General features: G+C 40.5%; 1 protein-coding gene across 1 annotated transcript; it reads left to right on the top strand.

The window, feature by feature from the left end:
- The first annotated feature begins 760 nt into the window (after window positions 1-760).
- On the top strand, window positions 761-36,229 carry CA13 (carbonic anhydrase 13). Its single transcript, XM_003269513.3, has 7 exons — window positions 761-1,168; window positions 6,318-6,515; window positions 14,547-14,665; window positions 21,705-21,800; window positions 22,994-23,056; window positions 23,569-23,724; window positions 35,974-36,229. The coding sequence occupies exons 1-7, from the start codon at window positions 1,132-1,134 to the stop codon at window positions 36,091-36,093; spliced, it is 789 nt and encodes a 262-aa protein (XP_003269561.1). The 5' UTR covers window positions 761-1,131; the 3' UTR covers window positions 36,094-36,229.
- The last annotated feature ends 24,719 nt before the right edge of the window (window positions 36,230-60,948 follow it).

Raw genomic sequence — 60,948 nt, 5'->3', positions numbered from 1 at the left:
CAAGAACTGATACTTAGAACGTTAAGAACATTATTCATCTTGACATACCAAATCATCCGAGTTACTGAAAATGGGTTTACTAGGTTCCTTACAAAGAGGTTGCTTGGATTTATAAAATATGAGGCAGTTGACCCGAGACAAGGAGATAGAAAGTGGTTCATGTACCCAATTTTTATTTTTCACTTTGAACCCAGAACACTCACAACTCCAGGCCAGAAATTCAAGGCTCTGCAGCTAGTTCTGACTCCAGTCCTAGGGTAACAAGCCCACCAAGCATCCAGGAAAGATGTCTTGAAAACCTTTCTTGCCGGGGCAGGAGGGCAGCAGAATTTGGGGACCAAATCTCAACAACTGGTTTTGGTTTCCTGACTCACCAAGCCACAAGCCTGCAGAGTGAGAAGGAGAGGTAAGGAAAGGATGAATGGGCAATGGAGCCAACCCGGGACCGGGAGCTGGTCCTCTCTAACAGCGACCCCGCCGGCTTTAGCTGAGCGACCTGGGGCACGTTACGTAGTGTCTCTTAAGCCACGTGTTTCTCGAGGAAATGCTGAGAGGATCTAATGGGAAAACGTGGGTAAACGTCTTAGCTAAGACCCTCGCCCACAATAAGCCCTTAATAAGTATTTTTCAATGGTGGTGATTACCATCGTCATTATTGTTTTGAATTTGTAATCATCACTGCCACGACCATCAGCGACTTCTTTTACGCCTCCACCGGGTCTCCACCTCCCAGCCTGGCAGTTCCAGGCTCTGGTGACTCATTTACTTCCTGGAAGCCCTCTAGGCAACACTTTCCTCTCCCGAGTGACTCCTTCTCAGAAGGCAGGAGATCCCCCCCGGAAACCTTTCTCTCTCCGTCTCTCTCTCTCTAACTCAAATCTCTCTTTCCCGAGTCCAAACTAAGAGACTCGCGCCCCAGGACTCAGCCAGCGGCGCGGGCGCCTTCCCCGCACGCCTCTGCCGCCTGGAGGATGCAGGCGGGAGCGCCCCGAGCCGGGTTCACGGTCTCGCACTCCGGCCGCCGGCGCCCCGCAGTCCCGCCCTAGCAGGCTCCCTCCCGGGCCCCTCCCCGCTCCCTCCGCTCTCTCGCTGCCCAGTCACATCTTCCTCTGCCTTCCATCCCGAGGGACCATGTCGAGGCTCAGCTGGGGATACCGCGAGCACAACGGTGAGCGCCTTTTCCTGATCCAAAGGGGGCTTTGCGCGGGGGGGCGAGAGGACTAGCGCGACGCCCCGGCGCTCGCCGACCACACACTGGGCTCGCACAGAGAGAAACTTTTCCGTTCCTCTTTAAACTAAGCAGCACTCCTCGGAGCCTAGTGCAGGAAACGGAGAGCAGTCTTGTCAGGGTAGACGGGTTGTTGGTAGTGGATGTGAGCGTTGGTGTGTGTTATCTCTGTCAGGATTCCCCAGACTCCCAAGTGTTACATACGTGTGCGTTCACCTTCATCTGAAAAGCCAAGGACTTTGCCTAGTAACAGCCACTTATCAATTACAGGCTTGGAGATTAGAAGTCTGATGACACACTTTAATGAAATAAGGACAAGTTCGCTTTCAGTCTTTTAAGCTCACTATTCACTTAGGAGAAACAATCATAGAAAATCTTTGAAAATATATTCAGGAAATCTTAACTTGCATTGTGACACTGAAGATTAAGTTGGCTTCGTGGCAAACAAAATACTGCATGTTTCCTAATAGCTGTTACTGTAAATATTCCCACAGCAATTTGCAGTTGGCTGACTACTACTGGGGACTTTAGTAAGAGTTCAGGTTCTCGCTGGGAAATGAAGTTACATTGTGGGTTACTTCTCCACTCTTGCTCTCTTTCCACGCTCATCCTTGCAGGGTGAGCAAAGGATTACTGAAATTATAATTCATTGATAGAAATGTATTAATAGGATAAATAATGACATACACTTTTATTCTTGTATATCACACATTATCAAAAGTAAAACATTTTTTCTTGTTCCTACGTTAAACTGAACTGATTGTTTAAATAATAATTATTTGAAATAATCGCAGTGACACCAAAAAGCCTTACAGTGAATAACTGTCAAAATTAAGGCTTGGTTTAGCCATTCCTCAATGTGCATATATTTCTTTTTTTTTTTTTTTTTGAGACGGAGTCTTTCTCTGTCCCCCAGGCTGGAGTGCGGTGGCGAGATCTCGGCTCACTGCAACCTCCATCTCCTGGGTTCACGCCATTCTCCTGCCTCAGCCTCCCGAGTAGCTGGGACCACAGGCGCCCACCAACACGCCCGGCTAATTTTTTTGTATTTTTTAGTAGAGACGGGGTTTCACCGTGTTAGCCAGGATGGTCTCGATCTCCTGACCTCGTGATCCACCCGCCTCGGCCTCCCAAAGTGCTGGGATTACAGGCTTGAGCCACCGCGCCCGGCCGAATGTGCATATATTTCAAAACATCATGTTGTACACATAAATATATACAATTTTTGTCAATTTAAGAAGTAAATACATAATAATAAAGAAAAATTAAGGCTGTGAATAATAATACTTTCCTTCTATTAGCATGTACATGATTAAACAGTATAGAATGGTCAAATTTTATAGAAAGTTTAATTTCACAAATTAACAGAAAAATTCCATTCCTAATTGTAGCCTGTTTAATTTCTAATTGTAGCATGTTTTTAAACATGCTAGTTTAAAAATGGCAGCAGGTGAAATTTATACCTTTAATAATAAAAGATGTATAGTCAGATTTCTTCTTGATTAAGGCCATAATTATAATCTTACATTTTGCTAATTTCCAGTGAATGTTTAGGGGCAAAATATGACAAATCTCTTTTCATTTCCCTCTCTGCTGAAGTCGTTTTTATTAGAGTTATTTAATAGTCATTGAATCCCAACTGCGCCTTTATGGTAGTTAGGAAGAAGAAGGGTATTTCAATCAACGGATATTGATTACTCTTTAGTAGCTTAGAAATTATTGGCCTGAGTGAAGCTTATTTCAGAAATTTTAAAAATTCATTTTAGCAAAGCCATTAATAAGGAGTGATTTTGTATTTCTGTTAGTAATTGTCCTGTTAGGAATTAGCCATTCCCTTCTTTTGGATGCAATCTAAAAGGATTGGGAAAATCCTATTGGAAATGTATTATATACTAACTAGGCAAGTTTTTAGTTAGTTTGTTTGTTGTTTTTGAGATGAGTCTTGCTCTGTTGCCCAGGCTGGAGTGCAGTGGCACTATCTTGGCTCACTGCCACCTCCATCTCCTGGGTTCAAGCAATTCTCCAGCCTCAGCCCCACCGAGTGGTTGGGATTATAGGCACGAGCCACCATGCCCGGCTAATTTTTGTATTTTTAGTAGAGACAAGGTTTCGTCATGTTGGCCAGGCTGGTCTAGAACTCCAGACCTCAAGTGATCTGCCTGCCTTGGCCTCCCAAAGTACTGGAATTACAGGCGTGAGCCACCGCTCTGGGCCTAAGTAGGCAAGTTTTTTTTTTCTTTCTGTTTAAACATTGGTAAAACCAGTGACTGAGCAGAAAAAAGGAAACTTAAGCTGGGAATAGCAACACTGATAAAATGAAACATCAAGACTTGAAGCCCTGAAAAGGTACTGCCTTCACAAATAACTTAGGATTCTTCCCCTAACCTTTGACTACTTTATTAGTTTAGTTTAGGGAATGTGACATCACTGAAAAGTGTACATCACTGTAGATATTTAAAAGTTCCTAAATCAATTGAGCAACCACCACATATCTCTAATTAAGAATTATGCTGGCCGGGTGCGGTGGCTCATGCCTTTAATCCCAGCACTTTGGGAGGCCAAGGTGGGTGAATCACCTGAGATCAGGAGTTCAAGACCAGCCTGACCAACATGGAGAAATCTCGTTTCTACTAAAAATACAAAATTAGCTGGGCGCTGTGGCACGCGCCTGTAATCCCAGCTACTCGGGAGGCTGAGGCAGGGGAATTGCTTGAACCTGGGAGGCAGAGATTGCAGTGAGCCGAGATCACGCCATTGCACTCCAGCCTGGGCAACAAGAGCGAAACTCTGTCTCAAAAAAAAAAAAAAAAAAAAAGAATTATGGTGGTTTGCACCTGTAATCCTAGCTACTCAAAAGACTGAGATGGAAGGATTGCCTGAGGCCAGGAGTTCCAGATGAGCCTGCAGGGTCATGGGGGGGACAAGCAGGAGGAGGAGGAGGAGGAAATGTTTTTTCGAAAAATTGAAAAAGGGGACCTCTTTAAGAGGCAGGGTACTGAACTGACTATGGTAGTTAGTAGATAATGTTGGGAATGTGATACAAAGTATTATTACTTTTATTTTATTTTGGTTTGACTTCTTTTAATAATAGTTCTGTTTACAAATGACTGGAAATAGGAGAGCAAAGCAATTAGGAGAAGAAAGCAACTCTTTATTGATTGGAAGAATGTCACCTGCATGTTGTGACACATGCATTGTGTATTTGAAATTGAATTTTCATTAGGTTAACTCTTACTTGGTGGCAGTGAAATAGAAGGCCTTTTCTGAATTAAGGGGGAAAAAAGGTCTAGCTTATATATAGAAAAAGTACTCAGAAAGATGGTAAAAGTATTGAATAAACAAGGCTTTTTCTGTAATACATTCTAAGCAAGGACTTTTGATGCTCAAGTGGCTTTGAAGTCCAGTTTGTCAGATGACATCTTTTAAGCTGAGTGTACAGTTATATATTTATGCTATGGCTTTTTGTGCCTGAAGGATATATGAAAGAATGTATGTATGTGTGAGTTCTCTTTTGCAAAAATGAGGCATAGTAAGCAGTATTAGATTTAGAGTTTGGGCCAGGCGTGGTGGCTCATGCCTGTAATCCCAACACTTTGGGAAGCTGAGACATGCGGATCACTTGAGCCCATGAGTTTGAGACCAGCCTATAGGGAGACTTTCAACAAAAAAAGTTTTTTATAAAAGTAGCTGGGTGTGGTGGTGCACACCTGTACTTTTAGCTACTTGGGAGACTGAGGTGGAAGGATTGTTTGAGTTTGGGAAGTTGAGGCTGCAGTGAGCTGAGATCACACCTCTGCATTCCAGCCTGAGCAACAGAGCAAGACCTTGTCTCAAAAAAAAAAAAAAAAAAAAAAAAAAAGATTTAGAATTTTACGCTTTAGAGTTTGTTGATGATTGTGATATATTGCGTTTCTTTAAATATCACTCTAAATTTTATCATTTTAAAATGTCTTTTGGTTGTTGTTAGTAACATGTTTAATTAATTGTCATGCTATGATGTTTTAATTAGTACTTGATTTTTAGTGAAAGATTGGTTAGCAAAGTAGGTGGGTAAACCTTAGTCAGTAGCCCAGTGTAGGTGGCGATAGCTGTGTAAATTTCAGGAATAGTAGAGAGAATAAGAACCTATAACCTATAAAGTGACTCACATCTGTAGAATGACGTGGAACTTACATGAAAGTACAGCTTTGCTGCTGATTTTGAGAGGCAAGACTTTATAGAGTCTTCCAAAGAAGTGAAGAGGATTGAAAAGGGAACTGTCAGCTGATTGGCTCATTTCAATTTCCCTAACATGTCTGATTTGTGAACTTGATACGATTTCGACGTTTTGAATAGAGGACCAGGATGACACCTTTCTCTTGTGTTGAAATTCAAATGTAACATTGGCAAAATAACCATAGAAGAACCTTCTGAAATGAAGAAAGAGAGAAATAAATTACAATCTGACTCCACTGCAGATAATCAACAATATTGTTTCCTGACATGGTGCGGCCATTTTATTTGGATTATCCCAGGTGAAAAATTTGTATGTTTCCTTGGTATGCCTGTTGCACATCACAGGTAATTGAGTGGAGGCCTGAGTGACACTAGAAGATAGCACTGAGTGATAGAAGGAAGAATAAAGAAGTAAGCACAGCATCTTTAAGAATGACACCCTTTCTTTGCTTCATGGCTTTCTCAGCTTTTTTGACTCTTCCAATCTGCAAACTTGAACACTGGAGCAACAGCTCATTCTTGGAGCTGCTGAGACTGAATGTCATTGTTTTCAATGATGAATTGTATTATTGTTTTTAGTTTGGTAGAAGGTTACCTTTGGAGAGTACTTTATAAAATTTACAGACTCTTTCATCTACAAGGGTTAGTTTAATTCTGAAAATGACTTAAGGCACACCAAGAGTTTCCCACATCTATAATAAAAACAACTAATCTTGTAAAAAAAGCAATTAGATGCCAAGGTCCTGAGGACGAGTATCTCATTTTATTAATCTTTGCGTTTTCTTCAATTTCAAGCACAGTGCGTTATACTCAATGTATGTTTGTTGAAAGAAAGAACTTATTTAATCCTTTTTTTTGGTCCTATATATTTAAGGTCCTATTCACTGGAAGGAATTTTTCCCTATTGCTGATGGTGATCAGCAATCTCCTATTGAGATTAAAACCAAAGAAGTGATATATGACTCTTCCCTCCGACCACTTAGTATCAAGTATGACCCAAGTTCAGCTAAAATCATCAGCAACAGCGGCCATTCCTTCAATGTTGACTTTGATGACACAGAGAACAAATCAGGTTGGCATTTCTTTGTGTGTGTGTGTGTGTGGTGGTGGGTGAAGGGTTTGAATGATTAGACTGCACCTTTTTTTTTTTTTTTTTTTGAGACGGAGTCTCGCTGTGTCGCCAGGCTGAAGTGTAGTGGCGCAATCTCGGCTCAGTGCAATCTCCGCCTCCTGAGTTCAAGCGATTCTCCTGCCTCAGCCTCCCGAGTAGCTGGGATTACAGGCGCGCGCCACTATACCCAGCTACTTTTTTTGTATTTTTAGTAGATACAGGGTTTCACCATGTTGGCCAGGATGGTCTTGATCTCCTGACCTCAAGATCCGCCTGCCTCAGCCTCCCAAAGTGCTGGGATTACAGGCGTGAGCCACCACGCCCAGAATCTTTCGTGTTTTGTTTTTGCTAGACCTGGAATTTGTCAAATTGAAGCATATTTTTTCTTCTTGTGAATTAAGATATCTTGTTATATATTTGAACCTTCAGATAATCTTACCTTAAAATAATAAAGAGTATTTGGAAAAGGATATGTTGCATGATAATTTAAAATTGACCTTAGCTTGTTATTATAACTTCACCTAGCATTTACCATTATAAAAATATTGAAGTTTGATAGTTTTTATAGATATTTCATGATTTGTTTCTGCAAAGTTTTAGCCATAATTATTTTAGCATTATTTGCAAACTTATAATGCCATTTAGTACATGCTTTAATAGAAAAAGGTTAGTTTAAAAAAATCTTATTCTCTTAATTGCCAAAGTAATATCCACTCATAGTAAGTAAAACAATATGGAAACATATGACAAATATTAACGTCTCTTTCTTCCCACAATCTCTCCTGAAGTAACTAATGTTATTTCTTCCATAATATTTTGGTGCTTAGTTATGTATACATACATGTGTATCATCCTTGTTTTGCATTTTCTTATTAAAAATACATTTGGAATAATGCTAAATAACTCTGAAATTTTGTCCCATTTAAAAATATTTTATAGACATCTTTCCAGATTAAAATATATCTTGTTTAAAAAGCTAAACTGCAGCCGGGTGTGGTGGCTCACATGTATAATCCCAGCACTTTGGGAGGCTGAGGTGGGAGGATTGCTTATGTCCAGGAGTTTAAGACTAGCTTGGGCAACATAGTGAGACCTTATCTCTACGAAAAATAAAAAATTAATCAGTCATAGTGGGGTGTGCCCGTAGTCCCAGCTACTCTGGAGGCTGAGGCAGGAGGATTGCTTGAGTTCAGGAGGTCAAGGCTGCAATGAGCCATGATAGTGCCACTGTACTCAGCCTGGGTGACAGAGCAAGATCCTGTCTCAAAAGATAAAAATAAAAATAAAATAATTTTAAAAGTTGAATTGTAGTAGCTATGCTTGTATTGTAATTTATGTACCATTCTCCTAACAATAGACATTGAAGGGAGGGAAAGTAAAAGTTTAATTAAAAAAAAATAAATATATGAAACTTTTTTACTGTATATTCCCTATTAGTGCTTTTTTCTAGAACATGTAATCATTTCGTCTAATGATTAGTTCTTGGGATAGTGTCTTTCACACTGTGAATAAATAATGGACTCATAGATTATTTGTTAATTTATTAAGTGATGAAAAAACATTTTCTTGAGATGAATGTTTTTTGTTTTTTTTTTTTGAGACAGAGTCTCGCTCTGTCGCCCAGGCTGGAGTGCAGTGGCGCAATCTCGGCTCACTGCAAGCTCCACCTCCCGGGTTCATGCCATTCTCCTGCCTCAGCCTCCCGAGTAGCTGGGACTACTGGCGCCCGCCACCATGCCCGGCTAATTTTTTGTATTTTTAGTAGAGACGGGGTTTCACCGTGGTCTCGATCTCCTGACCTCGTGATCCTCCCGCCTCAGCCTCCCAAAGTGCTGGGATTACAGAAATGAATGTTTAATCCTTCTTCAGACTATCTACTGCCCAAGCAGAGATTCTGCCCAAGGTATCAAGTTTAATGTAAGATGAGATAAAATATTAGAGAGAATCATATTTGGAAACACTTTTTAGGGCCTCTGACAGATTGTTTTTATTTTTAATCTAAGATCAGGACGATGCTGTATTTGCTATATTAATGAAAAAATATAGTTAATTTTTTAAAATCCTTAATTGAAAGAAAGTTTTTGCTTATTAATTGAGCCCAGATTTAGATCAGTAGTAATATCTTGTATTTATGTAAAGCCTTATTGTTAGCAAAAATTATAAGCCCACACACATTTCTTCTTCATATTTGTCAAATTCATGAAAGTAGTAAGTTTTTTTTTCTTCTTTTCTTTTTTTTTTGAGAAGGAGTTTCGCTCTTGTTGCCCAGACTGGAGTGCAATGGCACAGTCTCGGCTCACCACAACCTCTGCCTTCCGGGTTCAAGCGATTCTCCTGCCTCCGCCTCCCAAGTAGCTGGGATTACAGTTACGTGCCACCATGCCCGGCTAATTTTGTATTTTTAGTAGAGACAGGGTTTCTCCATGTTAATCAGGCTGGTCTCGAACTCCCGACCTCAGGTGATCTGCCTGCCTCAGCCTCCCAAAGTGCTGGGATTACAGGTGTGAGCCACTGCGCCCAGCCTTTTTTTTCTTATTTATTTATTTATTTATTTATTTTTTTGAGACAAGGTCTCGCTCTGTTGCCTAGACTGGAGTGCAGTGGTGCGATCATGGCTCACCGCAGCCTTGACCTCCTGGGCTCAAGCAATCCTCCTGCCTCAGCCTCCTGAGTAGCTGGGACCACAGGCATGTGCTCCCATGCCCAGCTAATTTTTGTATTTTTTGTAGAGAAAAGGTTTTGCCATATTGCCCAGACTGATCTTGAACTCCTGGGCTCAAGGGATCCGCCCGCCTCGGTCTCCCATAGTGCTGGGAGCCACCGCACTGGCTTAAGTAGTATATTTTCATCAAAGCATTGTAAAAAATCAATAAAGACAAATAAATACATGGTATTTTAACTTTTTGGAGGAAATGCCAGGTAAGGAGGGACCTGGCCTTTTATATACGTGTTCAACTATATTTCTTTCAACTCCGCAGTTTTGTGAATCTATGTTAATAAAAATGGTTAAGCCAGGCATGCTGACACACACTGGTAGACCCCGCTACTGGGGAAGGAGGATGATTAGTTAGGCCCAGGAGTTTGAGGGCAGCTGGGCAACATTGGGAGACCCCATCTCTTGTGGTTAATGTAATAGATATATTGTAAAAGTGTCCAAGTCTTCTAAATACAAAGTTTATACCACCCATAAGTGTAGTTTGTTACTGTTTACAAGATGTCAAATATTTAAAAAGTGAAGCTGTCTCAGAAAATGAAAAGATAAATAAATAAAAAAATAAGGCCGGGTGTGGTGGCTCACATCTGTAATCTCAGCACTTTGGGAGGCCGAGGTGGGCAGATCACCTGAGGTCAAGAGTTCGAGACCAGCCTGGCCAACATGGTGAAACCCTGTCTCTACTAAAATACAAAAATTAGCTAAGAGTGGTGACACATACCTGTAATCCCAGCTACTCAGGAGGCTGAGGTAGGAGAATGGCTTGAACCCAGGAGGCGCAGGTTGCAGTGAGCCAAGATCATGCCACTGCACTCCAGCCTGGGCAACAGAGCAAGATTCTAACTCAAAAAAAAAAAGTAAAGCTACTCATTCCTCATTTTAGAATGAGAAATGATTACATTTTACTTCATCTAAAACTTCAGGTATATTTTTTATAAATGTAGACATAGTGTAAAAATTTTCTACTCTAATTTGCTCTATGAGAACCCAGGTTTCTCTCTCTCTCTCTTCTGTTTTTCTCTTCCTTTCATTTTCCTTCTACTTCGGGTTAATCAGTGAAATCAATTTATGTTTCCAGATTTGACACTTAGTCATCAGTAGTGTGTGCTCTTTCTTTTAAATGAAGATCCTTTTCCTATCTAGTTCACAATAAAATTACCAGGATTAATTGAAAATATCCATAAAGTACTTTGTAGTCCTCCGAGATAGTAGCTATGTAAATATGGGTCATGATTTTTATTCTTTTTTTCTCAAGATAAACCAAAAGAGATTGTTTCATGGTGATTTGGGAGATTAAATCAATTAAAAAGAAGAAACCACCATAGTTAAACAAATTTTTGCTGTTTTTTTTTTTTTGATTTTTGGTAAACTATAAAAAACACAAAGATACTTTCTGTAGCAAACCACGTTAATTTGAATAAAACAGTTTATAATCCAACAATTTCAGAAATGGAAATGAATGATTTTTAAGGTTTTTTTTTTTTTTTTTTTTTTGAGAGACAGTCTTGCTCTGTCACCCAGGCTGGAGTGCAGTGGCGCGATCTCGGCTCACTGCAAGCTCCACCTCCCGGGTTCACGCCATTCTCCTGCCTCAGCCTCCCGCGTAGCTGGGACTACAGGCGCCTGCCACCTCGCCCGGCTAATTTTTTGTATTTTTAGTAGAGACGGGGTTTCACCGTGTTAGCCAGGATGGTCTCAATCTCCTGACCTCGTGATCCGCCCGCCTTGGCCTCCCAAAGTGCTGGGATTACAGGCGTGAGCCACCGCGCCCGGCCACTCTCCACATTATGTTGTAACGGCTAGTTGGCTTCTTTGTCTTTCCATTTAGCTAAAGCTCTCTATGAGCAACAACTATGTCTTACCTACCTAGCACGGTGCCTGGCACATGGTAGGCACTCAATACATGTGTGTTTAAGTTACAAAAACAAAAAACAAAAAAACTTGTATGATGGAAAGACATGGAAAATACCATGACATAGCATTAGGGTGCCTTAGCATACATAGATTAACTCCCAATAAAATTACAAACCACCAGAAATCAATTAATATTTACCATTTAACACTTAAATAGTTAAACATTATTCATTGCTGGAACTTTTATTTTTAAAAAATATGTGGTACTAATTTTTGTATTTTATAAATGAAATAGTTCTTGGATTATAGTAGGCGCTCAATAACAATTGGTAACTACTACTACTAACAGTAATGGTGTTTGTTCTTTTTGTGGATAAAATATGTGTGCTGAAATTTTAAAAAGATATCAAAAAGAAAGTTGTCTTCTGATTAAGAAAGTCCTGCTAGGAAGAGCAGCAACTTGATGAATTCAGTGATTGTTCTTTAATTTTCATCTCTAGAAAACGCCAATTTCTCAGTTATGCTTCCATTATCTAGTTCTAGGTAACTGCCTGAAGTCAAACAAATTATTCACAAGATCTTACACTATATATTCTTAAAACAAAAACAAAAACGAACAACAAACAGAAAAAGATTTAGTAGGTGGACATACCATAGGTGTACAATCCCCCCAGGACCCAAGATAGCTAGGAAAGGAATTGGTAACCTATGACAATGTGACAATTATATAAAGCTCTATTATGATTATTTGTTTCTTTCACTAGACTAAGTTTCTTAAGGATTTGGACAAACTTGTTTATCATTGCATATTTAGTATTGAATAGTTGCTAGCCCATCGTAAGCTCTTAATAATTGTTGAATGAGAGAGTAGCTTGGTGTGTATATGCTCTGACTAAAATAAGCCAGATTTAATGAAGGTTCTTCTGGCTCCCTAAATAATACAAGGTCCTACTGAGTGGGAACATGTATGTCCTTTGGTTTCTCTCTCTCTCTGTCTTTCTCTCAGTATAATCCTGGCAGATTTGTGCTCTTGGCTCTTGTTTCTCTAGATTCCAAGCAAATTGCAGATGTGCTGTTCATGTATCTTTACTTCAGAGAACAAGTTTACCATAAAGTGATTATTCTCAGGTTCACTAGTCCTAAGAACTTAGTTTTTAGTGATTCCCAGGTAACTTCAGTAGCATCCCTACAAACTAAAGTTTGTGGAGGAGTGCTTTAACAGGTGAGGTCTCTTATTTTATCTTGGTAATATTAATTGATTCAAGTACTCTCTGGGCACTGGAGATATAGGGGACCAAAACGGTTTCTGCCTTAAAGGAATTTGTATCCTAATTGGCAGAGAGTAAATGCATGAGCAAACAGATCCTGTTGCCAGCTTGCTTGTCATTCAAGACAGCTGACCACAGTGTAGTTTAGGAAAATGGCTAGGGTTAGCAAATTACCAACAATTTTTAAAAAGTCAAATTTAAGGCTGGTATGGTGGCTCACACCTGTAATCCCAGCAATTTGCGAGGCTGAGGCAGGAGGATCACTTGAGACCAGGAGTTTGAGACCAGCCTGGGCAATATGGTGAAACCCCATCACTACAAAAAAATACAACTAGCTAGACGTAGCTGTGTGCGCCCGTAGTCCCAGCCACTAGGGAGGCTGATGTGGGAGGATTGATTGAGACTGCGAGTTTGAGCCCCACTGTACTCCAGCCTGGGCAACAGAGAGAGACCTTGTCTCAAAAAAAAAAAAAAAAAAAACCCAAAACACGCAACCTCTGCTTTCTGGGTTCAAGCGAGCACTTCTGGCTAATTTTTGTATTTTTTTTTTCTTTTTGTAGAGACAGGGTTTCACCATGTTGGCCAGGCTGGTCTCAAACTCCTGACCTCAAGTGATCCGCCTGCCTCAGCCTCCCAAAGTGCTGGGATTACAGGTGTGAACCACCACACCCAGCCAAAAAATATGTATATAATACCTCTATATACAGATATTAAATATCAAATATATAAAATATATTAAATATATACACATTACATTTATATAAATATAAATATATATTTAAATAATAAGATGGGGTCTTGCTGTGTTGCCCAGGCTGGTCTTGAACTCCTGGGCTCAAGCGATCCTCCTTCCTTGGCTTCCCAAATTATTGGGATTACAGGTGTGAGCCACCATGCTAGGCCTGTTCATGGAAATTTAATAATGCTTATGGTATATTTAGCATCCAATGCTTCCTGATTCTCCCATATGCTTTAAACATGCCCAATAAAGATTAATTAGGATGAGACAATTTAGGACTATGTTTTCTATTAAGAAGCTTTTCTGTATACTTAAGATATGATTTATTGTCATAGTTTTAGAGATCATATTTACTGAGGAAAAGTACTCAAATGTACTTTGTCAAAGTGACAAGGATATGACAGATTTTTGAAAAATTATTTTTGTCCTATATTTCACATTTCCCCAAGAATACAGAATTTAAGGACAAAAGGTATGCTTGCTTTGCCTGTTTTTACAGTAAAAAACTGTGTTGATTGTGTTGACTGTGTGTCAGGTAGTAATAAGTGCTTTGTGTTCAATTTTTCTTCTATTTTAATGACAGCATTAGGAGGAGGTCCCATTACTATCTTGTTTTTACACGTAGAAGATAAAGCTTAGAAGTTAGGGTTTGTGGCCAGGTGTGGTAGCTCATGCCTGTAATCCTAGCACTTTGGGAGGATCGCTTGAGGCCAGGAGTTTGAGACCAGCCTGGATAACATAGTGAGACCCTGCCTCTACAAAAAAAAAAAAAAAAAAATTAGCTGAGTGTAGTGGTGCACACCTGTAGTTCTAGCTACTGGGGAGGCTAAAGTGGGAGGATGACTTGAGCCCAGAAGTTAGAGGTTGCAGTAAGCCGTGATTACATCAGCTTGGGCAACAGGGCGAGACCTTGTCTCAAGAAAAAAAAAAAAAAAAAAGAAGTTAGAGTTTGTTCAAGATCACATAATTAGGAAAAGACAGCATGAGTGTAGGCCTTCTAATTGCTGAAGCCTGTGCCCTAACCACAATGCTGCACTGCTCTACCAAGCTCTCAGACTGGACCTCTCTGCATGTCACATCCTTATTCAGACAGGCTGACTTATCCTCAGGTAAACACAACCATTCCTTACCTTTCAGAAGTCCGAATTTCTATGCCTTTCTAACCAGTATGTCTGTTATGATTTTCCAGGTGTTCCATAAAAATCTGTATTGTGGACACTTTAAGCTTTTAAAAATGTTCTATTTTCAATCTACACATATTTAAAAGTGGTATTCTTGTCAGCAAAGCAAATGACACATTTGTAAAAAAATTCCTTGGAGGACATGGATGTATGGAGTAATTCAGGGAGATGTTGTGGTTTGAGCAGCTTATGTAAATTTTTTTTCTTGCTAACAATATAAAACATGTTGGTGTTTAGTTCTGCGTGGTGGTCCTCTCACTGGAAGCTACAGGTTACGGCAGTTTCACCTTCACTGGGGGTCCGCTGATGACCACGGCTCCGAGCACATAGTAGATGGAGTGAGCTATGCTGCAGAGGTAAGCCATCAGACATATCTTTGTGATTCAGTTTTCCTACATGGTGGGATTTAAGGGTTACAGAGACAACTTTACTGATTCCAAATAGATCCTGAACCAATTAGGTATCTTAGTGTCTGAAATTGCTTTATTCATTCAATATGAGAGTTTATGAATATGACAGCTTCAAATGTTGCCCTTCTAAGCCTTATACCAACCCTGAGAGCTTAGGGTTATATGTTCCCATTTTAGAAATGAGTAAACTGGTTGCTGGAGAGATTAAGTAATTTATCCAAGCCTAGGAAGCATTGAGACAGGTTTAAATCTAGATCTGTCTGATATCAAATTACAAATTGTTTCTGTCTACTGAAAGGCCAGTGAGAAGAGAGGATCTGGATTAAAAAAATGCTCTACTTTTTTTTTAATCCTCTGGTTAAAGAACAAAGCATAATAAGCTTCAAGTTAAATATGATTAAATATTACTAACACCCAACTTACCATGAGATGAAAGTGAATTATATGACTCAATCAATACTGTTCACGTGAAAATAATTTGGTTTCTAAGTCGCCTAGACAAGACAGAGCTAAGTTATCAGGCAAGTGCAATTTTTCTTCATGTTCTCATGGTTACTGAGCTGTAGAGTTTAGATGCCCCGTATAGCCCTGCTGTTCAGAGAAATCCGACAATCAGAACTTTTTCCAGTTTCACTCTTCCATTGACATGTACCTCTGCCCTTTAAGGTTATCATCCAAAACATTTGCTTTGCCACTAAATCACTTGTGTTTGAAGTCAAGTAGCTTTAGGGTATGGAACCTGCTCTGTCCTCAGGGTAGAGAAATAAAATGTACATACAAAGTTTGTTATGATGGTGGACAAACTATGTCAAGAAGGTGGAAAGTGGGACTGCTGAATTTGTATGGTGTCTCAATTTGCATCATTTACCAAATAGTTTTCTTTTTTTTTTTTTTTTTTTTTGAGACAGAGTCTTGCTCTGTTGCCCAGGCTGGAGTGCAGTGGCGCAATCTCGGCTCACTGCAAGCTCCGCCTCCCGGGTTCACGCCATTCTCCTGCCTCAGCCTCTCCGAGTAGCTGGGACTACAGGTGCCCGCCACCACGCCCGGCTAATTTTTTGTATTTTTTTAGTAGAGACGGGGTTTCACCGTGGTCTCGATCTCCTGACCTTGTGATCCACCCGCTTCGGCCTCCCAAAGTGCTGGGATTACAAGCGTGAGCCACCGTGCCCGGCCGGTTACCAAATAGTTTTCATGTTTGCTTTCTAAAGTTTTATGTTCTGAATATAACATGTTCTAAATGTCCAAAGCACCCTCAGGACTAATTACTGGTTGCTTTGGATCACTGGTCTCTCATTTTCCTTAGCAACTCAGGAAAATTGGTCAAAATGCTGTGTGTGGTTACACCTTGTACTTTAATAAACTTGAAAGTACTACATACTCAGAGAGGCTTAGGTTTTCTGTCAGCTGGCAAGTAATTTCCTGGAAAGGGTCCTCCTGACATATGTCAGAGGCTCAGAGTCCTTACCTGCAGATCAAGGGCCATTTTTGTAGATAAAGACTTTTTGTTGTTGTTGTTCTGCAATAAATCATTATCTTTTATTTATTTATTTATTTTAAAGCAAACCAGTGAAGGAAAGGACCAAAACCTTTGGTTCACGTATGTATTTATGAATGGAAAAAATTTGTAATGCAAATTTCACTTATTAAAAAACTTTGGTACAACTTACAACATTACAGATAATTATTTTCTCTTCTTTTGTTTCACATGGAGAGCTTGGAGACTCAATTCATGGTAAGACACCTAAGTATGAGTCCTCCAGGTAAATATTACACAAATCGGAAGCATCTTGGAATTTTTAAGTATATTTTAAGACATACATTTTTATGCATGCTTTAAACAAAGAGTATTTTTTTTTTTTTTTGAGACAGAGTTTTGCTCTTGTTGCCCAGGCTAGAGTGCGATGGTACAATCTCGGCTCACTGCAACCTCCGCCTCCCAGGTTCAAGTGCTTCTCCTGCCTCAGCCTCCCGAGTAGCTGGGATTACAGGCATGTGCCACCATGCCTGGCTAATTTTGTATTTTTAGTAGAGACAGGGTTTCTCCATGTTGGTCAGGCTGGTCTCGAACTCCCGACCTCAGGTTATCTGTCTGCCTCGGACTCCCAAAGTGCTAGAATTACAGGCGTGAGCCACCACACCTGGCCAGTATATACATTTTTTTTTTAAATGAGAGAATCTAACAAAGAAACTATGACCAGCACCAGCATTTAAAGATAAAGCTTTGTGGATAAAGCTTGGAACAGATTTTCTTTTTTCTTTCTTTTTCTTTGAGATAGGCTCTCCATCTGTTGCCCAGGCTATAGTGCCATGGTACAAACATGGCTCACTGTAGCTTTGACCTCCTGGGTTCAAGGGATCCTCCCACCTTAGCCTCCAGAGCAACTGGGACCACAGGTGGGCACCACCACACCTGGCTAATTATTTTTTAATTTTTGTAGAGACAGAGTCTGGCCATCTTGCCTAGACTGGCCTGAAACTCCTGGGCTCAAGCAATCCTCCCTCCTTGGCCTCTCAAAGTGCTGGGATTACAGGCATGAGCCACTGAACCCACCCTTGGAATTGTATACCATTCTTTAATATGCATTCAAGGCTATTTCTTATCTTTCATTGGCTTATATATTCATTCATTCTTTCACTCAGTAAGAATTCATTGAGAATCAACCATGCTCCTAATCTTTACACAGCTTACTGATGCTTACCCTGAAAGGAGTGCAGCCTCACACATATTTGAGGTCAGAAAATGCTGCCCTATGGGATGGGCATCCGTTTTAAGTTAAACCTGGTTTAACTTAAAACCTGGTTTGGATGAAGGGGAGGGAACCAGGTCAAGTGGGGAGACAGCAGTGGTTTTACATAAAATCATGTGTGAGGATGTGGTTTGGGAAGGAGGCTCACACATTTGAAAAACAGTATGGCCTTCAACAGTGTAGTTAGAGCATGGAAAATGAAGGGGAGAGTTGTCAGAGGCAAAGTTGGAGAGGCTGGGAAGGGCCCGATCTTACTGAGGTTAGTCCTGGTAAGGTTTATGAAGCTGATTCTAAGCGCAATGGGAAGCCGCTGAAAGGCTTTGAATTGGGAAGTGGTGATATTTTCACTTCAACAATAATTCAACTACTGTTTGAGAATAGATTGGATGGAAGCAGGAGTGGCTAAGGGGAGCTTTGGAGGAAACTTTTGGGGAAAGTTCCAGGCAATAAAAGAGAGTGCAGGTGGAAGCTGGCTGGCTGGTAGTGGCAGCTTTAGTGGCATTTGTCGATTGGTGGGTTTGAGAGTGAGGGAGGGCAGGATCCATGTTTCTGGGTTGAGATAGGAAATGCAGATAGAGAAAGTCTGGGTCAAACCTCAGGGTTGGTGGGGTGGGAGAGGTAGACAATAAACAAATAAATAAATGGTGCATGGTAAGTTCTTTGATGGGAACAATACCATGTGATCTGGTAGAGTGGCTGAGGGCTTAGGAAAAGCTTTTTTGAGGTGATACATGAATTGAGACTGAATGATAAGAAGAAAGCACTATGAGAAAAATCTAGAGAGACCTTTCCAGGAAGTGGGAACAGCAAGCACAAGTGCTCTAAGGCAGGAGTGAGGCTGGCATGTTCAAAAGGAGAAAGTCATTGGCCTATTAGGATTGGAATTAATGAGAAAGGAAAAGTTAGGCAGGGACCATGCCACATCGGGTGCTGTTGGGCATTGTAAGCAGTCTGAAGTTTATCTGTAAAGCAGTGGGAAGAAGACAATGGAAGGTTTTGATCAGGGGAATGACATGTTCTGCTTTATATTTTACAAAATATAACTAGCTGCTGGGTGTAGAGGAGGCTGTTGTCAGGCAAATGTTGAAGTAGGGAGAAAAACTAGAAGGTTATGGAAGGCATTCAAGTGAGCAGAGACAGTAATTTGGACTCTGGGGGTGGTGGAGATGAAGATAGCTGGACAAATCTATGATGTTTGGGAGATAAAGTCAATAGGGTTTGCTTATGAAAAGGATGTCATGATTGAAGGAAGGAAAAAGAGGAGTTTAGAAACACTCTTAAGGTTTCGGTGTAAGCATATCGGAGGCTGGTGGTACCATTTACTGAAATGTGCAAGTCTGGGAAGGAGCAGGTTGCAGAGAGGAATTCACTCTCTGTTTTAGACAGGTTAAGTTTGAGATGCCTGTTAGGCATTCTAGGCTCATGTTCAAGTAGGCTATTGGATAAAAACTTCCAGTTTAAGAAGAAGTCAAGGCTGGAGGTGGGGGCATTTGGGAGTCCTTGCATTTGGTTTCACGTTCAAAAGAACCCCTTTGTGCTCAGCTCTGTGATTCCAAGGAGTTGATTAGTTTTTCCAGCCACTTTTGTATGAAATTCATGACCATCATCAAGTTATGTTCCCTTGTGAGTAAAAAGGAGAAGTGAAAGAAAGCAAAAAGGCATTTAAAGTTGCAACATATACAACCTTAATTTTAGGCCTAATATGATGGTTTATAATATTACAGAGAGATTAAAGTGATCTAAATCAAGAAACGTTTTATCCCAAAAGTTAGGCATCTACAAACTAGGCTAATTGTCCATTCTGTGTTTGGAACTTTATCTAATGAAAGTTTAGGCAGAATATATAGCAAGCATTTTAAATATGTAGCTAATAATGAAACTGATTTCAACATTCATCATGGATTTTTGGCATAGTATTTGGCAGTATATTTTGCATACCACTAATATGCAATTTGAAACTGCTAAATTTTAATATTATTGTTTAGAAATTAGTTGCCAGTAGAGAAGAATCTAATTTTCATTTTTGTAGTGGTTACAATTTCTTGTCATTCAGTTCAAATCACTGCACTTGTCATTGTTAGGAAATGTGAGTTTGCTATTTTTTTAATGTTTTAATTAAAATACAAATGCTAATAGAAGTGGTATCAGTTCCTCTGTGAAGGTATTGCTACCAGTTAAGTAAGGTGTGTAGGAGAGAAAGAAAAATATTTTCTTGGCCTAGTTTCCCATCATAGTTTAAATAGTTGTACTTTTAACTAGCAGAAGGATGGTTATATATAGGATACATATACGTCCATTCATCTCTCTTTAGTTACACATTCATTTTTTAATCAGTTCTGGTTGTGATCCTAACGAAGTCATTCTATATCTTTCTCTCTTTGGTCTCATCTCTTACTGAGAGAACTGGTGCACTGGCACGGAGCCACTTAAAACAATTTTAACATCCTTATCAGCCCTTCCCTGACAGTGAATGTCATCTGTCTCATGTGAGCCAAATGAATTCTGTTTCATCACCCGGTGTTTTCAGGTTTCTTTCCTCCCCCAACTATCTCACACCAACTTGGAACATGGCACTACAGGAATCCACTTTTATATTACTTGCCTGATATTGCACAGTCTTCCTTGATTGTTTGTGGATGGTGCACTGTTTTATAGTTGACTGTTTATGGTAATTGTTATCTATCCAGAAATTATCTCCTATAAATTGCCTGTAAGACATGGAGTTATATTTAAAGGATGGGATAAACATGTATTTGAATATGCTAAATCCTCTCTGTAACAGTCAGCTAGAAAGATGATTTGGGCATGAAGGCTCACATAAGTATTTCCTCCCTGATAAACCAAAGGGATTCATTAGAAGGAGATCTTGTCTGAAGTCATTCCCTCATATCAGGTCCTCGGACACCATGGCTTGATCACCATTTATGATTGTAGCTAAATCTTTTGGGCATGTCGCATTGCCCTTTGGCTTCTGTCTCAGTTTGTCCTTTTGGAGAAGACTCCCCAAAAGTGGTTTTCTCCTTTATCGTTATTCTGAAATCTTTCACACTTGTGGGTGTGTTCGAGATACTGTATTGCTTGCAATGGTAAAACATTTAGGATACCTTTTGGTGTTGCATAAGGCCACTTGCATATGAGTAGAGTTGTGAGGGGTGGGTGAAGTCTGTTTTCCAGAGTTCCAGGCCCCCCACCTCCTTCCCTTCTCCCCTGTTTTATCCCCCTCCTTAGTAGCACCAGCTACCCTCCCATTTTCTACCTCTTTTTCCCCCATTGAAACCTGCTCTCAGCAAAGTATCTAAACATATTCATAGAATGTGGTAAATGTATCAAAATGATAAGCATTTTTATGTGTGAGATGACAAATATGTTAGTTTGATTTAATCATTCCACATTTACACATATATTAAAACATTACATTGTGCCCCATAAATGTATGCAGTTATGATTTGCCAATTAAAAATGCTCTTAATAAAAAAGTTTGAATGCTACTTAACATGATAAGGAGACTTTGTGTTTTCAAGCCATAAATAGTCTTAAAATGACAGGTAGTAAACATTTAACTGGGCAGTTTTAGAAACAGCCTCACTGTCCTTGGTAGCGGGATTGTCCTGGAAAACCTACTGGGTAGGAGGTTGACTTCTCCACCCACCTGTGAGCTCAGGCCTCTTCCATGGACTTTATTGCCAGCCGGGATCTGATCTGAGGCTGCTCCATTGCAGTCTCATCTGTGGAAGACATGGAGGAGCCTCCAGTTACTTGGGAGCAATGGCTGGAGTTTGTTAGGGCTGGAGGGGCTGTGAAGGATATTCAAGGCTTTTTTAAAAATTTATTTATTTTCTGAGACGAATTCTCGCTCTCTCGCTCAGGCTGGAGTGCAGTGGCGCAATCTCAGCTCACTGCAACCTCCACCTCCTGGATTCAAGTGATTCTCCTGCCTCAGCCTCCCAAGTAGCTGGGACTACAGTCATGTACTACCATGTACCGCTAGGATGCTTAAGGCATTCTACACAGTCTTTAATATAGTGCACCACAGGCTAGTTAAGTGACTGTGATCCTTCACTGCATGAACTTTCACTTTCGGACAAAACTAAATAAGAGGATTCTGTCCAAGATTCTTGTGATAAATACAGTATACGTAAGTATACAGCACCAGAAAATTTGTAAATGTTTTATTTGCATTTATGTTTTTCAGGATGTCTAACAAAACATTCCTACTATGTTGTATATCTCCCTTTCAGCTCCATGTTGTTCATTGGAATTCAGACAAATACCCCAGCTTTGTTGAGGCAGCTCATGAACCAGATGGACTGGCTGTCTTGGGAGTGTTTTTACAGGTAAGAATCTACTGTTTTCATTTTAAATGATCAGCCTTGTTGAAGAAAGAGCTTCAGTCACGAAGTAGACATTCAACCATCTTGTTTAATAGTAAATTCATTTTAGGTGTAGCATTTTCCTTTTGAAATGAATATTTAAAAATTATATATTCATTTAGGAGCATTGTCTCATAAATCTTCTTATTGTCCATTGATCATTTTTATGTGAATAACAATAGCAGCATCAACATCAAGAATAGCAGCAGAAATAACAACTGAGATACTGGAAGAAAACATTTATTCTGGGCTCTTCCTAATTGTATACTATTTAGGACAGAATAAAGTTCAAGCTCCTGATTCTTGAAACACTCATCTCACCACAATGACATATTGTCCCAATGTGCTCGCTGGTTTTTAAAAAAATTTTTTTGTATTTCCTTTAATATTCACATGTGGTTAGACAATTATTGTCATCATACCTGGGAACAGGTTGGGCTTCTCACCTCCCTCTGCCTCCACATTCTTGTAGGCGTGCCCCTTTGTCACACCCCATACTCTCCATGTGTTGTAACTCATGAACAGAGAATGCTTCCTGGATGACAACAATTCCTTGCCTTTGGATACCAAGTAGGGGTGGTTGCAGCAGGATCCGGGTGCTTTAAAACCTTCAGGTAGATTCAGAACACCTGTAATAATGAAAAGAGGATCATTTATGTATCTGTAACTTATGATGAGTTTGCTTATGATGATATATTCCCTTGATTTGGGATCTCAAATCATTTTAGGCTGCAAGTGTGAGATGTTTGCATCTAGTATTTTGATGCCACCATTGTCCATTTGAATTGAGGGGCTGACTGTTACATCTAGCTTAGTAGTGCAGGTTATTTGTTAGACTGTCTTATGCAAAGCTTCTCCAAGTTAACCTACATCTTAAACACTGATAAAACTTAACAAATATTAAGCTGTTACTATTAGTTTTGGGACTAAGCTGAAAGTTCAGTACAGGAACCCTGTAATATTATCTTTTTGTTCAGATCCTTCTGGCATGATAAGGCCGGCAGGTAAAAGAGAAGCTTTGTTATAGAACAATCACTGTATGTTCTGTGCCGGCTAAGGTTTTTTTTTAAAAATAATTTTAAAATAGTGGCTGAAATTGAGTGATTCAGACTTGATCTGCTACAGTAACCATTTCTTTTGAAATTTCATGTTTTTAGATTGGTGAACCTAATTCCCAACTGCAAAAGATTACTGACATTTTGGATTCCATTAAAGAAAAGGTAAAATGAATTACTATTTGGTGATAATTAACATATTTCATGTTCTCTCCCACAGTCTCTTATCTCCCTTTAAAGACTTAGACATATGCTGCCTGCTTTGAAGTTTGCAACATACTTGATGAAAAAAAGCAGAAGTAACCTATTACCACTTATCTTTTGAATGTAAAGGTCTTAAATTACCTAAAATAAACATGAATAAATATACTTATGCATAATTAGTCTCTGGTATTATATTACAGAGTAAGCCTTTAATTGTAACACATTTAAGGGACCACTTATATTAAAACAAACCTTATGCTTCTTAAATAAATCTGTATGTTACTTTATCTAAAATTTTTAAGATGAGGATAGATGCTTTTTTAAAGATACTAAAGGAAGATATTAGATAATTCTAGATGCAGATATTCTATATTGTTTATGGAATTATAATGGATGTGCATGGATGTATGTTTTTTGAGGTCTATGTAAAGCTATCCCATTGTAATTTGTGGGAATTCTGTATGTTCCCCCAGGGTAAACAAACTCGATTCACAAATTTTGACCCATTATCTCTGCTTCCACCATCCTGGGACTACTGGACTTATCCTGGTTCTCTTACAGTTCCACCTCTTCTTGAGAGCGTCACATGGATTCTTTTAAAGCAACCTATAAACATCAGCTCTCAACAGGTACATAATCTCTTCCAGGTTGATACTGATTCCCTCAGAGGAAACTGGGCTTTTTTTTTTTTTTTTTTTTTCAACCCTGACCTTAATTTCTGCTGTGTTTTGAAGTCTGTGTTTTCTCTTTATTCATCAGATGGGTGGTTGGGCTAGATGAGATCTATGTCCCTTTCGTATTTGACCTGTGATTTATTTGCCACTTCTTAGAAATGTACATAGCGACACTGATGAAAGTGAAGCATCATTTTGAGCACTATAATCATTTGCTTTTGTTTTGTTGCTATTTGTTTGATACGGGGATATAAACAGGCTGACATACGAACAAAAAATGGGGATATAAACAAGCTGAGATACAAACAAAAAAATCAGAGAGGCTACTTATAGAAGGTGACATTTTTCTTTCTGACCTTAGTCTCCACACCTGCTTTTATAAATTTCCAAGTGAAACTTGAGGTCAGTGATCGGTGCGGTGGCCTAAGAAATGTGTGCCTGCTAAGTGTACGAAGTTGTTGTTTTGTACACTTAAAAGCTAGTTAAGTGGGTAGGCTGGGCACAGTGGTTCCTGCTTGTAATCTCAGCACTTTGGGAGGCTGAGACGGGTGGATCGCTTGAGCCCTGGAGTTCGAGACCAGCATGGGCTACACAGTAAAACCCTGTCTCTACAAAAAATACAAAAATTAGCCAGCTGTGATGGTGCATGCCTGTAGTCCCAGCTACTCGAGGGGTTGAGGTGGGAGGATTGCTTGAACCTAAGAGGCGGATGCTGCAGTGAGTCAGGATCATGCCGCTGCATTCCAGAGCAAGACTTTGTCTTAAAAAATGTTTTTTTGTTAACAGGGTAGATCTCATTTAAGTGTTCTTACTGTAATTATAAGAAGAGGAAAGAGAGAGAAAGGGGAGGGGAGTGAGAGGGAGAGGAGGAATTATTGATCTTTTGGCATTTGTTGACAAAAACTTATGTTGCGCTGTCTGAGGGGCTTAATGCTTAAGCATTTGCAGAGAGGCTGTGGGGAGGCTCTTTTTGTATAGACATCTACTCACTCATTCTTCTGTTAAATGCTAATGGAGCTTCCCCTGTAGGCCAAGAGTCGGCCAGACTCAGGATATCCAGTTTGTCACCCAGGCTGGTGTGGAGTGGGTGCAACCATACCTCACCCCAACCTTGAACTCCTGGGCTCAAGCCATTAATCTTCCTGCCTCAGCTTCCCGCCTCAGCTTCCCATGTAGCTGGAACTACAGGTGCATGCCACCATGCCTGGCTTATGTTTTTGAAAAATTTTGCGTAGACAGGGTCTTGCATTATTGCCCTAGCTGGTCTTGAAGTGATCCACTTCTGCCCTCAAATGATCCTCCTGCTTTGGCCTCCCAAACTGCTAGGATTACAGGCATGAGCCACTGCGCCTAGCCAGGATACCCAGTCTTTAATGTTCAGAAACTGTGCTTGGAGCACTGAACCATGGGGCTGGCCAATCTGACGGGTGGATGCTGTGTGTTCTTGGATGCTGTACTTCTTCATTGGTTTTGTTTTTGTTGTTCTTTTTGAATTAGATGCAATATCTTAGCATGAACATGGTCTAGTAATTTTTGCAGCTAATAAAGTACACATGTACTGGGCTTGCCCGCCTGCCTACCTGTTTATTTTTCCTCCTAATGATACCAGCGCTGGCCCACCTTTACTGAGATCATTTCCGGCAGCATTTCCCCTTGGGGCATTGAACACATCCTTCTTTCTGTTGGGTGCTTCTCCTTGTTGACCTTGTCTTTACGATTAAAGGCAAATAATAACCTAGTATATACTTTTTAAAACATTTTACAAAGGTCTATGTAGAAATCCAGAGCTTGACTGACATGAAAACTACTGTGAATTTTTTCTATCATTGTATCATGAGAAAAATGACCTGTTACTAATTCTGAGTCCTTAATAAGGGAATTCATTTTTCTCCCTCTCACATGCTAAATGGTTTACTTTTATATTTCTTTATTAAATTTGAAATGAATAATATTAAGAATGAATAAATTATAACATCAATGTAGTTAATAAGGGAATCATGTTTTCCCTCATATTTCAAGGACACTGTTATTTCTTAAAGCCACTTGGAAAATAACTTTTTGTTTAGTTTTTTTTGTTTTCAATCCACCAGTGATTTGGAAGAGAATATATCAAAATATATAGTTTAGTTCCTTAAAAATAATAAAATTAACCTTATTAAAAATATCTACCTGCAAGTTTAGGAATTATGACTGCCTAGCTGTGAATTCACTACTTTGTCTTATTTGAGGCTCAGTGGATTACTATTATTAATGTGGTTTTTATGCAGAGCAGTATATAAAATAATAGCTGTGTTTTAGAGCTCTGAAGTGATTGTTAATTCACTTTGGAGCATTCACTTAAATCTCCTATAGTAGGAACACTTTCACATATTTTTGTTTTTAACCAAATCGAGAAAGTTATTTGAGTAACAATTCAATTTATTAAAATCTGATATTGTGGTGGTTTTAAAAGTTAAAGAATAAAGCAAAAGAAAAAAAATTCAGTCCCAGTCTAACCAGGAAAAAATATCAGGCAAAACCCAGTCAGGGGACATTCTATAAAACAGTCAGTATTCTCAACGTCATTAAAACTGCCAAGGTCATCAAAAACAAGGTAAATCTGAGACGCTGTCACAATCAAGAAATGCCTAAGGAGATATGAATACTAAGTGTAGTGTTTTCCGGATTTTTTCCTCGGGTTTTCTCCACAATTTCTTGCCAAGTCACAGTTTGACCTAAGGGGCAAATCAGATGTTTTTCATTTTCTTTTTCTTTATCTAAGTCCATTTTTCTCTCTCAGAGTCACTCATTGAGGACTAAATTCTTAACTGCCATGCCAGTGAGTAGATAAATGTACTGTTTTCTGATCCTTTTGAAGACAAATCTGTCATTTTCTCTGGAGGGCCAACTTCTCTTGCCAAGTCTCTTTGGGTTATCCTAAATCATCAAAATTGGGTTACTTAGCTGAAATTCAATGTGCAAAATACTTGGCTTTGTTTCTTCTCTCCTTTTAAAGAAAAACAACTCTTTTTTGCTTATTATGATATTATTTGCATGCAGTGAAACTCATGAATTTTAAGTGCATGGTTGCTGATTTTGGTAACTGTGTATAGACATGCTACAACTACTACAATCAAGATACCGTTCTCAACCACCACGGTGGCTCACACCTCTAATCCTAGCATTTTGGGAGGCCAAGGCGGGTGGATCACCTAAGGTCTGGAGTTCGAGACCAGCCTGGTCAACATGGTAAAACCCCATCTCTACTATAAATACAAAAATTAGCCACACGTGGTGGTGCGTGCCTGTAATCCCAGCTACTCAGGAGGCTGAGGCAGGAGAATCGCTTGAACCCGGGAGGCAAGGTTGAAGTGAGCCCAGATTGCGCCACTGTACTCTAGGCTGGGTAACAGAGCAAGACTCCATCTCAAAATAAATAAATAAAAGATAGAGATCTCAGCCAAAAATTTTCTGGTGCTCTTTTGCAGTCCTTCACCTTCTTCACCATAGTCCTAGGCAACAACTGATGTGCTGTCACTAGAATTTAAATGAGTCATACAGTAGATTTTTGTGTTTGAGTTCTTTTACTGGTATAATCTTTTTAAGATTCACCCATTTTATTTTATTTTTTTCCTGAGACAGAGTCTGGCTCTGTTGCCCAGGCTGGAGTGGAGTGGCGAGATCTTGGCTCATTGCAACCTCTGCCTCCCAGGTTCAAGTGATTCTGCTGCCTCAGCCTCCTGAGTAGCTGGAACTACAGGCATGCATCACCACACCCAGCCAATTTTTGTATTTTTAGTAGAGATGGGGTTTCACGATGTTGGCTGGGCTGGTCTTGAACTCCTGGCCTCAAGTGATCTACCCATCTCGGCCTCCCAAAGTGCTGGGATTACAGGTGTGACCCATGGTACCTGACCCATTTCATTAATTTTTATTACTGTGTAATATTACATGGTATGGATATATTATATTTTTAAAAAATATATTTCACAGTTGATGGCTTGCTTTTAATTTTTGGCCATTATGAATAATAGCAATCCATATATGGATATTAGGAGTAATTTGCTCACTTTTGTGTGGACACATTTTTATATGTCTTGTGTCAATATCTAGGACTGGAATTACTAGGTCATGTTTGTTTAATTTTGTAAAGTAGTATTATATTGTTTTCTTTTTTTTTTTTCTGAAGGAGTCTCGCTTTGTTGCCCAGGCTGGAGTGCAGTGGTGTGATCTTGGTTCACTGTAACCACCACCTCCCGGGTTCAAGAGATTCTCCTGCCTCAGCCTCCTGAGTAGCTTGGATTACAGGCACTCGCCACCACACCCAGCTAATTTTTGTATTTTTAGTGGAGACAGGGTTTCATCACGTTAGCCAGGCTGGTCTCGAACTCCTGACTTCAAGTGATTTGCCCGCCTTGGCCTCCCAAAATGCTGGGATTATAGGCATGAGCCACTGTGCCCAGCTGAGTAAAGTACTACTGTATTGTTTTCTAAAGTGGCCATGTCATATTAAATTCCCAGCAGCAACATATGAGATTTCTAGTTGCTTCATACCGCTGCAAGCATTTGGCATTGTCAGTTTTTCTAACTTTAGGTATTCTAGTGGGTATGTGTGATTTTAATTTGCATTTATCTAGTGACCAATGATTTTGAACATTTTTATATGCTTATTGGCTATGTATGTATCTCCTTTTGTTAAGTATCTGTTCAAATCATCTGTCCATTTTTACATTGGGTTGTTTGCAAGAGTTCTGGATAACAGCTCTTTTCAGGTTGGGCGCAGTGGCTCACTCCTATAATCCCACTGAAAGATTCTCCCCGGGGCCTGAAAGCTTAAGGGAATGAATAACTTTTCCCTCCTCAGGCCCAGTCCCAAGGCGCAAGGCCACTTGCTCCAGCAGCATGCGTCAGCAAGATAGCAGAAGCAGGAAGAGAGCTGGCCAGAAGACACATACCCCTGAAGACCGAGAGGGAGGCAGTCCAGGTACTATGTAGCAGTCAGATCAGACTGGGACACTTCCTGTTTACAGAGGACTGTAAAACCCCTGCCCCGTCCTCACTTTGGGCTGACGCCATAGGCCTCAGCCTGTCTGCCCCCAGGGATGCAAGGCTCTTGTATTGGTTCGAACCCCGAGAGCGTGCCAACAGACAACACGAGGTGGTGTGCAGCAACACACTGTTCTAATGAGTGCCTGGGTGCAGACGGGCTGAGGTCTAAAATGGCGTCAGCACCAAGTGAGGACAGGGCAGGCAGGCATTTTATAGTCTCTTGTAAACAAGAAGTGTCTCAGTCTGATGTAACTGCTGCGTAGTACCCGGACGGCCTCCGTCTCGGTCAGGGGATATGTGTCTTCCGGCCAGCTCTCTTCCTGCTTCTGCTATCTTGCTGACGCACACTGCTGGCACCAGTGGCCTTGTGCCTTGGGACTGAGCCTGAGGAGGGAGAAGTTATTCACCCCCTGCCCAGCTTTCAGGCCCCGGGGAGAATCTTTCATTCCTGTCTATTTGGTTATAGAAAAAAGGAAAAGGGATGACTTTCTCAATAACTACTTCAGGCGTGACATGGGGTGGCACGAGCACCTTGGAAAAAGAAAAACTTAATTTTTGGGGTATTCTTGAGAGACGGGTTGGTATCCATCATGTCGCTGTAGGAGGAGCGTCATCTGGATTGTTTGGTGGCTATTGGGATAACACAGGGGAGAAACAGGAGGAACCCAATGATGAAGATTACTGTCCCTACCAGTGTTTTAAATCCTCCTAAATCAGAGAACCACCCTCCTAGAAGGTTTATTGGGTCCCTTCCCTTCCAGGTTTGGACTGATACATGGGCTACTTTTCTGATGTTTGAAGCGATTTCTAGAACTGCTTTTCTGTTATCATCTATGTTAAGACAGCAATTAGAGATATTAAACTTACCATAGACCCCACCTTCTTCTGCTAATAAGTAGTCTAGTGCTAGCCTGTTTTGAAAAATTGCCACGCGCGTTTGGTTTTGTTGCGAGAGCATTTCTATGGCTGAGGCGGTTTGGTTGCTGATTATCTTTAGAACAGCTGGTAGTCTAATTGTTCTATTTAGCATATATATATGGAAGTGCAATAACCCCATGAACCATCCTCAGCCCAAGTGGCAGGACCATAATATTCGATGATCCGTTGCGGAGGCCACTCGTCCTCTTGCCATCTTTGGCTCCCTTCTACCTCCAAGGATCGTTTTTCTCTGGTTAGGTTATCATACACAGGGACTCCGAGGGTGTTGCCCGCCTGCTTTGAAAGTAAAAAGAATCCAGGTTTAATTGTGCCTAGGAAGCAAGTACCGTGCCAGGGATAAGGTAGCCACGAGTATGCCTGGGTTCCACATAGCCAAAGGAATCCGTCAGGGGCAATCCACTGGAGGCTGGTGTTCATAGGATTGTCCCACAGTGCACTTAGGCTGGGGTATGCGGCATAAGGGTTTGTACAGTATGAGGCCTCTTTTGACAAGACATAATTGAGGTAGCTTAAGTTAGAAGGAGACCAAGCTCCGTAGGGTAATTCTGGCCACCTCTCTGCTATGGAGGCATTGACTGTTAGGGTTTGGTGACAGGGGCTTTCACCTACGGCGTGATGAGTTTTATCATTCCATTTGCGGGATATGCACACCGTCCCTTTACTGGAAGTGTCCAGATCTATGGGCACTCCTGATGTGTCTGGAATTGGTGGGTTCTTGGTCTCACTGACTTCAAGAATGAAGCCGCGGACCCTCGCGGTGAGTGTTACAGCTCTTAAGGTGGCACGTCTGGAGTTTGTTCCTTCTGATGTTCGGATGTGTTCGGAGTTTCTTCCTTCTGGTGGGTTCGTGGTCTCTATGGCTCAGGAGTGAAGCTGCAGACCTTCGCGGTGAGTGTTACAGTTCTTAAGGCGGCGCGTCTGGAGTTGTTCGTTCCTCCCAGTGGGCTTGTGGTCTCGCTGGCTTCAGGAGTGAAGCTGCAGACCTTCGCGGTGAGTGTTACAGCTCATAAAAGCAGTGTAGACCCAAAGAGTGAGCAGTAGCAAGATTTATTGCAAAGAGAGAAAGAACAAAGCTTCCACAATGTGGAAGGGGACCGAGCGGGTTGCCACTGCTGGCTCGGGCAGCCTGCTTTTATTCTTTTTTTTTTTTGAGACGGAGTCATGCTCTGTCCCCCAGGCTCGAGTGCAGCCCACGTCCTGCTGATTGGTAGAGCCGAGTGGTCTGTTCTGACAGGGCGCTGATTGGTGCGTTTACCATCCCTGAGCTAGGTTCTCCACGTCCCCATCAGATCAGTTAGATACAGAGTATCCACACAAAGGTTCTCCAAGGCCCCACCAGAGCAGCTAGATACAGAGTGTCGATTGGTGCATCCACAAACCTCTAGCTAGACACAGGGTGCTGATTGGTGTGTTTGCAATCCCTGAGCTAGACATAAAGGTTCTCCACCAGACTCAGGAGCCCAGCTGGCTTCACCCAGTGGATCCTGCACGGAGGCTGCAGGTGGAGCTGCCTGCCAGTCCCGCGCCGTGCGCTCACACTCCTCAACCCTTGGGTGGTTGATGGGACTGGGCACTGGTGGCGCTCGTCGGGGAGGCTCGGGCTGCACAGGAGCCCATGGAGGGGGTGGGAGGCTCAGGCATGGTGGGCTGCAGGTCCCGAGCCCTGCCCCGCGGGAAGGCAGCTAAGGTCCGGTGAGAAATCCAGCACAGTGCCGGTGGGTTGCCACTGCTGGGGGACCCAGTACACCCTCCGCAGCCGCTGGCCTGGGTGCTAAGCCCCTCATTGCCAGGGGCCAGCAGGGCCGGCCGGCTGCTCTGAGTGGGGGGACCCGCCAAGCCCACGCCCACCCGGAACTCCAGCCGGCCCGCAAGCCCGTGCGCAGCCGGGGTTCCCGCCCGCGCCTCTCCCTCCACACCTCCCTGCAAGCTGAGGGCCAGCCAGAAAGGGCTCCCACAGTGCAGCAGTGGGCTGAAGGGCTCCTCAAGTGCCACCAAAGTGGGAGCCCAGGCAGAGGAGGTGCCGAGAGGGAGCGAGGGCTGTGAGGACTGCCAGCATGCTGTCACCTCTCACTGAGGAGTGAAAGTGAGGCTGGAGTTTTGGGATGCTAGTAAGGGGGAATGTCTATCCCATACCATGGCCACTGTTCACTCATACGGGCTCCCCCGCATACCCAGCAATTGGACATATTAATGGTAAGCACGATGCGTTCTCCTAGAGCTACAAACAGGTTTTTTCCTGCCTTGGGAAGGGATACGTCTGCTTGTAGGGATGGAAATGCCACGGGTGATTTTGGAGGGGAGTTGTTGGCTTTTGTTTTGGCCATAATCTATTCTCCCTTTATATCCTCTAGCACTTGAGTTTTTACTCCCCATTGTCCAATTTTGGTGAAGCAAAGCCACTGCTTACCTTTTGGACATATAGTCCCTTACGACTGCCAGATTTTCCGAGATTTTTTACTTTATATTAACTTTTCCCTGATGCAACACATTCCTCGATTAAGGTTCCATAACAGGATTTTCCTATGAGTATGGTAAGTAAAGGATTGTTGTATTTTTCCTCCGTAGTGGAAAGACTGATAACATTCACAGCAGCTCAGAGGGGCTGCTGTGGACAGTAGGGCGGGTACTGATACCAGGTGCAAGGCTCTTGTTTCGCTTCGAACCGGAGAGCGCGCCAACAGAAGGGGAGGCGGTGTGGAGCAACAGGAGGTTTTAATGAGCGCCCCGGTGCAGACGGGCTGAGGCCTAAAATGGCGTCAGCTTCAAGTGAAGACGGGGCAGGGGTTTTATAGTCCTCTGTAAACAGGAAGTGTCCCAGTCTGACGTGACTGCTGCGTAGTATCCGGTCGGCCTCCCTCTCAGTCTTCAGCGGGTATGTGTCTCCCAGCCAGCTCTCTTCCTGCTTCTGCTATCTTGCTGACGCACGCTGCTGGAGCAAGTGGCCTTGCGCCTTGGGACTGGGCCTGAGGAGGGAAAAGTTATTCATTCCCTTAAGCTTTCAGGCCCCGGGGAGACTCTTTCACTCAGCACTTTGAAAGGCTGAGACGGGAGGATCACTTGAGGCCAGGAGTTCCAGACCAGTCTGGCCAACATAGCGAAACCCTGTCTCCACTTAAAAAAAAAAAAAAAAATTAGCTGGGCGTGGGGTCGCCTGCCTGTAAACTCAGCTACTCCGGAGGCTGAGGTATGAGAATCGCTTGAACCCAGGAGGCGGAGGTTGCAGTGAGTGAAGATTATGCCACTGCAATCCAGCCTGGGTGACAGCGCGAGACTATTATTTCAAAAAAAAAAAAAGTGAATCCTTGGGCCTTATTAGAAATTCCAGTTCACAAGTTTGGGGTAGGGTCCAGGGATCTGAATTTTGAAGAATTAACTCAAAGTATTTTCGTTTAGATGCTTTGGGACCACCCCTCCCAAAACTGGCTTAGAGTGAGACATGCGTGTGGACGTAATAGATCCATCTAGGAAGATTAGTTAGAACTGGGTGGGCAAGGGGCTTGGAAGCCATGCTGACACGTTTGTTTTGGGTGCCTACAAAAATGTTAGAAATGTGATGTATTATACGGATGTATTTGGAAATGTTTACACTAAAATGATATGATGTTTGGAATTCGCTTAAAAATAGCCTAGTTTGGGTAGGATGGCAAATGGAAAGAGAGCTTTGGTGGGAGAATGGATGGAAAAATTGGCTGTGTGTTGATGATTGTTGAAGCTAGGTCATGGATTCCTGGTGATTTATGATGCTGCTTTTTCTGCCTTTGTGTACTTTTGAACATTTACGTAATAAAAAGTAAATTAAAAGGATAGGGGAAAATGGGGAAACAGAAAACAAGTTTCTCTGTGGTTAGTGCATGGCTTGTTTGTCAAGATGGCTTATTTATTGAAACTTCTCAGCTACCCTTCAAGTTTCTCATCTGTAAAATGGGATAATTATATATTATCGACAGGGGTATTTTGACTGAGGTAATGTAAAGCACTTAAGACAGTGCCTAGTCCATCATGTTCCATAACAGAACTTATTTTTATTATTACTTAATTTTGGCAGGCAGTGGAGTGCTATCAAAGAGGTTTGAGCATGAGAGTGACATAAAGCTGTTTACAGAAGGATAGAAGAGTATTTCAGCTTATTGGAGTTGCTACACAATGAAATTAAAATTTCAGTATTAGAGTCAAGGAAACCAGCAAAACAGGTCATACCTGCTTCAGCCTCAAGGCTGAACTGGGAATATTTCTACTGGGAACCTGTAGGTACTGAGTCAGCCTTAGTGACAGAGGGGCAGCATTGCTGCCTGAATAAAGCCTGGAACCACACAAAGGGATAAGACTGGTGGGAACCAGCCAGGGATGTGCGTTTTAAGGCCAGGGCAGTAGTGGAGGACACCCAGAGCCAACAGAAGCAAATCTGAGTGGGGACTGGCAAATACAGGGTCGACCTAGCTGGGCCAAATGATTGTGAGACCCAGTTATAGGGGAAGGGGTTTGGCAAGACATCAGGACAGGTCTACGGACTCTTAACAAAATACACAGGCTGGTCAGAGAAAGAGCTGAAGTCAGATCCAATTCTAGACTGGTGAGCTGAAAGTGCTGCTGGGACAGGGAGCCATGATCAACTTCCAGAAGGGTTGAACAGGGGCAGGAGCTAGGGTTGTGGGAGAAAAATAAAGCCAACGTCTTCAGAAGAATCAGCGGTATCACTGTGGAGGCAGGTTGCTTGATGAGGCCTGTAGACCCATGCTTTAATTCAGGACACAGCCACCTGGAATGACCACTCCAGACAGACCTGGATTGTTATGATCTGCAGAAGGCTAGGTATCTTTCCTGTGGTCTCAGAGGTTAGATTTTATTAGCCTTTGCTATTTCACTTGACCAGAGATTCTCTTAAGCCTCATGTGGTTTTAGCTATAATTATCTGGTCTAATGAAACATGAGTAATAGTACGTTGTAAACATTTGTCTCCTTCCCATATCTGTACTTAAAAAAAAAAAAAACTCAAAATGGCCGGGTGCAGTGGCTCCCGCCTGTAATCCTAGCACTTTGGAAGGCTGAGGAGGGCAGATCATGAGGTCAAGAGATCGAGACCATCCTGGCCAACATGGTGAAACCCCATCTCTACGAAAAATACAAAAATTAGCTGGGCATGGTGGCACGTGCCTGTAGTCCCAGCTACTTGGGAGGCTGAGGCAGGAGAATTGCTTGAACCTGGGAGGTGGAGGTTGCAGTGAGCCGAGATCCTGCCATTGCACTCCAGCCTGGTGACACAGCGAGACTCTGTCTCAAAAAACAAACAAACAAAACCCTTAAAATATCACATGTGGAAAATATGGTTGCTTGTATATATGATGGTTGATCCTATTGCCATAGAGCATGGTTATAAACTGTTGCCTGTTTCTCATAAAGGACCTCTCTCTCCTCTGCCCCCCGTCCTGGTTAGTACTGTACAAGAAACATTTTAGGCATCAGGTATTTGATGAAAACCTAAAGGATGTGAATTTGCTTGACTTTGAGATTAGATGGTTAACAAAATTTAGAGAATGTAGGTTCTCATTCCTAATAATTTGTCTTCATCAAAATAAAACAAAACAAACACCAAAGATTTACTTTTATTAATTGACAATATAATTTTGGTGCATATTTTTGAGAAGATAACATTAGTTTTAATTTTTCCAACTTTACTTTAGACCTGTACTAAATCTTAATAAATAATGTTAAACCACCAAGGGATTGTTAAACATTTATAAAACATATTTATAATAGAAAAGTTTTCAGCAACAAAAAATAGTGATGTAGGTTGATATGTATTGGCATGCAAAGATAGCTAGAATATATACTAAGTGAAAAAATTAGATTTCAAAACAGCTTATATAGTTGAGTTCATTTTTGTCATAAAATGTATGTATGTGTGTTTATAGATTGAAAAACATCGAAAAACATTCTCTGATTTCTAAATATTTACACTTTAAACCACACTCTACATGTTTCCTCTTGTTACTTTGATCATCAAATTAAAAATGCTTATACATTTAATTTTGGAACCTGTAGGTATTTGTACAGTGATGAGAATTTAGCAAAAGAATTGCTTTATTATTATTACATATGACATGTAACAGAAAATTTTCATTGCAGTATTTTTTGTTCCTGGTTATAAATATATCTTAATTCTTTATGCAGGTAATTCATTAATTCATTAATATTGGTGGGAATTTCTATGCTGAAGCTAACTCTTTTCTTCTTCTACAGCTGGCCAAATTTCGCAGTCTCCTGTGCACAGCGGAGGGTGAAGCAGCAGCTTTTCTGGTGAGCAATCACCGCCCACCACAGCCTCTGAAGGGCCGCAAAGTGAGAGCTTCTTTCCATTAAAAATTGTCACCAATGAACTCCCCCAAACATGGCTGTGGAGAGACAACGAAACAAAACAAAACACAAAAGTCTCTGCCAACAACTCCTTTGTAGAATTCTAATTTACATAAACCATTTTACTATGAGCTTCAGTGTCGCAAAGAAAACCAGATCCCTCTCTCTTTTGGTTTTTTCTAAATTTTTTTAGTGATAGAGTCTCACTCTGTCCCCCAGGCTGGAGTGCAGTGGTACAGTCTTGGCTAATTGCAGCCTCCAACTCCTAGACTCAAGTGATCCTTCCACCTCAGCCTCCAGAGTACGTAGGACCACAGGCATGCACCAGCATGCCTGGCTAATTTTTAAATTTTTTTCTTTTTTTTAGAAATGGGGTCTTGCTATGTTGCCCAGGCTGGTCTCAAGCTCCTGGCCTCAAGTGGGCCTCCTGCGTTGTCCTCTCAAAGTGCTGGGATTTCAGGCATGGGCCATCAAGCCCAGCTGGCCCAGATCTCTTTATTAACTTATCTGTCTCATATTTGCACTCATGGACAGTTACAGTAAGCATTATTTGACATATATTAAAACCCATGAAATATGTGTACTTCAACCTGCATGAAAATATGGTTAACACTGCAAACTTTAAATGTGTTAAAAATTTTATCTTGCCATAGAGACTGAATTAGTCACAGCTCTCAGTGATGTTAGGTAGAAACTTATATCTCAAATGATAGGATTGTGATGCTTTTTTTGAAACAAGTGATTCTGCTTAATATTTTGTTATTATTCCAATTCATAAACAGTAGATTATGTTTTCCTATAAGGATAATTTTTGCAATGATTATGTTGCTAACTCTCATTGCATGATACCTTTAATAAAATGAACAATATAAGAGTTAAGGGCAATGGGATAAAGCTACTTAATGTGTCTCCTCCACTGATGAAAACTATTCCATATAGTCTTGGTGAGGAATTCCCCAGGATATAAATGGCTATTTACACTGTAATGAATTATACCATATATAATATTCACTCAGTAATGTTAATAATGAACTGGCTAATAATCGACAAGATGCAATGCCTGCCAGTTTATGACATTAACATGGTTTGAAACTAACATATGACATAGTACCAGTGCAGTCAGAGCTGCCCTCAGGCATGATGAACATGTTGCCTGCTTTTGCCTGGTGTTTTGGCAGCAAAGCAGGAAGCAATCTTGTGTGGGTCATTGTTCTCTCAATTTGTGGAAAAAATTACTTCAGTCTCATATAAATAAATAATGGGTCCATAAACCCTTCAACCCATTTCCATGGCAAAACTCACTTTTCCTTTTATACATGTGCCTCAGTCTCTTAATTTTGTCAGGTGGAGCTTGATCTTAATTTTAACCTATTTATCTTTAATTTTTGTTTGTTTTTGGTGGGGGATAAGAGTGGTGTTTCTTTTGCCCTTTCTGATACAATCAGAGGGACACTAAGCATTAATAACCACATTTAAGACTTGAACACATACTACACTTTTGTCATCTCCTGACATAAGTTTACCTGAGTTTCCTTGATTTTGATGATTTGTTTCTTGTATCTCTCTTCCTCTGGATGTAGTTTTTTTTTTTTTTTTGGATGGAGTCTTACACTGTCACCGAGGCTGGAGTACAGTGGCACGGTCGTGACTCACTGCAACCTCCACCTCCTGGGTTCAAAGGATTCTCCTGCCTCAGCTTCTTGAGTGGCTGGGATTACAGGCACATGCTGCCACACTCGGCTCATTTTTGTATTTTTAGTAGAGACGGGGTTTTGCAATGTTGGCCAGGCTGGTCTCAAACTCCTGACCTCAAGTGATCTGCCTGCCTCCGCCTGTCAAATTGCTGGAATTGAAGGCGTGAGCCACTACGCCTGGCTTGAATGTAGATTTTAATAATTGAACTTATTCTGCAATGTTGATAGAATAACTGAATATCAGTAAATTGTGTAACAGTGATGGATACTGTTGCATAAGGTGAGCTCCTGAAGAGTGAAGCTAATACTTTAGTCAATGTTCTTTTCCCCTCAGTGTCTAGTTTAAAGCTTTTAGAAGATTGATCTGTAGCAATTATTTAATGAATTGAATGTTTAAAAATTTTTATTTGCTGTCTTTAGTAATTATCTCTCTGCTTGAAATCAAATGCACTATAAGTTAATATAACATGTAAAATACATTATCTTTTGAAAATAGTTTCGTTTTAAAGGAATACTAATTAGTTGTAACTTGTAAAACCAAAAGTTCTAATGGTTTTTAAAAACCAGTGTTGAGTGGAAAAGTGTTTCTTTAGTTTGGAAAGACATGTGAATTTCCTAGTCAGGGAAAGAAGCTGTTTTCTGGAAGAATGAAGTTGCTATATCTGGAGAGGCATGTAGGACAGGGGTTCTAATTACTGTCTGAGAGTTACTACTTTGTAACTTATGGTTTCTGCTTCAGTATTTTGTCGGTTCTGTATTATAAATTGCACCTTAATAGACCAAAAATATCTATACAGCACTGATTTCCTTGAATATTGTGTGTTAATTCATATATCTCCTAGAGGCAAAAGGTTTAAATGTCTGTTAAAATGGTTATATTGCCTCCTTTTTAAGCAATTTAAAGAGTTGTGAATACTAGTGTAGATCTCTTTTGTTTACCACAGCAAATACTGATTTTATGATTGTTAAGCATTTCAAATTTTAATTTAAATTGGAATCAGCCACAATAAAGAAAATAAGACAAGCTTTCAACTGTATCAGGGCCGTGTATGTGCATTACGCACAATGAGATTGCATTTTACACTTGTTTTTTACTTTTCTTTTTGAGACAGGGTCTCCCTCTGTCACCCAGGCTGGAATGCAGTGGCGTGATCTCGGCTCACTGCAGCCTTGATCTTCTGGGCTCAAACAGTCCTTCCAACTGAGCCTCCCTAGTTGCTGGGACTACAGGTGTGAGCCACTACTCCCGGCTAATTTTTGTATTTTTTGTAGAGACAAAGTCTCTCACTATGTTGCTCAGGCTAGCCTTGAACTTCTGGCTCAAGTGATTCTCTTGCCCCAGCCTCCCAAAGTGCTGGGAAGACAGTGTAAGCCACTACACCTGGCCACATTTTACACTTTTAATTTAGAAAATAATTTCAAACTCAGAGGAAAAATATACAGCACAAAAAAACTGTTTTTCCCCTTGAATTGTTTGAAAGTAATTTGCCAGTCTGATTCCCCGTCATTTCACAAACTTTAGTGTGTATTTCCTACAAGCTAGGACGTTGTCCTACATAATCATAATACAGCTGAAACAACCATGAGATTAGCATGGCTTTATTATTAACCACCCAATCCATTCAAGAATAACTCGTCCATTTAGTTTTCATGTTTCCTTCAGTTAGGACCTGTTTCCCAGTCTTTCCTTGGTTTTTGTGAGCTTGACACTTTTGAAGATTATAGGTCAGCTGTTTTATAGAATGTTTCCATTTTGAGTTTGTTCAGTGTTTTGTGATTAGATTCAGATTTTGTGTTGCTGGCAGGAATATCACAAAAGTGGTGCTGTGCACTTCTCCTTGTATCCATCCAATCAGGCACCCAACTTTGATCTGGCTCTTATGGAGTATGTTCATTTCGTCGTTTGATTAAGATGGTGCATTAGTCCATTTTCACACTGCTAATAAAGACATACCTGAGACTGAGTAATTTATAAAGAAAAAAAGGTTTAATAGGAGTCACAGTTCCACGTGGCTGGAGAGGCCTCATAATCATGGCAGAAGGCAAAAGGCACATCTTACCTGGTGGCAGGCAAGAGAGAGAATGAAAATCAAGCAAAAGCAGTTTCCCCTTGTGAAACCATGAGATCTCCTAAGACTTATTCACTACCGTGAGAACAGTATGGGGGAAACCGCCCTCATGATTCAATTACCTCCCACTGGGTCCCTCCCATAACACGTGGGAATTATGGGAGCTACAATTCAAGATGAGGTTTGGGTGGGGACACAGACAAACTATATCAGATGATGTTTGCTAGATGTCTCTGTTGAAAAGTTATTTTGTCCTTTGTAAATATTTGTTGGGAAGGGATTCTTTTAAGAGCATATAAATATTCTGTTCCTCATTAAACCTGTAATTTATTCATTTCCAGCATAGATTTAGAGATACCTGCTTTATTTAACAGGCTGTAATCTGTTATTATCATTATTTATTCTGATGCTCAAATTTTTTGTTGATTTGCCAAGCAGGAGCACCTTCAAGCTGACTTGTGTGTCCTTTTGTCATGTCCCTATGTCCTTACTTTCTGGCAGCTATCCTATGTTCCTGGCTCATTTTATGCCTTTCTTTCCCCAGTCCTAAAACCAAGGAGCCCGGTTTCTTTTAGTAGAAAATAGTATTGAGGAAACCAAGATTTGGGCGAGCTCATTGCTATTGGAACATTGCTACTGTGAGGCCCTCTTGATAAACAGTGGCTGAGAATGTATATGCACATATAAACATCTACATGTCTATACTTATCTATATTAAAACATGATTTCACACTCATATCTCTAATTCTAATCCAGCACTGTAGTGTTCATTCTATTTTTCTCCATTTCTGTATTTGTAATTTCCTTCTCCAACAGTGAGAAACCTGGCTTCCATTATCCCTAACATAGTTTCTGATCTGGCTCATTCTTCTGTGTGTAGCGAATACCCCATTACTACTTCACCTCTTACCCTCACGCTGCACAGATGCCTGTCTCACTCAGCTTGGGTCCTGGTGTCCTAGGCTAGGCTGCCTTGTCCCTCCTGTCATCATGCAGTGTCCACCTTGCTTGGCTCTATCTTATAGACATTGGACTAAATTTTCAGGAAGGGAAGGGGAGGGGAGGGGAGGGGAAGAGGGGGGAGAGGGGAGGGGAGGTGCAGGGGAGGGGAGGGGAGGTTGGGGTAAGAGTAAGATTATGCTTTGAAATATTTGCTGAGCTGTTCATAGGGAAGTCCTTTTTTGTTTTTCTAACATAAGGTTACTGAGAATCTAGCTTTACTTATACACATTCTATCAAAAATGGTATTGGAATGGGATATTTTGTGAAAGGCTTTCAGTACCTTCTGAGTGGGGCTGCAGAAAATATAGGTCAAGAAATAGTAGTCTTATTTGAGAGGATGGGAAGGCATCCTGACCCTCAGATAACTACCTCACCAAGCTCTTTCACATTTTACTAAAGAAGACTAAATCCTTTATGTTAAGGTTTCAATACCCATTGAAATGCAAACTCCACTCAGGATAATTTTCCAGCAGTGATTTGCACTTGAGTGTAACTGATCTTCATATGTCAAGTTTTGGTAGGACCGAAGACTCTGACAGAAGGAAAGTTAGCTTGATACAAGAGTGAATGATCTGAGTGTTTGGATAATCAAGGTGAACTTGAACCACTTCAAAGTTTTGCCTATATGCTTACTGTACCCTAACACCTTGCACCATGACTGATGTATAGTAAATACTCAATTTTGGTGAATAGAAATCACTCTTTTTTGAGTCGAATTAATTGGCGATTTCTCTGGTGTGGCTAGAAACCTGCCTTTCCCTTCCTAAAGAGAAATTATACCAACCAAGTACCCCTGTCTCTGTCATGGGCTGACAGCAGTCTTCCTGCCTGAAGATATTCAGCATTTTCTTGCTTCACCACTTCTGCCAGAATAAGTTACCCAGCGGAAGAAAGTGGGTACATTAAACTTCCTTGTTTCAAATGAATTTGCTTCCAATACAGCTCTTCTGGGTGAAGAGAGTGGTCAGTTTATCTTAGCTGTGCTCAAAGAGTGAGCGTTGCAGAAACTGTGTGGGTTTGATGAACCATAACTCAGCCCTAAGTTATTTGTGGAAGGCATGACTTAGGAAAAATATGTTACACAAAGATTTTGTATTTTAACAAGGACTCCTGGAAATAACTGTTATGAAGGAAACACGTAACTGTATTATGTGTCTAAAGGCTCCAGACACAAACACATAATTAAATGATACTGACATTAAAAAAAATAGATGACATAGTATCAATCAGGTTCCAAAAAGAAGACAGAAACCACTCAGTATTCCAAACAGAGGGTGTAAATACCTGGGATTAATTATACAAGTGATGAAAGATGCTGAGAAACCAAACAGAGGGCAGTGAGGCAACCAAGAGATTAGCAAGAGCAGTAGGCTCCCGCCTTCCACAGGAGGAGGCAGTGTTCCCGGAGCCCAGGAGCTGTGGAACAGCTAATATGAAATGAAAGTATGCCTGAGTAGTAGGATCTGGTTATTTTTTTAAAGACACAGTTATTATCTAAGATCTTACTTGAGGCAGAGAGGAGGGGAGAAATACTCTGGGTTCTCCCTTTGTTGTATCCACCAAATTTCTATTAGTACCTGTGGATGGAACCTTGCCAGAAGCCAGACACATGAAAGGCCATCCCCCTTATGATACAGAACGGATTAGTGGAAAAGTCTAGGATTGAATCTGAGAACATAAGGGCTTAAGACCAGACAAGACACCAGCGCTGGCAACCTCCATTATTAGGTCAAACAAAAGACTGATGCTGGGGTGGAAGTCTCCAGAGAGAGAAAATCAATGTTATACTTTTCTCCCACTCTGTAAATTTTATTTGACCACTATTAATTGGACATGTTAGATGCTAAATATAATGCTAGGGGTTAGAGATATAAAGATGATTAAGATGTTATTCCTGCTCTTAAACAGCTCAAAACTTCCAAGTCAAGTATAGACACAAAATGCCTCAATATAAAATATTTTTCTTAATTTTAGGCATCTATAGAGTGCTGTGGGATCATGAAGAAAATGAAGAAATTATTAGTTCTGGAAAAAATAACAAAGGCGTGAAGATTTCCAAGTGTGTGGTATATTTAGAAATTGAGTTCTTTGGTTCCCTGTATGGTTTTCTACCTAGTGTCTGGGGACAGGGATATGTATCAGTGAGGACTCTTTTGTTTGAGAATAATAGGAACTCAGTTCAAAATAGCTAAAACATAATATAATTTATTTATTCATTTAGAGAAGGGTCTTGCTCTGTCACCCAGGCTGGAGTGCAGTGACTCAAACATGGCTCCCTGCAGCCTGAAATTCCTGGGCTCAGGTGATCCTCCCACTCAGCCTCTCAAGTAGCTGGGACTACAGATGTATACCACCATACCTGGCTAATTTTTTTTCTGATAGAGATGGGGTCTTGCTATGTTATCTAGACTAGTCTTGAACTCCTGGTCTCAAGCAATCCTCCTGAATTGGCCTCCCAAAATGCTGGGATTATAGGTGTGAGCCACCACGCCTGACCAATTAATTATACAAGTGATGAAAGATGCTGAGAAACCAAACAGGACAGTGAGGCAACCAAGAGATTAGCAAGAGCAGGAGGCTCCTGCCTCAATTTATTGATTCACACAATTGAAAAATCCAGAGGTAAAGCTGGCGTTCATCATGGCAAAGCCAGGGCCTACAATCAGGCCTCAGTCTCTCTACTTCTTGGCTGCCCCCCAACTTCTGTGGGCTCCATTAGCAGTGAGACTTTCCCCTCATGTTGTCAGATGGATGCCTGCACCCCTGTACCTATACCACCTTCTATAAGACACCTTATAGAAGGTAAAGGAGGGCTTTTATGTCTGAAGACTTCAAAAAATGTCGGCTTGAATTCTCACTGGCCTGGATGGAGTCACATGCCCATCCTTCATCAAGTCCTCATGGCCAATGGAGAGAACATTGGCTCAGGGCAGCAGGAGGAGTCAGCTTCTTTCAAAACTGAGCAGACTAAGAGTGGTGGGGTTGAGAGAGACACTGCAGTGGAAGAAAATGGGGGCTAGGACCCAAAGATTGGGGAAATATTCTGCACAGCAAAAGCAACAAATATCTATTTAGGCCTGAAAAAGTGGCTTGAAATAGGCCAGAAAAGAATAAAATTCATAAGATAATTCAGAGTTTCCAGGAAATAACTATCATTCAATTAAGGGATGTTTCTCAAGCCAAAAGTAGAGTCAGCATTTCAATAAGGCACAAGATTTAATGTTTTTTTCCTGCTAATGCTTTGATAAAGTGATTAACTGGAGGAAGAATAGGGATTGTCAGACCTAGGAGCTAAACCTGGAATTGCAAACTTGGCATTTCAGCAAGACAGAGCTACTGGATGACCCAATCCTGTTGGTGTCCCATGTGGGACTCACATGTGGACACTGGGTTCTGAGCATTGTGGCCTGTCTCTTGCTGGCCTCTCTCAAGTTCCAAGATGGCAGAGACACGTCTATTAGATTTCATCCTCATCTCCCTTAGCCTTCTTTGAACTTGTCTAGCAACCAACACAGAATGATCATGCTTGCTATTCACAGTATCTTGTCCTTGCAGGTGGTTCAGGAAGTATTTGTTGAAAACCCTGATGAATGAACACAGGGGTAAGCACTCTGATCATGAGTAAAATGAGCATATCCTGCAACCTATCTGCCTCAATAAATAGCAAGTGTCCATAGATTATTCATCTAAAAACTCAAGCAATTCATTCCCTCAGGACATGCCAGTTTATCAATTGTGAAATTACTCCAAGATGTGGCAGGGTAGATTGCATTGTGACTAAATAGGTAACCTCTCTCCCCAGGATGATTTCGGTTTTTTTTTTTTTTTTTTTTTTTTGAGAAAGGGTCTCACTCTGTCACCCAGCTTGAGTGCAATGCCACAATTCAGCTCACAGCAACCTCTGCACCCCAGGTTCAATTAACTGGGACTACAGGCACGCATCACCACACCCGGCTAATTTTTGTATTTTTAGTAGAGATGGGGTTTCACCATGTTGGCAAGGCTGTTCTCAAACTCCTGACCTCAGGTGATCCACCTGCCTCAGCCTCCTGTTGGGATTACAGGAGTGAGGCACGGTGCCCATCCTCCCAGGATTTCTAACCAAGTGTTGCCCTTTTTTGTTCTGGCTAAGGTTCGTGCATCTCTCCTCTGAGTAAAATCTTCTGCTGCCATCATCTGGACAACTAGGACAATTTCTTTCACAGCCAGTGCAGTAGACCAGCAGTTCTCAAAGTAGGATTGGCAAGCTCCTGGGGGTCCTTGAGACACTTTCACGGAGTCAGTGAGGTCAAAACTATTTTATAATAGTACCAAGTGTTATTTGCATTTTTTAATAAAATGCATTTTTAAATTAGCTGGGCGTGGTGGTACATGCCTGTAATCCCAGCTACTTTTAAGGCTGAGACAGGACAATCGCTTGAACCTGGGAGGCAGAGGTTGCAGTGAGCCAAGATTGCGCCACTGCACTCCAGCCTGGGCAACAGAGCAAGACTCCATCTCAAAAAAAGAAAAAAAAGAAGCACTCCTGTAAAGCACGCCCCGTGATTCAGTGTCCTACCACTTGTTCTTCCCAGCACTCCTTTCCTCTAAAGTAGTGATCAATTCTATTGAGCAGAGTGGCATATGCTGTAATAAAACCATATACACATACACAAATATATTACCCAGATACCAAAAGGTAATAGTATTCACACTGTCTCACACTATTAGACACAGCACTCGTCACTCTATTCCAGGCACTCCTAGGTCCCCTCTTCCTTTATGGCCCTTCCTCACTTTTACTGTTATCTCTTCCTTGCCACTTTACTTCCTCCCATCAAGTCCAAGGCCAAGGGATCTGTGTTAATTCCTGTTTAGATGCTAAAGGGACAATATACTTTTCATTGTGTTTGAGTTAATTCCTTGAATTCAAGTCTCAACAACTTAATGTATAGTCTCTTAAGGCCCTGGCCAAGCAGTTCCCTGGGTTCTATCCACAAAAATTCCCTGTCTAGTTTTGTTCCTAGCAAACTGCCACCCCGCCTGTTTTAAGCATTCGGTTTTGAAAACCTGTCCCTAGCGCCTTCTATTTTCTTGTGTATTTCTAAATGATTCTGACCATGAACTTCAAGTTTCTTTGCCACGCTCTTTCCCAGTCTCAACTTTTACACGTATTGGCCTCCCACTTCTTCTCATGCCTTCTCTTCTACCTGTAGGCATTTACATCTCCAAGGCCCTACCTTGTAGTTCTTTCCTCTTCTCTTGGAAAAGAGCAGTAATCTATCTTGACAGATTTGTTACACTTTAGGTTTTTTTTTTTTTTTTTTTTTTTTTTTTTTTTTTTTTTTTTTTTTTTGCTGGATTATAGCAGTGCAATAGGCATATGTGGCCAGGAGTAGACCAGGTGATGATTTTCCTAGGGAGTCTCAGGAGTTTGATGAAGTCCTCTAGGTCTAGAGTCAAGCCCTCAGCTCTGCAAAATCAGAAACCTAATTTGTCCGCACGATGTCCCTTTCTCATGGGCAGACTTACCATAAGTGAGTTCACAAGTCTGAAATATAAAAAGTCCAGTTATCAATTTATAATGAGTGATATGAGCCTTACATTAGCTGGAGCACTAACCAAAATGAAGGTTCATTCATAGAATATTTCTTGAGCACCACTAGGAAGCCTACCATACACAGGAAACCAAATTATATAAGATGTTTACTTGGTGAGTATGGATCTCAGAAAAAATAAGACAAATAGGAGAAAGAAATTGTCTGAAACATCCAACTTGTCTAAAGAATGATTTTCAAAGTGGGACATAATAATAGAACTTTGTTGGCTGTACTTCCCAGCATTTTCTTCAAAATATGTATAGTTTTGCCGAAAGGACTAAAATACTTGGCATGTTGGCTAATGTTTTCTTAAACCCTAGAATATATTTGGATAAACTAGCAATATGTGCTTCTGTGGTTTTCAGTTTTCTATTCTATGATAAATCTGTTTCCCTAGTCGGCACATCCTTATATTGGACATATTAACACATGCACTCAAGTAAGATTTTCAAATCTGAAGCCACTCTGCCCTTTAAGGAGTGTGTTTATATTTTGGTTCTTATTCATAAGGTATACATTGCAAAGTCCAACTCTGAGAGAGCAAACATGTAATATAAAATTTTAAGCTCATTTTACTTATTCTCAAGTTCTTGTGGGAAAGTCTCGGTATAGCCCCCAAGGACTACACACTGTTATTTGTTTTTTTTGTGTGTGTGTGTGTCTGACGGAGTCTCGCTCTGTCGCCCAGGCTGGAGTGCAGTGGCGTGATCTCGGCTCACTGCAAGCTCTGCCTCCTGGGTTCACGCCATTCTCCTGCCTCAGCCTCCTGAGTAGCTGGGACCACAGGTGCCCACCACCACGCCCAGCTGATTTTTTTTGTATTTTTAGTAGAGACGGGGTTTCACTGTGTTAGCCAGGAAGGTCTCAATCTCCTGACCTCGTGATCTGCCCACCTCAGCCTCCCAAAGTGCTGGGATTACAGGCGTGAGCCACCACTCCCAGCCACAATGATATTGTTTAAAACTACTTATTGAATATATAAAAAGAAAACAAAGTGTTGTAATTAAAGACGATCAGACAGCATAGCCCCCAAAACTCAGTATAATCTGTTTATTTCCTCTGGTTTTATTTTCATAGGAATTTTCTTCTAGGAAACCTGTGTTAGCATTTGATACAGGTAGATGCAATGTTTTCTCAGCCAGCTAGGATGAAAAGCAAGAAGAGAAATATAGGGATGCAGACAGAAGGCACTGACTGAGATAAATATAAGTAAGACTAATCATAGCTTTGTGACTAACTAGAGGTTTTACAGGTATAATGACTTTTAAAGACAATTTTCAGGGTTATTGTATAATAAAAATCTTTGCGATTTATGAAACTCCGGCAGCCCTGGTCCCAAGGGGCCACCCAAATATTGTGTATCTAGCAGTGCTCCTTTCTCTTGGCATAAAGACTATGCTGTGCTGGGTTATTCCATCTGTCACTCAGACATCCTGAGATCAAGTAAAACAACAATTCCTACACCCTCATCTATTTCCTTCTCTTATTTCCTGTATAGTGGATATACTTTCTGTGTTTTTCCTCTTAGAAATTGGAGCCTGGATAAACACAAGCTTGAAATGCTCCTTCCCCAAATAATGAAAGGCTCTGTTGTGCTTTGCAGCCATCCAGAAGTATGCTTTCAGCTGAGCTTGCTCAGTCATCACAGGAATTCGAAATTTGAGCTCCAAATATTCTTTTATGTAAATCACTTTATTAAGAAAAAGCAAATCCAAATCTGGCTTCTCAACCAACATTAAGGAAGAGAAGAAGAGAGCTCTGTTTTTTTTATTTGTTATGAGAACACACTTCATTTGTATTCAAGCAAAGACTTTCTGTCATATATAATGAAAGTGTATGCTTGTTAAAAATCAGTAAGATTGAAAAGGCTAGAAGGACATATTCCATTTTAACCTTTTTTTAAGATAAAGATCTCAGCTATATCTATTTCAGTATGCTTGAATTAGTCTCTATAGACGGTTCATATTTCTTGTGAATGTGTCAGCTTATCATTAGGTCAGGTAGCATCTTTCAAAGGGTGAAACTTAATTACATACTCTTGTTCTGTAATAATTTCATGTAGGTAAGCTTACATATGAAATACTTTGTAACTAAGTTGTAAATCAAAACAAAAATTTATGCTTTTTCACCCTTGCCCACTTCCATTCCTCTTCAGTGCTTGACACAGAATCAGAGAAATAGTGAATGCCTAATCATGAATTTAATTATTTACTAGACATGGGTATATGTCGTGTTTCTATCTCTTCACTTGCCTTCTGAGATGAATGTCCTGGTTTCCTCCCTCCTCACCAGCTGTTCCTTTCCGGTCTGTTCTCTCTCTACTTCACTCACTTCTTGGGTAATTTTTTTTTCTAGCCCCATGACTTTAAATGACATTTAAAAACATGGTTGATATATATATGTGTGTGTGCGTGTGTGTATATGTATATCATATATATGTATATATATTCAGATATATATACTATATATGATATATATGTATATATTCGTATATATATTCAAATATATATACTCTGTGTGTGTGTGTGTGTGTGTATCAGCATATATCAGATATATATATCCATTCCCAATCTTTCCCCTGAACTTGGAACTCATATACCCAACTGCCTATAAGACTGCTCCATGGAATGTCTGACAGACACGTCAACATTAGCATGTCCAGATCCCTCAATTCTGCTTCCCGTCCCCTTGTTGTGCCTGCAAACTTCCCTTCCCGAGGATGCTCCTTCTCAGTAAATGGCACCACTAGCTACACAAAACTCACAGTCATCTCTGTACTCTCTTTCGCTCACACCCAGATTGAATCTGCTAGCAAGTCCTGTGGATGCCACTCTTAAAATATGGCTCTCAACTGGTCTCTCTGCTCCACTCTTTACCCTCTACATTGTTCACACAGCGGCCAGGGTGATTCTTTGAAAAAGCAGGTCAGAGTGCTTCAGTCCGTTGAGCTCCACACTGCAGTGACTTCCTATGACTCAGAACAAAATCTGCTGTGCCTATGATGGCATATAGAGTACTCTGTGATCTGTGCTCTTGCGGCTCCTGCCCCCATTCTCTCCTGCTGTCCCACCCACCACTCTTCAGTCTTGACACCCTCCTTGTTTTTCCTCTGTCAGGCCTTTTCAAGTCTTTACAGTGGATATTCTCTTTGCCTGCAATGCTCTTCCTCAGATACTCATATGAATAACTTCTCATTCATTCAAATGTCACCTCTTCAAAGAGGCCTTCCCTGACCACACTTTCTAAGTAGCAGCCCTGTTACTTTCTTTCCCCTTACTCTGATTTATTATTTTCATAATATTTTCAAAATATTTTCATTTACAACATCATTAACATAATATTATTTATTTTTAAACATCAGTCTCTCTTACAAGAATGTAACCTTAAGGATGTGGTTTTCGTTTTGTTAATCAGAGTTTCTAGCAACTAAACCATGTTTGACTCATGATAGACATCAATAGGTGTTTATTTAATTAACCAATAAATATTTTTTCATGCACATTTGAACTAACATATACATTGACAATATAATCCTTAATTTTCTGGATAAGTTGTGTGCCTCTATAGAAGATTGGGTGTAAATCTGTAATTATATGTCAGCTTTTATGTTATATTGAGTTCATGGGTGTTCCTTAAAAAAATTCTTAAAAGATATTTCAGTTTAAGACATTAATGCACCTATGCACATGCATATATTCACAGACTTTTCAGTAGTACTTTGAAATCCTCCTAAAAGTTTTCATGCAATGTTCAACAATATAAATCTTACTTTCAAGTAGCTGATTCATAGTGAAGATCCTTACTCACAATATAATAGATGCCATATTTCCCAATACTCAGGTGGTCTCTTCATTATGGGCACCTTATCTTCCAGAACAACATGCTAAGGTGAGAAACAGAAAGGGAGTGAGGGAGAGGATGGAGAGAATAAAATAAAATGTTCTTGAAGTAACTGGTCAGTACTTGAAAGGGAGAATACACAGTAAAGGAAAAGGAGTATTTAACAGGAATTAAAGAAGCCTTAAGAGGAAACAATTATGTGAGCATTAATCTCCCTAAAGAGGAAAAAGGAAGGTGCAGAGACAGCAGTGACTTGTTCCTCATCTTAACCACCAGGTGGTGGTGTCACATCAGAAAGGCTGATTTACACTGCCTGGGAGTGGATGAGGCAATGGGGCTCCATGACCATTACTTTACTTCCACCTGCTAGTGCAAATTTCAGCCTCTTCCGAAGTCTCCCTCCCCTAGTTATTTCTAAATATTCCCAAAGAGTGTTTCATTTATGGTGATGAGTGAGTCAAGTCAGTTTGCACTTGGTGTCTCATAATTTCTTCTCTTTTGTCCTCACCTCCCTCTCTCCTCCTCCTACCTTCCAGGTGCATCACTTGGCCACCATTCCCTGTGGGAGCAGCTCTGCCACCTGCCGTGGGCATTGTTAATTCTCTGGCTCCCAAACTGAATCCACTGGGCCTTGCTTTTGCTGCTGCTAGGGAAGAGAAGGCAGAGAAGTATTCATTAACAGTAAACATTTGATGTGCTCAGCCCTCTGTGGTCTACCTCTACTAGGCATAAAATAAGGAGAAGTGGCCTTGGGTGAAAGCAGGTTTGGATTAAAATTTCCTAATGCCAAGGCTGCTTGAACTTTGGATTACTCTTCACCTATACTTCTATAAATGTGTCATCTTGTTCTAAGTTTTCCACAAGTGGCGTAGAGTCTCTTCTGTGAACACTGTTCTTCTGTGCAGGTGGGATGGACTAGATCAAGGGTCTTCAGCAGTTTTGATCAACTAGTGGATTTCAAAGACCCATTAATTAAAAGCTTTTTAATCAAAAGCTTTCTTACAAAGGGCCCCTGTGTTCATCTTCCCTCCCTGACCTTATCTTTGGCATGCTTCATTCTTGTCGAGATTCCCAGTGAGGTTGGGATTCTTTGAAGGTTAGCTGGTGTTCTTTCTTCATTCCTTATTCAACTCCAGGTTTTCTACTGGGTCAAGACCACATCCCTGCCTTCAAGCCTCAAAGATTTCATTAAAAGCAGTCTACAACCTTTCCCAGTTCAGCTTTTTCCCCTGTGGTACCTTATCTACCCAGTCATCCATACACAAGACTCCATTCTTCAGAGGATATTCCTAGCATTAGAGAAAGTAAAACACTTAGTTTGTTCATGAAAAGTTATGAGAATGTGATTAGAATTTTCTAGCCTTAAGTTTCTAGAGAACTCAGGTTATTGCTTTTTCATATAAGAAAAAATTTGGATACACCTTTGGGATTGCTGGCCCTACCCACCCACAACTGAATCACCTAAGGCCCAATATGAGCATGACTTTCCACATATTTTTAGATTTAAATTAAGGGCAGTGGCCATGAGGGAAGTACTAATTCTCACCTGAAGGACTGAGGATAAAGTGCGATGGCTTGTTAGAATGGAAAAGTTTTTTCCTTTCCTTTTTTTTTTTTTGTAAGGTCTTGCTCTGTCACCCAGGCTGGAGTGCAGTGGCGCAATCTTGACTCATTGCAGCCTCGACCTGCTGGGCTCAAGTGATCCTCCCACATCAGTCTCCAGAGTAGCTGGGACCATAGGTGCCCACCACTATGCTAGACTAATTGTTCTTTGAAGTGACAGGGTTTTGCCATGTTGCCCAGGCTGGAGGGCAAGTTTCTTAACATCTGCAGGTCTTGCTTATCTAATTCATAAAAATGAGAATAATAATAGTATCCATGTAATAAATTTGTTGTGCATCTTATACAGGATGAGGCACCTAAAGGAATTATCGCAGTGCCTGGCACACTCAATAAATGTTAGCTGCTATTGTTTGAATGTGCACAATCTATCAACAGGGGAGATATAAGTAAGAACAATCTAGTAGTTCCAGATTCCTTTTTTCGGTCCAGACACTAGGTGTCACTGCTGATGTTTAGTGCTTTTCAAACAGAGGGTAAAAAAAGTTCTAGCAGTTGCAACAAAAGCAAAAATTGACAAACGGGATCTAACTGAACTAAAGAGCTTCTGCACAGCAAAAGAAACTATCATCAGAGTGAACAGACAACCTACAGAATGGGAGAAAATTTTTGCAATCTATCTGTCTTACAAAGGTCGAATATCCAGAATCTACAACGAACTTAAACAAATTTACAAGGAAAAAACAACTCCATTAAAAAGTGGACAAAGGACATGAACAGATACTTCTCAAAAGAAGACATTTATGCAGCCAGCAAACATATGAGGAAAAGCTCAACATCACTGATCATTAGATAAATGCAAATCAAAACTACAATGAGATACCATCTCACGCCAGTCAGAATGGTAATTATTAAAAAGTCAAGAAACAACAGATGCTGGTGAGGTTTCAGAGAAATAGGAACGCTTTTACACTGTTGGTGGGAATGTAAATTAGTTCAACCATTGTGGAAGACAGTGTGGTAATTCCTCAAAGACCTAGAACCAGAAATACCATTTGGCCCAGCAATCCCATTACTGGGTATATAGCCAAAGGATATAAATCGTTCTGTTACAAAGATACCTGCACACACGTATGTTCATCGCAGCACTATTCACAATAGCAAAGACATGGAATCAACCCAAATGCCCATCAGTGATAGACTGGATAAAGAAAATATATGGTACATATGCATCATGGAATACTATGCAGCCATAAAAAGGAATGAGATCCTGTCCTTTGGAGGGACATGGATGGAGCTGGAAGCCATCATCCTCAGCAAACTAATACAGGAACAGAAAACCAAACACTGCATGTTTTCACTTATAAGTGAGAGCTGAATGATGAGAACACATGGACATAGGGAAGGGAACAACACACACTGGGGCCTGTCAGTGGGGGATGGGGTAGGGGGTGGGAGAGCATTAAGAAAAATAGCTAATGCAAGCTGGGCTTAATACCTAGGTGATGGGTTGACAGGTGCAGCAAACCACCATGGCACACATTTACCTATGTAACAAATCTGCACATCCTGCACGTGTACCCTGGAACTTAAAATTAAAAAAAAGTTCTAATAAAAACAAGCTGGTGAGGGTGGGAGAAGAAGGGAAAGTAGAGATTACCCTCTTAAGAACACAAGACTCGATGCATTTCTTTAAATGTTATATTAAAAGTGAGTTAGCCTTAGAAAAATTGTAAGGCTTAAATCAATGTACTTAGACGTCAATTAAGCCACTATGGTTTGCTGATTTAACCAATTAAGGTTGATACAAAAATAAATAGTGATACTATATTTAAAAAGATGTGGCTTCTGCTGTAAGGCTGTAACAATGGAATCAGCCCAGAAATTAGAGGCATGGAGGAGGAGATGGAAAAGGGGATGTTAACCAACAGCTAAATAACAGGAGGAAGAAAAACAGTAAGAGACAAAACAGCCTACAGATCTTGTGTTTACATGACGGATAACATTAGGTAAATATGGATCTTTTTCTTCCCATTAAATATTTAGTCAATTTATTCAAATGTTGAAGCCTTCTTTGAAATATTTCCCCCAGTCTGTATGTGTATAGAACATCAGATTCATAAAAATATATAGCTACAAGTCAAAATTCCCATATTCAGCATATATGCAGGAGAAATGGAATTTCAAATTGTACTGATTTTGTTAATTGCACTAGAAGTTTGAGACAGGAAATACTACTTTTTATCAAGTATTGAAAAGAGAGGTGATGGCAGGGACTTAGAAGCACACCTACTCGCCATTCACCGTATTTGACCGACTGCTGCAGAGAGTCTTAGACCAGGAGCAGGGCAGGCATTTACTTTGCCGAGCAAAAAGAGTAAAGAGATGGGCAGCTAAATAAATCTAAATTTTTCTCGTTTCCCCACTTTACTTCAAACATCTTGCAAGTGAGTGTAAGAGAATGATCATGTTACTAATGACAGCTAAAATTTGTGGAGGCACTCTTTTAAGCACTGTTCACAAATCAATTCATTTGAGGCTCACTATAACCCCATGATACAGGTACTATAATTATTCCCATTTTACAGATGAGAATGCTGAGGAAGGCCAGGTTAATTACCTAAGGCATTTGAGCTAGTTAGTAGGTTTGATAAAACAATTTTTCATATGTTTCTAAAACAACATTGTAAGATAAGGCCAATTATGTTCATGTATCAACGTCTTTCTAATTTTCTTAATTATGCATATTTTATATAGTTTTATATATGTATAGTACACATGTTCCACTCTTCTCATTTAGCATAACTTTATAAATGTTGTAAATACTTTTTTAATGTGGCTGAACACTTATTTTTAGTGACAACAGGAATTATGTTGTGCTCCACAGTGCCCTAAGAATTCTCAGAGCTGGTTTGGGGCCAGGAGTGGAGACAGGTCTGGAGCATAAACAGGCCGGTCTTGGTTCTTAACTCTATCCGCTTGCTTCCTCTAGAGCAATTGCTCTTTAAAAAATAAAGTATTTAAAATCAATTTGCATATTTAGTGTATGCATACTATTCATTAAAGAAAGGATCCCATAGTCAAAATAGTTTGAATATCTTGAGTTAGATTGTAATTTAGAATTATTCTAATGAACAATTAGGTTAGTTCCATTTTTTATTGTTATAGAAAATATCGCTATGGGCAGCTTCGTACACACACTATTTTTGTTTTTCCTCTCAATTGTTTCCTTACTTTAAATTTCCAGGCACTGATTTAGGCCCAGAGGGTATGAACATTTATAAGCATGTTAAGCAGCATTGACAAATTGCCCTGGCTAAGGCAATTTACAATTGCAATGCAAGTGTACTTGCTGTTTATCTTCAACCCAACAGTGATGGCTTTGATAAACCAAAAAACCCTACACAAATGAAAGACAAAAAAATAAAACAATATAAAACCTAGCAGTGTAAATTAGTGTATTTGGATCATCCTAATTTAAAGGTAGCTTTTCTACCATGTTCCAAGTGAGGCTGACTGGTCAAGCCCTTGGTGGCACCAAATTTTAGCTCACAGAATGTGCTGTAGTAGCTGGCTGGAAAATTAGTGAGGAAAAAAGGTTAGCTGTGAATGAGAAGCCTGTCAAGATAAAAACAAACAAACAAGCAAAAACAAAAATCTTCAAGAGCCAATTTTAAAAACTATTCAGGGATCACAGAAAAGGGAAGAGACTCTGGTCCTCTTGGAATCTTGAGAGCCATCCTTGAGGGTCTGCAATTTGGGGAACTAGACTTTTCCAGAAGATTTCTTCACTCTGAAATTTAAATAGGGCAGAATTTAATTAGTGCTGCTTATTCACAAGGCTGTGTTGGAGGAAATGTTAATGTATTTGTTTTCTGCAGGTAGTGGTTTTAAAATATCACATTACCAAGGACAAAGGAAAAAGGAAAGAGAAAAAAATCACTCATATTTTCACCCCTTACCAGCAATAACTCTTACTATTTTGCCTTTTGGGAATTAAAAAAAATTAGTCTCTAATGTATGTTGCTCTAATACAATTTTGGTAGCTAGTATCACTTTTTATAAGCTGGATAATGCATTGGTAAATTGTGCTTGTAAATCTCAGATTTGCGTAATTTTTTTTTTTTTTTTTTTGTGACGGGGTCTTGCTCTGTCACCCAGGCTGGAGTGCAGTGGTGCAATCTCGGCTCACTGCAACCTCTGCCGCCCAGGTCCAAGCGATTCTCCTGCCTCATCCTCCCAAGTAGCTGGGATTACAGGCGCCTGCCACCGCGCCTGGCTAATTTTTGCAGTTTTAGTAGATATAGGGTTTCACCATCTTGGCGAGGCTGGTCTTGAACTCCTGACCTTGTGATCCACCTGCCTCGGCCTCCCAAAGTGCTGGGATTACAGGCGTGAGCCACTGCGCCCTGCCAGATTTGAGTAATTTATAACGTCCTTTATATTATGAAGGCTAAGGCTACTTTCTATCCAAAAGTGCTAGTTTACTTAGTCAAACATATAAACCCGCCTGCAAGCTCAGCAGAGAGGACAGGGAGCAATTGTACAATTTTCTCACGTCCACATGACATCACCCATGGCAGGGTGGTGGCAAATGGTTGAAGGATGTCACACACTGCCCTGCTGGTGCTAATCTCTCTTCTCATGAAGCAGAGACATTCAGTCTATGGTGTCACATGGATGCCAATGTTAAGGTTGGAGCAAACAAGGTCAGAATATGTCTGTCTTTATTAAATATGTGTTCAAGAAGACACTAGGATTTTAACTATTAAAAGTCGTATATTTACCTTTTAGCACAGAAAAGTTGGCTTTTCGGCCTGGCTCTATATTCAGTAGGGATTGGATTAATGAGGCCATAGGATACCCTGACTTCACACATTCACACTCAGATCCCATGAAGGAACCTGGAAATTGTGTATGTGATATGAGGGTCTCTTTGGAAGAAGAAACTCTTCTTCACACCCATCACCCTAGTTCAGGCCTTTATTGTCATAACCTTCCAACTCTCTTTCTTCATTCAGTCTGACTCCCTTACCACTATACTCATCATTGCTAGAACACGGAGCTGGTGGTATTTTTCCCTGGCCAAATGCCTTTGATGAGGGTTACATTGACAACAGAGCAGAGTCCAAACCCCTTACTCCTGCCTTCAAGAGCTTTCTTTCACTCTCTAGCTCCAACCCCCTTTTTCCACCTCATTTCTTCCCATCTCCTGGCCAGCCCCCTTGTGCTCCGATCTCTCTAGACAACCTTGCCATTCTCTAAGCCAGCTCTGTTTTTCTCTTCTTTTGCTCTTGTGCGTGCTTTCTTCCTTTCTGTGAAATTCCCTTTCTTGAAAGAAAGCAGATTGCTCTGTCCTTTAAGGACCAGCATAAAGATAGCATCTGAATCTTCTTTGGCCATCTCTCCATTGAGCAGAACGAAGAGCTTTTTCAACTCTGCTCTGTTGTGTTTTGTTCATAGCACTGCCCACCTTGTTATGCAGTTCTTCGTATTTGCATCCCCCATTGCTGGTCGACTGGGGCTCCTTAGGAGCAAGGGTGTGTCATTACATGTTTGTATCCCCAGAAATAGCAGTGCCAGACACATAGTAGATGCTTGTTTAATACTTTGGAATAAACTCATTCATTTATAAATGGGTATGGTCACTGTTAAATTAATAAAAAAAGTAAATAATAGTTGCATCACAATATTTGTTATTTATTTATTCAACTACCCTTTACTGAGTTCCTACTACACACAAGACACTGTTATGGGCACTGGTATCAAAGATGAACAAGACATTGTCCCTGACTTGAAGGGGCCCACAATCTTGTGAGGGAGATAGATATATAGTATGGAAATATTCATCAATTTATTTTATAAAATAGAAAAATATTCTTACATTTGGATTTCTTTCTGCATGAAATTAAGGTGGAGAGTGGTATTTTAAAAGCAAAAGTAGAAAAACATATAAAGTATATCTAATTTCTGGTTTGTACTATTCAGAAAAAATAGGTTTAAGAATAAGTCATCTTTCCTCTACTGCAAGGGTATAAATCCTGGGTGTTTCTGATAGATGTGTTGGAATTTAGACTTTTTTTTCTGCCAGAGACAGCCAACCCCACAGTAGACTGCACTGCCAGGGAAAAGTAAAGTGGGCTAGGAATACACAAAAATGCAGAGAAGCTGCTCCCTTTGCTGCCAGAACCTAGCTGAGATTCTCTGATATTCCAGGAATCCATAGTACTAGCAGCAAAGCAATGGTATCTCCATAAACATCCTTGGCCTTCTGATAAAGTGAGAAGACAAAGAAGAGTTTGACAAGATAACCAAGAGAGAGTTTTGTATCGATCTTTGATTTCAGCATAAACCTCTCTCATAGGCTTGGAGTGAGTGCTTGCTAGAGCCTTCCTCTAGTTTGGCTAAGTGAGACAAGCAGTCCCAGTTATTAATGAACCAAGACATGTAAAGAGAAAACCTGAGGTAGTCAACTGACATTTTATAAAGGTCAGAGGTTACTGTAAAAGAATGCGTGCAGAGACAACAATCATTCTTCTATTATACAAGGAGGAAATTCCAGATGCAAAGAATGGTAAGACTAGAGGAGACATCAAGAGGTCAGGTAGTTCAGCGCTTGCCTCCAGGCAGGAGGACATTCAATCATGCAAGAAAAAGAAAAAAAAAAAAGAAAAGAAAAAAGCCAAGAGGAAATAAAATGAACTCAACTCAAAAAACTGGATCCTATTTTGGAAATCAAATGTTTTTCCAGCAAATGGCATCAGTTAACACCTGCATTTTATAGAGCTGATGCTCTAAAATAGCATGGAACCCTGGAGACATTTTAGAATTTTTAAAATCTGTATTATTAGTTTTCTTTACTCATTTCTTGAGAATAAGTTATTTTTAAGATTATGAAAGATAATACAGCATTGAATTTAATGAATAATGATGTATCCTGTAAGATGGGTGGCCTTCAAGATATGATGGAAACAAATGTCAGTCCTACGATAGGAGAAGGTGTACTGTTTGTCTCTTTCGGGATGTGGGAGTGAGTATTGACTCCAGTTATAGAATTGCAAAACTACTAGATACATGATGTAGTGGAGAATCAGAGGAATTTGTTATGAATATTTTTAGCAAAGCAATGATGAGCTATTCAAAGCATAAAAAATAGTATTTATCAATTTATCAGTCTTTCTATGATTATTAATTTGAACCATTTAAATTAATGTATTATCTCTCTTCTCTTTCCTCTCGGCTTTCCAGAAGTTCGGTACAACTTCTGGAAAACTGATGCCTTTTGCTATCATTTAGCAGAGAAGAGTAATAGGCACATTGAAAAATTAGTGTGTTCATCTATGATATACAAGTCTATAGAAGTTGACCTGTAATGGGTAATGGCAGTAAATGGGTAATGACAGTAAAGATAAGTTTTGGCTTGATAATTAAAGACTGTGACTTACACTAAGAGTTATATAAACTAGGTATTATGTCTGAGATGAGAGAGCTTTTTGGAATGGATATAGGACAAAGGCCCCAAGAAACATGCTCAGAATGGGCATTGCACGAAGGTGGATATCCTCCCTTTTATGAAAGATCTTTGAACTGCTTGAAATTGTGGGGGACAGAATAATGGCCCTGAAAGATGCTAACATTCGAATCTCCAGAACCTGTGACTATATTACCTAACATGGCAACAGGAACTTCAGAGATGTGAATAAAGGTATAGACTTAGAGATGGGAGATTATCCTGGATCATCTAGGTAGACTCAATGTAATCACATACATCCTTAAATGCAGAGAATCTTTCCTGGTTGGGATTGGAGAAAGGAATGGTGATGACACGAGTGAGGTCAGAGAGAGTGTGCACTTTGAAGATGGAAGAAGTGGGCCATGACCCAAAGAATGCGAGTGGCCTTTCTAAAGCTGAAAAAGTCAGAGAAACAGATTTGATCTTAGAGCTACCGTTTTGGTGACAGGACCTGAGCCCTGCTGACAATTGCTTTTCATGCGGTAAGAGCCAAGCCGTGTAGAACTTCTGACCTAGGGAACTACAAGATAATAAAGTTGTGTTGTTTTAAGCCACTAAGTTTGTAGTAAACCGTTATGGAGGCAATAGAAAGCATACAACAATGCATTGTGATAATAATTCAAAATCCCTGACCAGACGTCTTGAGTCTAACTCATAGAACAAGGATGCAATGAACAGCTGGTTGTGGCTCTTCATGGGAATGATCTATTGGTAGGCAACTCCCATTCAGTAGTGGGCCTTAATAGAAGGGAATTAATAGTTCTTTTGGAATAAGGAGAAAATAAAATCTTCAGCCTCTGCCTGGAAAATCTTGAAAAGATCACACAACTTCTCATGGTGGAAGTTGATTCGCACTGTTTCAGTTAATTGCTGAGAATTAACATTTACTGATCACTTTATGAAATATTTCAGTTAATCTTCACACCAATCCTGATTTGTATTCTCCCATTTTACATAAGAAAAACTGCAGGTAAGAAGTTAAGGCAACTACAGGTAAGAAGTTAAGAAACATTTTTACAACTCCAAACAGAAACTCTGTAACCATTTAGCTGTTATTCCCGATTCCACCCTTCCTTCAGCCCATGGTAACCTCTAATCTACTTTTTGCCTCTATGAATTTCTCTATTTTAGGTATTTCACATAAGTGGAGTCATACAATATTTGTCCTTTTGTGTCTGGCTTGTTTATTTGGCTTGTTTTCAAGGTTCATCCACGTTGTAGTTAGCATGTGCCAGAACTTCATTCCTTTTTATGGCTGTATTATGATATTCCTTTGTATGCACATACCATATTTTGTTTATCCATTCATCTGCTGATGGACCCATAGGGTTTCTTCCCCCTTTTGGCTATTGCGAATAATGCTGCTTTCAATTCTTTGGCTAGCTAGGAGTGGAATTGCTGAGTCATATGGTAGTGTTTACTTTTTGAGGGACTACCAAACTATTTTCCTATGGCTGCATACTTTTTAATTCCCACCAGCAATGTATGAGGGTTCCACTTTCTCCACATCCTTCCCAACACCATCATACTAGTTGTTAATATCTAATGGTATCTTATTGTGGTTTTGTGTAAATGAACTTATACATTTATAGCAGTTGCTGAGA

The sequence above is a fragment of the Nomascus leucogenys genome, chromosome 16 (genome assembly GCF_006542625.1).
Source record: "Nomascus leucogenys isolate Asia chromosome 16, Asia_NLE_v1, whole genome shotgun sequence".
Classification (NCBI taxonomy): domain Eukaryota; kingdom Metazoa; phylum Chordata; class Mammalia; order Primates; family Hylobatidae; genus Nomascus; species Nomascus leucogenys.
This window is presented reverse-complemented; position numbering and strand designations above follow the sequence as displayed.

Coding starts and splice junctions, on each gene's coding strand:
- CA13 (XM_003269513.3), top strand. CDS start 1,132: ATGTCGAGGCTCAGCTGGGGATACCGCGAGCACAACG. Junction 6,516..14,546: donor TGACACAGAGAACAAATCAG/GTTGGCATTTCT, acceptor GTTGGTGTTTAG/TTCTGCGTGGTGGTCCTCTC. Junction 23,725..35,973: donor TAAACATCAGCTCTCAACAG/GTACATAATCTC, acceptor CTTCTTCTACAG/CTGGCCAAATTTCGCAGTCT.